Source organism: Saccopteryx leptura, chromosome 1 (genome assembly GCF_036850995.1).
Source record: "Saccopteryx leptura isolate mSacLep1 chromosome 1, mSacLep1_pri_phased_curated, whole genome shotgun sequence".
Classification (NCBI taxonomy): Eukaryota; Metazoa; Chordata; class Mammalia; order Chiroptera; family Emballonuridae; genus Saccopteryx; species Saccopteryx leptura.
Window position 1 is genome coordinate 248,496,908 of NC_089503.1, and position 54,779 is coordinate 248,551,686.

Sequence of the window (54,779 nt, forward strand, 5' to 3'; positions counted from 1 at the left end):
GGCACTGGCGTCGGGGCGCTGTGGCTCTTATCTCAGGAGAGACACTTGAGGAAGGGGTGTTTTGGGACCCGCGTTCCCACAGAAGCGGTGCCGGGTTCCTCGGGACCCGGGAAGATCGCCGTCTAGGAGGGCTCTGTGGCCCTGGCTCTCCTACCACCTGTGCTTCTCTGGCCCCATCGGGCGGGGGCGGGGCGACAGCGGCTCAAGTCCCGGGAAACCCGAGCCACCGCCCTTGGCCCCGCCCCCAGCCCCGCCTCCGGCCCCTCGCCGGCCGAGCGGTCCGTGGCGGAGGCGGCGGGAGAGCGCGCCTTGAAGCGGCTCCGAGCGCCCGGGCCCCTCGCTCTGCTGTCCAGGAGCCCCACGCCGCGCACCAAATCCGCCCGCGCCGTCCGTGTGCTCCCCGCGTCCTCCGAGCCGCAGGCCGTCCAGGGCACTCATCAGCCCCCGCGCGACCAGGATGGCCGCAACCCGCGGCTGAGCGAGACCGGAGGTGGGGGGCCCATGGGCCGGCCCGCGCCGCGCCCCCACCGCGGCCGCCCCCTTCGGCCCGGGCCCCCCCAGGCGCCACGGGCCCAGGCGGCCCGAATGGCGGTCGCGGCGGCGGCGGCAGGGGCAGGGGCTGGGGCCGGCGCGGGCAGCAGTCGCGGCCGCCACTGACGGGTAGTCGGGAGCCCCAGCAGGTAAGCAAGGGCAAGTTGGGGCCCACAGGGGACCCGAGTTGAGGGGAGAACCAGTCCAGTGTACGGGGGTCTGTAGGGCTCCTAGAGACTCGAGGTAAACCAGTAGCTTCCCTCCGGGAGCCGAGAACCCGCGTATATATGAGGATGGGGTCAAGGGACAACAGGTCCGCGTGTGGCAGAGGGGTGGGAAGGGAAGGGCGATCTTAAGTTCTTCTCCAAGTCAGGATCTGGTGCAGGCTGAGGTGGGGGTGACCCTGTCCGACGGAGCGGGCACACCTTTGCCTTCTCCGACCTCCGTGTGTGCGTCTGAAGGAAAGTGGGAGCGGAGGCAGCCGGAATCCCCACCCCAGCCTTTAGGACACCTTATGCCTTTTGGTCTACAAGGGGCTGTGGCGGGCTTTCGGATCTCGCGGACCCTGGGCTGGGGGCTGCCGTCGCGGCCCAGCTGCATGCAGAAGTAAACATCTGTCAGTGGCGCGTTCCAGCCGCGTTCCCTGCGCGCCGCCGCCGCCGGGGACACGGTGTCCTCCCTACGGGCCCGGCTCTCTTGGCTCCTGGAGCCGTTGTTCAGCCACAAGAGGGCGCGAAAACCCTTCTTTGGCCGGGGGTCCTTAAGGGCAAAAACCGGATTTGAAGAAGAGGGGGCTGTGCCTCGTTTTCTTGCTTTTAAAAAGAGGCATTATCTTGCTCAGGATAACCTCAGAATTCTTCCAAGAGAAACAGTTTGGTGGTTAGGATTCATCAGACCAGGGGGCTGCAGACGGTGGGCAGGTTTGGGATGGGACTGGAGGGAAAATGGCCACTCGCAGGGGTTGCTGTCACCCCTGTCCCCTTCCCAGGAAGCAACAGGATATATTGTGGTGCCACTGGCCTTGCTTAGTGGGTCTGTGGTTACCTGCAAGGCTGGGCTACCAATCCAGATCTGGGGAGCATGGCCAGGGGCCTGGAAGGGGCAAGGAAGCTGGACCCTTGATTTTCCTCACCCGGCTTGCCCACCCTGCCCTCTCCCTGACTAACATCCTTCTGTGTTCCATGACATTCTTTGTCTGTCTTCAAGTGCCCCAGGCTGAGGAAGCCCCAATAGGGTGTGACTTGGTCTAGGCGGATGTCAGTGGAGGGAAGACTCCCAGCTTTGCCAGCTTTTCCCCACCCTCAGCCCCATGCCTTGTGGCCCTTTGAACACCCCTCCCAACTCCCTTTATCCCTGGACTCCTGAGGATGGGGATTTCAAAGCCACTCCTGGCCCTTCCAACCTGTCCTCAGCAAGTGGCAAAAAGCTGGGTACAGGGAAGAAAACCAAACAGCCCCTCTCTGCAGGGGGTGCAGTGTCTGAAATTCCACCATCTATGCTTGTCCCTCAAGTTTCAGGCCTCAGTTTTCAGGGAGGGAGCAGAGGACATAGGACATAAAAAGTCTAGGGTGGGAGAAGGAATCAAACAGTTTGTATCCAGGCACAAAGACACAATCAAGAGATTGTTTCAACAAATGTTTGTTGGACAGCAATGGTATGGCTAACTGTTTGGTTTCAAGGATCCTGAGCCCAGTCCTTCAAGGGCAACAGACTTAGAACAAGGGCGGAGCCTGGAATGGGGAACAAAGGCTCTATCTTATGGAAGGGCAGTCAGGGAAGACTTCCTAAAGGAGGAATATTGGAGCTGGGACTGTGAAGGATGGATAGGATGTTGTTTTTTGTTTTTTAAGTGAGAGGAGGGGAGATAAAGAGACTCCCGCATGCACCCTGACTGGGATCCACCCAGTTCCTGCCATCTGGAGCTGATGCTCGAATCAACCAAGCTATTCTCAGTGCCTGAGGCCGACACTCAGACCAATTGAGCTATTCTCAGTGCCTGGGCTGATGCTCAAACCAATTGAGCTACTGGCTGCAAAAGGGGAAGAGAAAGAGAACGGGCAGAGGGAGGGGAAGAGAAATAGACAGTCACTTCTTACGTGTGCCCTGACCAGGGATTGAACCCAAGACATCTGCACACCAGGCCAACATTCTATCCACTGAGCCAACCGGCAAAGACCAAGTAGGAGTTTTCTAAGTGGGAAAACATCGGTCATTACAAGTGATGGGAACTACATAGGCAAAGATCTAGAGGCAGGAAAAAATAGACTGGCTGGTTGTGGCAAATCCTCAGTGCCAGGGTGAATGTGAGGAGAAACTGTTCTGAAAGGTTAGCAGAAGGAACACAGGGCTGGGGCATTAAAAGGCAGGTTACTGGAGGTGAGGACTAGAAATACAGAAGAGAGTAATGGGTCTTTAATGCATATGGTGTTGGTGGGCCTGGCCATCTTTGCTGAGGAGCTATGGGATTCCTCTGAAGATGTGTGTTTCTTGGTCTCCCAAGGTGAGGCAGAGAGGTCCGGGGCAGGAAGCAATTAGAGACGGGCTCCTGCTGACAACAGGTGGATCTCACTTGTCATTTGGGGAAAGTGAGGCCCAGAGAGAGGTCACCATTCATGCCTAAATAGCTCAGTGTTTTGGGGACCTGAGGCAACACTTGAACTTGGGGAAAAGTTATTTAGGTACTGTAGTTTCCAGGAAACTAGTGTTAGAGTTTGAGCTGTGCCTCGGTTCTGTGCCTCAGTTTCCCTTTCTGTCCATTGACGAGCATTCTGTGATGTTCTGAGTACTCTCAGAAGACCCACATCCTTCATGTCACCCACTGGGCCCCACGCCAGCTGCTCAGCTGTGTCCTGTGCCAGGCCTCATTAGGCTGATCCTGTTATCCTACCCCAGGGAGCCCCCTCCTGCCAACCCCAGACGCCTGTGGGACCAGCTCCAGACCGGCCTGGTGTGGTCAAGGTGGGAATTTTACAGGCCAGCTGCAGCAGGCTAGGCTAGATATGGTGGGTCCGTGGGTTCGAAAAGCTGTAACCCTGAGCCAAAGACACACTGTCATATACACATTCACACTCCCTAGCTCAGCCTTCCTGAGAAGGCAGAAGTGGATGCAGGAAGAGGTCTCCAGGCACTGGTGGAAAATGGAGGACTGATCCTGCAGGCAGGTCACAGGGCCCCTGTGACTTCTCCCACCTCAACTCCCTGCACTGTCCTTGGTTCTGTCCCTCCAGTCATACTGGACACCTTGAACAGGCACAGTCCTGCCTCCAAGCCTTTGCCCCTGCAGTTTCCTCCACCTGGAACACTCTCCCCATATCTTCGCTTGGTCCTAGCTCAATTGCTGCCTCTTCTTTTTTTTTTATTTAAATTTTTATTTATTCATTTTAGAGGAGAGAGAGAGAGAATGGGGGGAGGAGCAGGAAGCATCCACTCCCATATGTGCCTTGACCAGGCAAGCCCAGGGTTTCGAACTGGCGACCTCAGCATTTCCAGGTCGACGCTTTATCCACTGGGCCACCACAGGTCAGGCAGCTGACTTTTCTGAGAAGCACTTCTTGACCACTCAACCTTAAAGCAACCCCCAGTCATTGCCTCACCTCATTTAATTTTTTGTTGTTGCATAGTCAACATCTAAATTACCATATTTATTTCCTATTTATTATTCATTGCTCTGATTGACCGTGAGTTGTCAGGGTGAGGCCCTGGCTGGCCTTGGTCATCCTGAATTCCCTGCCTGGCCAGGCACACAGTAGGGGCTTAGTAAGTGTTTGCTAAGTTAATGTGTTAGGGGCAGAGCCCAGCCTGGAAGTCTGGGCTTTCTGCCATCTGGCCCTTTGTTTACTTGCTAGTTCTGCTCTGCTGTGTGTCTTTAAGGAAAACACTTACTTTCCTGAAGCTCAGGCCCACTTTTTCCTAAACAGCAGAGACTATCAAATCCTCCTCATGTCTCCTCTCTCCCCAGCATTACACCTGTTGCCTAAGAGTCCAAGGGTTGTAGAGGCATTGAGAGAACAAGTCTGGAGTCAGACCCAGGTTCAACTGCAGCTCATCTACTTATTTGAACAAGTCACTCTACCTCTCCAAGCCTCAGTTTCCCTGTGTGGAAAATGGGGCTAATAATAACATCTTTTCCAGAGACTGTGGAAAGAATTAAATATGGAAATCCCTTAGTACAGTGCTTGGCACTAAATAAATGGAATAGCCAACATTGCTGGTGTTAATGTCATTGTTGTTGGAGAGGCCATATGGTACAGTGGTTGAAAATGTGGAGTAGGGAGTGTTGGGGCTGGGGCTTTGAGGGATGAGTAGGAGTTTGCCCAATTACTTGAGTTCAGATTCCAGGTTGGCCACTTACATTCTGTTTGACCCTAAGCAAGTCACTTCACTTCTTTGAACCTCAGTTTTCCCATCTACAAAATGAGAATAAAATAGTCCATACCTCGCTATGTGTCATTACATGCAAAGTACCTATAGCAGTAACATTGTTTGCTAGGATTACTATGAGCTATTATTATTATCATCACAAAGCAACCAGTGCATCCTCCCCAGAAGTCACTCTCACTGTCTGTCCACCCCTCAGCTGCACTTTGACAAAGACAAACCCAGAGCCCCTTAAGACAAGCTCAGGGGCTGACACTTGATTCTCAGAGTGGCAGGAAGCCAGGGATGGTGCAAGCATGTGGGCAGCAGGCAACTCCTGGTTTGGAGGAAGAAGAGAGGCTACAGCCCCACCGTTGGCCAGGCCTGGAAGGGTTTGCTGGGGTTGTCTGTGACTGTGCCCTCCATGAGGCTGTCCCATAGGCTGGCCTTCAGCCTCTGCAGACGAAGCATCGGAACCAGCTGTGCTAGCCAGATGTTCCTGGTTTATCCCCAGATGTGTGTCGCCAGCTCAAGATTGCCCTGGGCTCCCCGTTCCAACCATGGGGTGGGGCTGGGCCCTGGGGCCCTCTGAGGGAAGGGACACATTTTTGTGGGCTGAAGAATTTGTTTCTTGTTTTATAGAACTATTGAGTCTTGCCTTAAGAGAAGCTCAAGTCCTACCCATCATGGGGCCTCAGTTGCCCCATCATTGGCTTCCCAGGGAACTCCCAGAGGCCATCTGGGGAAAAGGAGACAAGCAGGGCTATCCTAGGAATAGGCCCAGCTACCAGCTCTGGAGCTGTCAGCACTACTGATGGGGGAAACAGAGGCACAGGCATGCAAACAAGAGTGTCCAAGGGCCGGGCCAAGCTGTTGCTGTCAGCAGGGTCTACAGAACTTCACTGAGTTAAATATATGGCCCTCCAAATGAGGGAGGGTGTCTGGGGCAGTCCATTGTACAGCTAGGGAAACAGAGAAACAGGAGGAGCACATGTTACCCAGTCAGGAAGAGGCAGAGCAGGAATCTAAACTCAACTGTCTGGAGTCCACGTGCTGCATTGTTCGCAGACACTTGCCCTTCTTCGAGTGTGCAGGCCACCCCCATGTCTGCCCATAGAGCCTCAGTCTGGCTCGCCCAGCCTGTGGGTGGTAATGACAGTCCAACTAGCCACCCCATGAAGCTCTCCCAGGTCCTTCTTGGCATTCCCATGGTGCTGGGTGGCCCCCTTTGGACACTTTCTAAAGATGAGGAAACCAAGTCACAGGAAGGCGAGGGATGTGGCCGGGAGTGAGGTGGAAAGGAAAGAGAAGGATGCACGTGGAAGGAGGCACCAAAAGCATAGAGATGAGGGAGCTGCAGCTGGCTCCTGCCTCTATGAACAGAATTATTATTTCTTTTATTTTGAGAGTACATTTATTAAAGCTGGGACAGTGAAACAAAGAAGGGACTAGAATAGAAGAAGCAACAGGAGAATGACTACGTGGGCTGCTTTTCGCTCTCTAGAAGTGTTATGGAAAAGAAAGGAGCCTACACTGGGAAGTCAGAGAAAAGGGAACCTTGGAGAGAGGTTCAGGGGTTAGCCCAGGATGAGCTACCACTGCCCATTGATTGCTCCCTGGTTGCAAGTCTTGTGGGGACCCGTATAATTAGGAGATGCATGCCTGCCTGTGGGGAAAGAAGAGGGAATGGGGAAGGGAAAGACATGGGCATGCTCTGGGAGGGAGAGCATATCCAGAATTAGACTGCCCCTCCAGAAGCCCGTACTCCAGAAAAGACAGACACGGACATAGACACTATGCTTCAGGGCTGGGCAAGAGGGAAGGATCTGTGGCCAGGGTCCAAGATGGGGAGCGGGGAAGGCTTCCTGGAGGAGGGGCTTTAGCAGCTAGGGCTTTGAAGGATGAGTAGGAGTTTGCCTAATGGTGACAGGTCCCAATTCCAGGCCTCCCCCACACTAGAGGAATGAGTAGATTGAGGGAGGTGTCACTTTCCATCCTTCCTGTCCCTGGGAACAAGCATGAAGCAGGTACCTCCCTGAGGCCAGGAGCTCTGTAGGATAGAGGCTATTAAGCTATTAACCCTGGGAATAGGTATTCCTGGAAAATGTCCCTGGGAAGCTCTGTGGAGAGGTGGAGCCCAGGGTGTTGTCTGGACACCAGGATAATGAGCAGCATTTCTTGGCATCAACAAGGAAGCTGCCGGAAACACCCATACACTCTCACCTTGACTGCTCCTTGGATGATTGGAAGGAACTACCTAGTTGTGTGACTTTGGGCTACGCATCACCTCTCTCTGAGCCTGATTCCCCTCCCTGCCCACCCAGCCCCTGGGGACTCTGTGGCCTCCAGCTAGAGGTGGAGATCTAGCTTTAGTTCTTCTTGTTGCAGTTCAGACTGGCCTGACCCACAAGAAGAAAGGGTGCTCAACTCCACTGATGGTGAGGACTCTCTAGGGTCTGGACATTGTCTGAGGGCTGGAAAGGGAACAGGCTAGTCCCTGTCTGAGCAGTGTGGGCAGCACCTGAGATGCCAGCAGGTGTGGACCTGGCCCAGGTATACCAGTGGTCAGGGCGGTTCTCCCCTGGGTCATTCTGCTTCCTCCACTTTCATATGCCTATCTCACAGCCCACTGTGTTTGTGCTGGTCACTGTTCCCCTGGGACCTTTGCAGTCTGGGCCCAACATCACTGAGGCTGTGTTCATGTGTGTGCCCCTGTGTCTGTGAACATGTACCCGGAATGCAGAATCACACTACTGTGTGAGCATGGTAGTGTTCAAGTGTGATCATGTTCAAATGTAATGTAAAATGCCAAAGTGTGAAAGTGCATGAGTGTGAAACAGTAGCATGTGCACATGGTAGTGTGCAAGTGTCATAAAGCATGAGTCTAAAAATGACCAAGTAGGTGTGAAGCATTAGTCTGTGAGTGTTGTAATGCTCGAGTATGTGTGTGAGTAAACAGGAGTGTGTGATTGTGTTCAAATATATGTGAAATGTTTGAAGATTTAGGGCAAAAACATCCAAGTGTATGATAATGTTTGAGTAGGAGTGTGAAACCCTAGTGTATGTGTGTGATCATGTTTAAGTGTAAGTGTAAGAACTCCTAAATGTGTATGTCATAGTGTTCAAGTATTTGAATGTGAGGGTTTTATTGTATATAAAAATGTCCAAAGGGATGATTGTGTGAAAACACTGAGTGTGTAAATGGAATATGTTTGGAAGTGTATGAGTGGGATAGTTTGTGGAATTGTAAGAATGGGTGTGAATGAGTGTGAGCCTCAAAGTGCTGTGAGGCCCCCACCTGCCCAGGTCCACACCTCCATTACACAAGCAGACCTAGCCTCTCCCCTGTGCCCTCAGCCACACCCGCATCACCCCCTCCAAGTCAGGTCCGTGCCAGAGACAAACCAGTTGGGTGACCCCCTTACAGAAAGGCCCATTGTTAACCAATGCTTATCAGCTGACTTGCTGGGCCCCCTCTCTGACAGCCCACCTGCCTTCCTGTCCCCCATCAGAGCTCTGGGAGGGGGAATATAGCTTCAAGGCCACTGTTGGGGGACTCCTATGGCTAGGTCATCTCTTGGCTAGTGTCTCATCCACCTTTTCAGCCCCCTCTTAAGCCCCTAACAGAGACAGAGGACCACAGTCTGGTACTGTGCAGGGGACTTGTTCCAGCCTAACAGGGAATCTGAGGCACACTATTCCAAGACTTGGGTGTGAGAGGAAACAAGGTGTTAGGGTCAAGAGAAAGCATGCCCACCTGAGGTCTTGAGCTCTGGTGGGTTTCCCTGCTGTCTCCCCCTCCCAGGGGCGGAGGCCACCAGAGTTCTAATCTCAGTTCAGTGACCTTGGGTAAGTCATGTGACTACTCAAGGCCTAGTTTCTGCATCTGTTAAATGGGGATAAAGACTCTTGTGAGGTTGAAATGACTTAATATGTGCTGTTTGTAAAACAGAATCTGCTATAAAGTAGGTGCTCTTTAAGAATAAAGCGGGTGCCTGACCTGTGGTGGCACAGTGGATAGAGCATTGACCTGGAATGTTGAAGTTGCAGTTCAAAACCCTGGTCTTGCCTGGTCAAATCACATACAAGCAAGCAATGAACAACTAAAGTGAAGCAACTATGAGTTGATATTTCTTGCTCCACCCCACCCTCCCCTCTCTAAAATCAATAAATAAAATCTTTAAAAAAAAAGAATAAGGGGGGTGGACCTGACCCATAGTGGCACAGTGGACAGATTGTCCACCTGAAACCCTGAGGTCACTGGTTCAAAACCCTGAGGTCGCTGACTTGTGTGCAGGATCAAGTTGGTTCCAAGGTCTCCAGCCTGAGTCCAAAGGTTGCTGGCTTGAAAGCCTAGAGTCGCTGGCTTGAGCCCAAGGTCACTGACTTAAGTCCCCACGTCATGGCACGTATGAGAAGCAATCAATGCACAACTAAAGTGAAACAATCATAAGCTGATGCTACTCACTTTCTTTCCTCTCTCTTTAAAGAAAAAAATCAATTAAAAAATAAAGAATAGCCCTGGCTGGATAGTTTGGTTGGTTAGAGAATTGTCCTGAAGTGCAGAGGTTGCTGGTTTGATCCCCAGTCAGGTCACATAGAACAGATGTTCCTGTCTTTTCCCTGCTCTATCCCTTCTTCTAAGATCAATAAAATAAACATTAAAAAAAAATAGAGGGGGTGGGTTTTGGCACCAGACAAACAGGCTGACCTCTGCTTGCTGCATAACCTTGAGAAGGAAATATTCTCCCACAGCCCACAAGGTCCTACATAACCCGCCCTGTCACCTCCCCTCCCTCACTCTGCTCTAGCCAGGCTGGCGCCTCCCTGTTCTTTCAATAAGACAAGCCTCGTCCTGCCCCAGGGCCTTTGCAAGTGCTCTGCCCTCAGATATCCTGCTAGCTCAGGATTTGTTTATGTACCCCTATGTCTGGGAGCTCATTTTCTACCACCACCATGACCACCAACAGTAATAAAAATTGTGATTTCAAATAGTGGCAAATTGGCCTTGGGTGGGTTGCTCAATTGGTTAGAGCATCCTTCCAATTTGCCAAGGTTGTGGCTTCCATTCTTTAGGGCACATACAAGAATCAACCACTGAATGCATAAATAAGTGGAACAACAACAAAAAAACGTTTCTTTCACTCTCTCCCTTCTTATCTTTCTAAAATCAACAACAATAATAATAATGGCAAGTCCTCTGGGTAACTCCACAGCATTTGCTCTCAAGCACAGCCCAGCCCCTGTGACGTGAGTCTTGTTAAAGAACCTGCCTTCCAATCTCCGGTCCATTTCTAACCAATGTCCTTTGAATGAGCCCCTCCCAATCTGTTTTGTGCCTCAGTTTCCTCAGCTGTAAAATGGAGATAATAGTGCCTCTCTGGTGGGCTCAGCGCCGGGTCTGGTATAGACCAGTCTGATATACAGCAGGCACTTAACAAATGCCCCGTTACTGTCTGGTGGGTGTAGGTCGTGCGTACGACTGGAGGAGAGCACTGCGTAACCACGCCCGGCCGGAGCTACGCAAAGCACATGCAAATAAAATGCAAACAATACGCAAATAACTGTTTCGCCCCTGGGCGAGCAGCCTATTATCTGAGGTGCGCGCTTGGGGACGCCCGGCACCCCATGGCCAAACCCAGTCGCTGACCCGCGTCCAGCCTGGCTTTCAGCGCTCTGTGTAAATGTTTACACCGGGCCTGTCGCCAGGCCCCGCGCGGGCCGGCACCAGGCAGCCGGGTGGGGGAATGTAAACGCGGGCTAGGGGCTGCCAGGGAGTGGGGAGCAAGTCGGACACGGTTGGGGGTTGGGTGCACCAGGCTTATTAAACCTACTGTATGCACTAAGCACCAGGTAATGGGTATCCTAGTGGGGGACGCTTAGGACCTGGGGCGGGGGACAGTCAGGGAAGGCTTCTTGGTGGTGGTGGGGTTGGTCCAAGCTGAGACTGAGAGGGGAACGGGAGTCGAGAGGGAAAGGAGAGTGCTCTGGGTGGAAGGACCAGCTTGTGCGACATCTTGAAAATGGATCAAGAGCGGCTTTGGCTCATCACAGTCCCTTTCTGGGCATCAGTTTATCTGTCTGGAGAGTAAACCCAGGATCTGAAAGGGGCAGTAAATCACTCCCAAGGAAATCATATGTAGGGAACAAAATCTCAACCCCAGAATTCCTGCCTCGCAGACTGCCTTCTAAGCACCAGGGCTCCTGGCCACCCTTGTCCTACAGTGCCCCCTGCTGGGAAATGACTTTACTGTTCACTCTTTCCCTGAACTCACTGGGCTCCAGCCAACCCAGCCTCCTGGCTGGATTGGCCAAGCCTCGTTCAGCTTCAGTATATTTGCACTGGCTGTTCCCCTTGCCTGAGATGCCACTCTTTTCTGCTGAGCTGAATCCTATGTTCAAATCTCAACTTTTCTTAACTCTCAAGAAAGCACTCTGGGCCTGACCGGGCGGTGGCACAGTGGGTAGAGTGTCGGACTGGGATGTGGAGGACCTAGGTGTGAGACTCCGAGGTAGCCAGCTTGAGTGCGGGCTCATCTGGTTTGAGCAAAGCTCACCAGGTTGGACCCAAGGTCGCTGGCTTGAGCATGGGGTTACTCGGTCTGCTGTAGCCCCACAGTCAAGGCACATATGAGAAAGCAATCAATGAACAACTAAAGTGCCACAATGAAAAACTGATTGAGGCTTCTCATCTCTCTGCGTTCCTGTCTGTTTGTCCCTATCTATCCCTCTCTCTGACTCTATCTCTGTAAAAAAAGAAAGAAAGAAAGAAAGAAAGAAAGAAAGAAAGAAAGAAAGAAAGAAAGGAAGGAAAGGGAAGGAAGGAAGGAAAGGGAAGGAAGGAAGGAAAGGGAAGGAAGGAAGGAAGGAAGGAAGGAAGGAAAGGGAAGGAAGGAAGGAAAGGGAAGGAAGGAAGGAAGGAAGGAAGGGAGGGAGGGAGGGAGGGAGGGAGGGAGGGAGGGAGGGAGGGAGGGAGGGAGGGAGGGAGGAAGGAAGGAAGGAAGGAAGGAAGGAAGGAAGGAAGGAAGGAAGGAAGGAAGGAAGGAAGGAAGGAAGGAGAAAGAAAGAACTCTGAGATCCCCAGATGGGGCATACCCCTGGCACAGTACCCACCCCCTCCTTAGCAGCATTTTTCTCCTTTTATTTTTCCACAGTTAGAAGCGGAAGGCAGTCAGACAGACTCCCGTATGTGCGCGACCAGGATCCACCCGGCATACCCACCAGGGGGTGATGCTCTGCCCATCTGGGGCGTTGCTCTTTTGCTGCCTGAGCCATTCTAACACCTGAGGCAGAGGCCATGCAGCCATCCTCAGCGCCCGGGCCAACTTTGCTCCAGTGGAGCCTTGACTGTGGGAGGGGAAGAGAGAGACAGAGAAGAAGGAGAGGGGGAAGGGTGGAGCAGATGGGCGCTTCTCCTGTGTGCCCTGACCAGGAATCGAATCCGGGACTTCCAAACACCAGGCCGACGCTCTACTGCTGAGCCAACCGGCCAGGGTTGCATCTTCCTCTTTTTAAAAATGTATTTATTGATTTGAGAGAGAGAGAAAGAGACAGAAACATCAATCTGTTTCTGTATATGCCCTGACGGGATCGGACTGGCTACCTTTCTATATTGAAACAATGCTCGAACCAAACTATCCAGCCAGGGCCTTAGTAGCATTTTTCACAACCATATTTGGTGGTTCCTTCCTGAATCGTGCCTATTATTATTGATAATTAAGCAGCAGTGGTTCAAATTCAGGGGCTCCACTGTGTCCCCAGTACCTTGTGCCCATTTGTTGCCTGGCAGACTGAGGCCGTTTGGCTGACCGTCCCATGCCCGCAGGCCGAGGATGCAGCGCTGGAAGGCAGCGGCCTTGGCCTCGGTTCTCTGCAGCTCTGTGCTCTCCATCTGGATGTGTCGGAACGGCTTGCTCCTCAGCCACCACCTTGGACCCGCATTAGCCCCGCTCCGCCGACCACCTCGCACCCTGGACACCCGGATCACTCGCCTGGCCCAGTGTAAGCCCTTCCCCTGGTCTTGGGTCAGATACCCCGAACATAAGGGCGGCCATACTGGTGGAATTTCAGGCAGTGGAACCAGGCCACAGAGGCTTTTTAAAGATGGTGTGGAGGGAGGGTGCAAATCTCCCAGTGGCCTGGCAGGTTCCTGGGAACTGGGGTCTCTTGGTTCAGCTGTCACAAGGAATTAGGCTCTGTTCTTCAGGGACCAGGGGGCCAGATGGAGATTAGGCCGAGGAACTTAGCTGGGTGGCCCCCCACAGCACAGCAAGGGGAGGGGAAGGCTGGACCCATGGCCCCAGTGACCTACATGAGTTGATAAGGACCAGGAAGAGCGGAGACAGAGAAAGATTTGGAAACAGAAATCTAGACTCTGGCAGCATGGCCACCTGGTCCAACTCCCCCCATGCCCCTGGTGCCTGCCCTCTACAAGTTCTGCGTGGGTCCCAACTTTGTTTGTGTGCTCAAATGTCCACATGGTGTGCCGGTATGGGTGATTGGGGTGTAGGCATGAGTTGGGTGCATGCATGGCGACTGCAGGTGGGGGTTGTGTGCATGCCAGCCCTGCCAGACCACACAGTCCTTTCTTGTCTTCACAGTGGACAAGGGTGGCCTCCAGCACGGACTTCACTTCTGCCTGCATCACTTGCCTTTGTGGGCTGCAAAGTCCTTTCCAGGACACTGGGTCCCAGAGTCATGGTGGGGCCCCCAAAAGCTAGCATTCCAGGACCTGGGACCAAAGTACCAATGGTGGAATCCCCTAGGAAAGGTCTCCATCCATGGGTGGGTGCCTGCCAGTCCTGTATCTCGTCCCTGGGCCTAGCTGTACTGATCCCCCAAGGCCTAATGTTCTAGGCCCTGGGACTAATGCGCTGATGGTGGAATTTCAGACTTTGGGGAGGGAGGAGGGAGCATTCTCATCTCTTTGCATTCCAGACCCTGTGCACGTGGCCAGGCGTGCAGGAACAGATATACTAAAAGATTATTCACTGTTTATCTGAAATTCAAATTTAACTGGGCATCTGTATTTCATCTGGCAAATCCCCAAATAACTCTAGATGCACACCTTGGGGTGTGCACATTAAATGGTGAAATTTTAGGCCCCAGAAGTGAGCCAGGCTCAAACCTAACCTCAGAGCAAACCATGCTGGCTATCCCAGTCCTGCCCTGGGCTTCAAGAACTTGGAAAAGGCTGCTTAGTCTACCCCCACTTTCCACCCTCCCAGCCACAACCACAGCAGGGACTCTGCAAGCCAGACAGGGAAACTGGCACAGCAGGACCATCACCTGCCTGAAGTTGTACAAGGTGACTGGCAAGACTAGGTTAAGAACCTGGGCTAGTCCGCTTTCTGTGACCTCCAGTGGAAACAGACATCCCCAGGGTGACAGACACTCTCTCCCCCTCAGGCTTCCCAGTAAGCGACTTGTTTTGACCGCCAGGTGTGCTAGCCTTGGGGGAGGCTGAGAGCTAACCTCGGGATGACTGCAACCTGTCTGGCTGAGAGCCTCCTGCCAGCCATTCCAATGTCTGCTCTTCTCTCCCAGGGCTGCAGAGTACAACAGGTCCTCGAATAAAGTCATTTTCTTGAATATAGTTTTGTTATAATGATGAAATACCATAGGCATTTAACTCTTGCTTATATCATTTAGCCTTTGGTAAACTGGTTTCATTCTTTGTTGTTTTGCCGCAGAGATGTTAAATAAGGACTTACTATACCAGAGCAGGGCCAGTCTCTTGAGAAATAAATTTAGGCTATGGGACTCTGGGATTCTGTGACTCTGGGCACCTCCTAGCAGTTGTGGGAGAAGAGGACTGAACTTGGGCACTTGATGGAAGTAGGAAGAATGCTGTCTTGGTTTGTCTCTCTCACTGCCATCTGCTACTGGTGTGGCCTTGGCCAAGTCTCTGCCCCTTTGGGTGCCCAGTTTCCTTATGTATAGCATGAATGTGACCCTGACAATAGCTGCTGCCACCCCATGGGGTGGGATCCTCACATAGGTCTCACATGTAGGCCTCAGAGTGTTCTGAGAAGCTGAAACAACTTGGTTTGACTTCTAGATGGGGAAACTGAGTCCCACTGCATGGTAGAGCAGTAGGGACAGGGTGGGGTTGGTGAGCAGCCCAGGAACTCAGAGAAGATATGGGAACTTTGGATGGGGACCCGTGGGAGGCAGAAACTCACAGTGCTCAGCTAAAGGGTGAGGGGTTGGGGTGGGGGAAGCAGAGGTCCCCCCAATCTCAGTGTTGGTCTGACCAACACTGGTCAGAGAGGATGTGTCAGTGTCCTGGAGCAGCAGCATGGGGATCGGATCCAGTGTTCAGGGGGGTGCCCAGAGGGGCTGAGACCCAGATAAGCTCAGCTCAGGTGGGGCAGGCTGGAAAGTGGTCCAGGGCACTCAAAAAAGTTAGCCAGGCTCTGAGCATCTCAACATAGGGGCAGGGTCCAGAGTGAGGTATTGGTAACCTTGGAGGCTCAGAGTGGGGGTCTGGATATGCACCCCTCCAACACCACCCAGAGAAGGTGCATGGGCAAGAATTTGGGAGATACACTAGCGCACCAGTGTCCCAGCACAGTTCAGTTTTTGTACGCTGACAGCGAGGGTAGGGGGCTCCCTCCCGCCCACCAACTGACCCTCCACCCCCTTCTCTCTCTTTCCTCGCAGACCGTGCACTGCTGCAGGGCGTCCCGGACGCTGTGGAGCTGAGCGAGCTGACGCCCTGGGCCGAGCGGTTCCCGAGTTCGCGCCGTCGGGAGGGGTCCCGGCGGCGGCGGGCGCGCGCGCGGTCGGGAACGCGGCCGTGCGGGCTGCGCGAGCTCGAGGTGCGCGTGAGCGAGCTGGGCCTGGGCTACACGTCGGACGAGACGGTGTTGTTCCGCTACTGCGCAGGCGTATGTGAGGCGGCCGTGCGTGTCTATGACCTGGGCCTGCGGCGCCTGCGCCAGCGGCGGCGCGTGCGGCGGGAGAGGGTACGTGCGCAGCCGTGCTGCCGCCCGACGGCCTACGAGGACGAAGTGTCATTCCTGGACACGTACAGCCGCTATCACACGGTGCACGAGCTTTCGGCGCGCGAGTGCGCCTGCGTGTGACCCTACCTCACCCATCCGGGCCAGACTGCGGCCACTTCATCTGCCCCGAAGGTACCCAAGATCTTCTCCCGCAACAGACTGCCCGTGCGCAGAAGATGCTGTCGAGGCCTCGAGACTCTTGTGATAACTGTACAGAGATAAATAAAGTGTGGAAAATCGAGCCAGGGCTTGATTGTGCGCACCGGTGGTGTACACCTCTTGGAGGGGCAGGAGGATTGTGGGGAAGTGGTGACATCTCCATTGGGAAAAGGGGGATAGGTGCACGTATCACTGCAGGATGGTGGGGAGATCTTCTTTGTTTTGGAGGGTAAAGATTCAAAGAGAGTCCTGTTTCCGTGGTACAAGTGGGAGAATTAGGGCGATGTTGTCAGGGAAGGTCCTTTCCACCTCCCTGCAGGTCACTGTGCTCCTCCCTAGTGTGTCCCATCCCAGCAAGATGTTTCTGGGGAAGGAAGATGGAGTCACAATGTAGATAAGACTGAGGTCCCCATCCCCACCTCCACACAATGTGTGCTTTTGGGGAGGGAAGGGGGCGTCACTCTGTAGAAGCGGAGATGAGATCCTGGAGGGTCTGGGCCTCCCTCACCCGAAGGGCATCTTAACGCTGAAGCAGCCCTCAGAAGAGTGAACTCTAAGCCACTATCTCCTTTTCCTAGTTAAAAATACATGTGCGCTGCCTATCTCCCTGTGGGGATAGGTCTGGGGAGGGCGCCAGCTCCGTCCAGCCTAAAACCGGCGCCTGCCGGGGGCAGAGCAAGTCCCGAGGGATCTAGATTCTGGGCCATAAAAACCCTGGCCAGAGCTTGAGGGGGGATTTATGACGGGCCCCCGCGGAGGATGGAAAAAGCACTGTGCGGTGTTTAGATTTGCCCGCGGTGTCACCTTGATGCTTGGCAGGCCCAGGAAAGGCTCCGGGTGTTGAGTTTCCAGAGCACAGGGAGGGATCGGTGGGTCCCAGGGTCTGAAGAGGGGCGGGTGAAGGGGCGGGTGCTGCCAACTCGGGACTAGCACCCAAAAGACCAGAGCGTGGGGACCCTTTCCCTCCAACCCCTCAGACTGGGGGCTCCCAAGGGAACACCCCCCTTTCTCTTTTACTGCTTCCCTAGACTGGCTCCTCTCCTCTTTCCCACACATCTGAGTTCAGGACCACCCTCCAACCATCTCATCCTTTCCAGACCCAATCCTTGTTCAGACGCTGGGAGGCTTAAATCAGAAGCTGCCCCCAAGAAGGCTCACTTAGCTAAGGAGGAACATTCCTCAGCTCCCTGCTCACCAGGGCCCTGGTTACAGCTAGAGAAACTTGAGGCAGCTAACAGGCAGGACTTACATGGAGCTCCAAGAGCATGGCTTGGCAGCCAGGCCCCAGCTAGTGGGTGGTCTACTTGGAAAGCAGTTTCAGGATAGAGGCTGGCTGGGGTCCCTGCCCACTCCCACAGTTTTCTGACTCTGAGGTTTGTGGTGGTGGATTCCTCCACTGTTTAGGCTGACTCAGCCCGGTGTGGCAGAAAGGCTGAAGTTCCCAGACAGTAAAGAAGGTAAGTCTTAGTTTCTCCATCCTAGGTGGATTGAGCCTCAAAGAGGGATGTTTCTGAGCTCAGGACACAGCAGGGAAATTGGCCTCGAAGACTGGGTTTGTGGCCCCTGAAGCTTGGCTGCCATGTATGTGTGTGATGTGTGTGTGTGTGTGTGTGTGTGTGTACACCCCCACCCCCCCCACCCCCGTCTCCCGGGACCTCAGCCTCCCTGTCTCCCACCCAGACCCAGCATCCCAACCACAGAGCTCTGGCTTAGCTTGCCAAATAATTGAAATGTAAACAGACCCCTGGGGCGGGGGTTCTCAGCTCATGCCACACAAACACAGACACACACACACACACACACACACACACGGAACAGACACTGCCACCCATACAAGGCTTAGCAGACAGGATCACATGCAGACCCACAGCCAACATGCTTACATACTCAGTTGTCATTCATACTCAGAGCTGCGCACATGGAGAGGGGCACTGTCAAAGTCACCACTCTTTAGAATAAAAAGGTAGCCCTGGCCGGTTGGCTCAGTGGTAGAGCCTCGGCCTGGCATGCAGGAGTCCCGGGTTCAATTTCTGGCCAGGGCACACAGGAGAGGCGCCCATCTGCTTCTCCACCCCTCCCCCTCTCCTTCCTCTCTGTCTCTCTCTTCCCCTCCCACAGCCAAGGCTCCATTGGAGCAAAGTTGGCCCAGGCGCTGAGGATGGCTCTATGGCCTCTGCCCCAGGCGCTTGAGTGGCTCTGGTCGCAACAGAGCGACGCCCCAGAGGGGCAGAGCATCGCCCCCTGGTGGGCGTGCCGGGTGGATCCCGGTCGGGCGTATGCGGGAGTCTGTCTGACTGCCTCCCCGTTTCTGGCTTCAGAAAAATACAAAAATACAAAAAAAAAAAAGGTCACAGCATCACACATTCTGTCCCATGCTCACAGCCATGCACACCCATGTTGATGGTCATGCTCCAAGTCCTGCATGATCATAACGTCAGCATCACACTCTCTACCCTTTGCCCTTCGAGGGGTGGTCCCTGCCCTTGTGCTAACCCTGTCACACATTGACCTGACAGGCTGGCTCCCATTTCCTCTAGGCCTTATTCTCCCCACTCTGCCGGTCCCAGTAGGGTGAGGTCCTTGGCAGATGAGGTTTCTGAAAGCAGAAGTGGCTGGCTGGTAGGTGAGGTCCCAGCAGATGAGGCCCCAGACTGGCCAGCTCATGGGAACCAAGAGGCTAGGCTGGTCACTCTCTGGTAGCTGGACTTCTGGTGCAGCCACCAGCAGGCCTTGCAGGACATCAGGACCCTGCTGAAGGATGGAGGCTACAGCGTCTCCTGCCAGCAGAAGTAACTCAGGTAGCGGGTATGGTCTTTGTCCAGCACTAGCAGATACTTGGCCAGCTCCTTGAGGCTCTAGAAGTTGTCCACGTGGATGAAGGTGTCGGGCAGCAAGAATTGTTTGTAGTTCCTCCTCCTGGGGCCCAACACCATGGCATGGTCCAGGCCTGCAGGACATTCTTTCACAGCTTCTCCATGAAGTAGCTGGGGTGCAAGCCAGGTAAAACTTCTACTGGTGTCATGGTCCAGCCACGACAAGTCTGTTACAGGGTCCTCAAACGGGAAAAGGTATGGAATTAAATAAATGATAGACAGAGAATTAAAGATATATACATAAAGATGGGTTCGGGGGGACCGCACGGCAAACAGTTTCTACTGCTCCTAAGCCGATGCAATGGCGGCCCCCAGAAGCACATCCGTCTTTATTCAGGGAAAAAAACATGGTCCATTAGCAATTCAATTGTTTCCAAGACAACTCAAAGACAACCCTCACCATAGCATTTAGATCTAACTTTACACCAATAAGAAACTAACTTCCAGCCTCTTCTGGAGAACATGGGTGGGATAAGCAATAATCAGGTATAGCTCTTTGTTAACTGGGCAGGTGAGATGGGTGGTTAGGCCCAGCACCTGCCCCCTGAATATAAAAACACCCTGTTTATATTTTGGTCCCCAACATACTGGGACAGCCACTCAGTCATTACCGTCTGGGGCAGTGGCTTGTGGGAGCACCTGTACATGTCCACGTTGCGATGAACTTAAAGCATCCGGTCGAGCCTGACCAGGCGGTGGCGCAATGGATAGAGGGTCGAACTGGGATGCGGAGGACCCAGGTTCGAGACCCCAAGGTCGCCAGCTTGAGCGCGGGCTCATCTGGTTTGAGCAAAGCTCACCAGCTTGGACCCAAGGTCGCTGGCTCAAGCAAAAGGTTACTCGGTCCGCTGAAGGCCCACAGTCAAGGCACAGATGAGAAAGCAATCAATGAACAACTAAGGTGTCGCACGTGCAACAAAAAACTAATGATTGATGCTTCTCATCTCTCCGTTCCTGTTTGTCTGTCCCTGTCTATCCCTTTCTCTGACTCTCTGTTTAAAAATAAATAAATAAATAAATAAAGGAAATTGTTTAAAAAAAAAAAAGCATCCGGTCGAATCCTTCCTCCAGTTGGACACCACTAAGGCCACCAACTCGATCTTGGCTGAGACGTTGGCCAGCTGGCCAGGCCACAGCTCAAGCTAACCGTGCCACGTGAAGATGTCCAAGTCTTTGCAGTAGGACGTGGTGGAACAGTAGTACCCATACAGGGCCTTCAGCTGTGGGCAGTGACTGGACAGCTCCAGACTGAACCAGACCCAGCACTGGCCGGACGGCCTTGGGAAAGCAGAAGCTGTGCCTGTGGTCGGTATCTACCTCAGGAGGATGTATGAGGCTGCACCCACCTGAGGGTACACGCTGTGGTTAACAGCCCACTGGCAGTTGACTGTGCTGGACCACAGCTCTGAGCAGCGGGATGCAGCTGCAGGGTGTTGACTGCCTATGTCCATGGCAGAGAAGCAAGAATGAGAGGGCAGGGGGCCCCGAGATGGCCTGGCAGGGCTTTGACCACTCATTAGGAGCTATGGTGACAGAGTCCATTATCAACTAAGGGGACTACATGGGCTCATGGGACACATGCAGGTAAGAGATGAAGCACATGGCCAAAAGCAGCTGCAACAGCACCCCAAGGAGATGATGGTGCCAGAGATATTGTGTCTTGGCCCAGCAGAGTGGATCTGTGGGTCAGAGCAGCTGGGAGGAGGAAGAGTGGAGGCAGTATCATTGGTAACAAAAATAATAACCCACACATAGAGGGTGCACAGGGTTACCAAAGTTAATATTCATGAGTCCCAAGGTAGGTAGGCACTGTTATGATTCCTGTTTTACAGATAAGAAAACTGAGGCCAGATGACTCAGAGTGAGGAAATGGCAGAGTTGGAATTTCAACAAAGACAGTCTGACTCAAGTCAACTTTTTCCTACCCACTAGGCAACTTGACTTCTCTATCTGGGAATGGGTTCTTATGGAAGGTGGGAAAGGTTCCAACAGCTCTTAAGCCTCACTTTGACCCTGTCCTTTCTCAGCTTCCCCAGACTCTTCCTCAATATGGGGAGAAGACAGAGTTGATTACAAGAGGCTCCCAGTGCACTGGAGGCTTAAATCTCAAGATCTGTCTGGGAAGGGCAAATGGGATTGGGTTCTTCTTTTTTCTTTTTCTTTTTTTAATTTTTATGTATTGATTTTGGAGAGAAAGGAGGGAAACATTATTTGTTGTTCCACTTATTTATGCATTCATTGGTTGATTCTTTTATGTGCCCTGACTGGGGATCGAACCCTCAACCTTGGTGTATAAGGATGACGCTCCAACCAACTGAGCTACCAGGCCAGTGTGGGATTTGGTTTTGAAAGTTATATAAGAGCTCACCAGGTAAAGTAGGAGTCAAGGAGAAGAGTGTTCCTGGCAGAGGAAACAGCCAATGCAACAGTCTGGAGATGAAAGAGAGCCTGGCATGTTTGCAGGGAGAGCAGAGAAAGTGCTAGGTGATGCCAGTGTGGACTTGATTTTATATTTACTGTATTTGGTGTTTTACATTCAGTAAGTGCTCAGAAACAGCTCCTCTGGGTCTGTGCTGGCTGATTTCCCTCAATTCCCAGTCTTTCCTGCCCCCATGGACGATCACACAGTCCTCCCAGACCCCAGTTCCCAACCAGTGGACTGGAAATCTAAGACCTTGGGCTTGCTGCCCTGGAACTTCCCGTCTCACAGATGATAAAACTGAGACCCAGAGAGACACATCTGTCTCTTGCCTAAATACACACAACTAGAGCCATTATGATCCAGAACCTTAACTCTCTCCTCTTAATGTAATCCCAAACTTCTCTCCCACTTCGTATGTAGAGCTCAAATCTATAGCCCGAAACTGTCCCATAGAACTTTCTGCACCATCCAATTCACTGGCCACTAGCCCGGCATAGCTACTGAGCCCTTGAAATGTGGCTGTTGTGTCTGAGGAGTGGAGATCTTCATGCTCATCTACACTTAACCATGGCTATTCTCTTCTATAAATCAAAAACAACTTGAAAATAAAAAGTAAAAATAAACCAAAAGCAGTGTCTGGTTCTCAATTCAATAACTGGAAAACTTTTAAGTACATTTGGAACACGTTGGATATGCAAATCGCCTTCTTCCACCATGTTTCATGGAGTCCAAGGACAGATCAAGTCTCTACAATGAAAGCTGAGTGTCTGTATTAGGTATGTTGGGATGAACACACCAAGACTTGGGGTGAAAAAGAGAATGAGGTGGCTCAGTGGACCAAGCGTTGACCTGGAATGCTGAGGTCCCCGGTTCAAAACCCTGGGCTTGCCTGGTCAAGGCACATATGGGAGTTGATGCTTCCTGCTCCTTCCCACCTTCTCCCTCTCCTTCTCTCTCTCTTTCTCTCTCCTCTAAAAAGAATAAATTAAAAAAAAATAATAAAAAGAATGAAAATATCTCAAGCCTGACCAGGCGGTGGCGCAGTGGATAGAGCAACAGACTGGGACACAGAGGACTCGGGTTCCAAACCCTGAGGTCACTGGCTTGAGCGCAGGCTCATCTGGTTTGAGCAAGGCTCACCAGCTTGAGCCCAAGGTCACTGGCTAGAGCAAGGGGTAATTCAGTCTGCTATAGCCCCCCCAAGTCAAGGTACATATGAGAAAGCCATCAATGAGAAACTAAGGTGTTGCAATGAAGAGTTGATGCTTCTCATCTCTCTCCCTTTTGGTCTTTGTGTCTCTCTGTCTCTGTCACCAAAAAAAACCCCACCATAAAACAAAAAAAAAACCTTCAGTAATGTTTATATTGATCACACATTGGAATAATACTAGTTTGTATGTGTTGGGTTAAAGAAAGTATATTATTAAATTAATTTAATAAAATATACTCCAGGTTGCCAAAACTTCATATGAAAATATGGCTACTAGAAAAATACTAACTATACATATTGCTTGCATTATATCCCTATTGGACAGTGTTTGTTGCTCTAGAATTTCTAAGAAATGAAAACTACTGAAATGAATTGTAATTTAAAATGCATTGACCTGGCTCTAGCTGGATAGCTTGGTTGGTCAGAGCATTGTCTCCCAACACAAAGGTTGTGGGGTTCAATCCCTGGTCAGGGAACATATAGGAACAGATCAGTGTTACTGTTTCTCTCTCTTCTCTTTCTCCCTTTCTTTCTCTCTAAAAATCAATAAATACAGAAAAATGTTTTTAAGTGTACCTGTGATGACAACAGCTAAGAGCACAAGCGCTTTTTTTTTTTTTTTTTTACAGAGAGAGAGTCAGAGAGAGGGACAGACAGACAGGGAGGAAGAGAGGTGAGAAACATCAATTCTTTATTATGGACCTTAGTTGTTCAATTGTTTTCTCACATGTGCCTTGACCAGGGGGCTACAGCAGAGTGAGTGACGCCTTGCTCAAACCAGCGACCTTGGGCTCAATCCAGCAACCTTTGGGCTCAAGCCAGCAATCATGGAGTCATGTCTATGATCCCACACTTAAGCCATTGACCCCTCACTCAAGCTGGTGAACCTGTGCTCAAGCCGGATGAGCCCGTGCTCAAGCTAGAGACCTGAGCACTAGGTCCTCTGCATCCTAGTCCGATGCTCTATCCACTGCACCACCACCTGGTCAGGCTAGAGCACAAGCTTTGAAAAAATAATAATAAATTGCCTGACCTGTGGTGGTGCAGTGGATAAAGTGTTGACCTGGAACAAAGAGGTCTCAGGTTGAAAACCAAGGGCTTGCCCAGTCAAGTCACATATGGGAGTTGATGCTTTCTGTCCCTACCCCCCCACCCCACCTTCTCTCTAAAATGATTAAATTAAAAAAGAAATAAACAAAAAATAATAATAATCATCCCTGGCCAGTTGGCTCAGTTGTAGAGTCTTGCTCCAGCGTGTAGATGTTCTGGGTTCAATTCCTGGTCAGAGCACACAGGAGAAGCGTCCATCTGCTTCTCCACCCCTCCTCCTCTCTTTCTTTTCCTCCTTTGGTAGTGGCTCGATTGCTTTGGTTTGAGGGACTTGGCTCCAGGTGCTGATGGCTGGTGGGGCCTCCTGCTTAGGCCTAAAAATAGCTCGGTTGCCAAGCAATGCCCAGATGGATAGAGCATCGTCCTGTAGGGGGCTTGCCCTGTGGACCTTGTGCAGATGCATGCTGCAGTTTGTCTGTCTCCCTCTTCTCACTAAAAAAAAAATAAACAAAAATAAAAATAAAGAAAAAATAATAAAGAAAAAATAAAATGCACCAATCTTAAGATATCCTTGCCTGACCAGGCGGTGGCGCAGTGGATAGAGCATCGGACTGGGATGCGGAAGGACCCAGGTTCAAGACCCCGGGGTTGCCAGCTTGAGCTTGGGCTCATCTGGCTTGAGCAAAAAGCTCACTAGCATGGACCCAAGGTCACTAGCTCGAGTGGGGGGGGTGTTAGTCAGTCTGCTGAAGGTCCGCAGTCATGGCACATATGAGAAAGCAATCAATGAACAACTACGGTGTCGCAACGAAAAACTGATGATTGATGCTTCTCATCTCTCTCCGTTCCTGTCTGTCTGTCCCTATCTATCCCTCTCTGACTCTCTCTCTCTGTCCCTGTAATAAATAAATAAATAAATAAATAAATAAATAAATAAAAATATACTCTGGATTGCTGACTTCATATTAAACAAGGATGTAAAATATCTCATTAATAATTTTCTATATTGATTACATATTGAGATAATGCACTGGATGTACTGGATGAAATAATAAATGTCATTAACATTAATTTTACTAGTATCTTTCTAATCTTTTTAAAAAGTTATTTATTGATTTTTAAGAGAAAGGAAGGGAGAGAGAGAGAGACATCAATTTGTTGTTCCACTTGTTTATGCACTCATTGGTTGATGGGATGACATTCTAACCACCTAAGCTACCTGGCCAGGTCTTTCTATTCTTTTTTTTTTTTTTTTTTGTAGCAGAGACAGAGAGAGTCAGAGAGAGGGACAGATAGGGACAGACAGACAGGAACAGAGAGAGATGAGAAACATCAATTCTTCTTTGCTGTTCCTTAGTTGTTCATTGATTGCTTTCTCATATGTGCCTTGACTGGGGGGCTACAGCAGACCAAGTGACCCCTTGCTCGAGCCAGCGACCTTCAGCTCAAGCTGGTGAGCCTTGCTCAAACCAGATGAGCCCGCGCTCAAACTGGCGAACTCGGGGTCTCGAACCTGGGTCCTCCACATCCCAGTCCTACGCTCTATCCACTGTACCACTACCTGGTCAGGCTCTTTCGAATTATTTTTAATATGGCTGCTAGAAAATCGAAAATTACAGCCTGACCAGGCAGTGGCACAGTGGATAGAGTGTTGGACTGGGATGTGAAGGACCCAGGTTTGAGACCCCAAGGTTGCAGGCTTGAGCACGGGCTCATCTGGCTTGAGCGTGGGATCATAGACATGACTCCATGGTCGCTGGCTTGAAGCCTCAGGTCCCTGGCTTGAGCCCAAGGTCTCTGCCTTGAGCGCAGGGTTACTTGCTCTGCTGTAGCCCCCCCCCCCCATCAAGGCACATATGAGAAAGCAATCAATGAACAACTAAGAAGCCACAACGAAGAATTGATGCTTCTCATCTCTCTCCTTGCCTGCCTCTCTGTCCCTATCTGTCCCCTCTCTGTCTTTCACACAAAAAAGAAAACAGAAAATTACATAGTGAAAGAAAAAAGTTTGTGGTTCCTAAAAAAGCTAAACATAGAATTGTTGTAAGGCACCAGAAAGCTGAAAAATTAATATTGATATTCTAGGAGAAAAGGTCAGGCTTTCCTGTCCCATCCTTCCTTTAGGGAGGGGAGGGAGAAGAATGTAGAAGTTTCTGGCTTACAAGAACAATGGGTCATTTAGTTTTAAATCTAAAATAAAGGTTAACCGAGAAACTTCTTCTTTTTCAATAGGAGACAGAATTTACATACCACCTTACATTGATTGTAGTTCCTCCCCTTCCTGGAATCTTTTTTTTTTTTTTTAATTTTATTTATTCATTTTTAGAGAGGAGAGAGAGAGGGAGAGAGAGGAGAGAAAGACAGAGAGAGAGAAGGGGGAAGAGCTGGAAGCATCAACTCCCATATGTGCCTTGACCAGGCAAGTCCAGGGTTTCGAACCGGCGACCTCAGCATTTTCAGGTCGATGCTTTATCCACTGCGCCACCACAGGTCAGGCCAACCCTTCCTGGAATCTTGAGAGTAAAATACCTCTAGGCAAAGGAGGGAAGATGAACCTTAAAAGATTTGTAAACATCTTTGAGTGTGTTACCTTGAAAGTCTTAATGTTTCTGTATATCCCCTAAACAAATGTTGTGTTCTTGTGCCATGATGTCATGCTCTCCCCTGCCCATGTGTGATATAAACAGCCCCTGAAATATTTTAGGGGCTTGTACACGATTTGGGTCTGCTGCCTCGTGTCAGCCATATGCGGCTGGCATATTTAATAAATCTCCTTTAATAAAACTCTTCAAAATTCATCTGGACTTGGGTCTCTACATAAACCCGATGGAGTGAGGTACAGTACTTTTCAGAATCTGAGGTACAGTACTTTATAACATATGAGGGTTTATCTGGGATCCAGTGTTTTATGTCACTGGGTAGAGACACCCCAAATCGGCTGGACTCTCTGGGGAGCTGCCCGACCTGCTTGAATCTCGAGGAGAGGCGCCACCTGAGACGTTCCAGGGCTCCTGGGTTTCCTGTGGGTCCGGACAGTTCTCCAGTAGATGCCTCCTGGTTCCCAAATTCAACAATTTGGACAATTCGGCAGAGAAATCAAGGAGGTAGGTAAGGCAACTCTTTGGCTTTACTGAATTCTAGCTTTCCTCTGAATTCTCGCTTTCGCTTTCCTGTTTGGGACTAGAAGTAGGAAGAGTGGATTTGGGGGCTTTGCTGAGTTGTGACTACGGGGAGTGGAACTCCAGTGGTGTAGGTAGGGCCTTCAGAACTACTTTGCTGTTTGTAACTAGTCTATAGTCTATCTGGATTTGGGGTATCACGTGGGGATTAGACGTGGTCTCACTCACGTGATATGCTCTCCAAGACCGAGACGTCGGTGGGGAGTTTCTTGGTCCTGTCCAGGTTTTGGTGGGGGACATTTGATTATACTCTGGGAGGATGATTAGTGGGGATTGGGTCCTGCTTCAGGCTCTTGGGATATCTGCTCACACTTTAGAAGGACATTAGTGGGAACCGAGTGGACCAGGTCCACCAGTTCTGCTGCGGGACTTCAGAGACATCAGTTTCTCTAAGAGAGGCATTAGTAGGGACTTCATCCTGCCCAGAACTTCCAGAGGTGTCTAGCTGTGCTCTCAGTAAAATGGCATCAGTGGGGACAATTGTTTCTTCTCTGGAAAAGACATTAATGGAGATTTGGTCTGTCTAGAATTAGTCAGTCTCACATCGCACTGAATCAATGGAGGCTGAGCTAACCTGGATTGATTAATCTCACTCACCTCGGAATTCCAGAGTCTTCTCTTTGTATTTATTTATCCAGATCTCAGTCTTTGTTTTTAATGTGTCTGTCTAGAAACCCCTGGTTTAAAGGAATCTCTGGTGCCGTGGCCTGTGTGCACCTGAGAGGCCACGAGGGAGCGCCCTTCCCTTGTCTATGAAGCATTGTCTTTGTTTGTCAAAATATTTGGTATTGGCCCTGGCCGGTTGGCTCAGTGGTAGAGCATCGGCCTGGCATGCAGGAGTCCCAGGTTCGATTCCCGGCCAGGGCACACAGGAGAAGCGCCCATCTGCTTCTCCAACCCTCCCCCTCTCCTTCCTCTCTTGTCTTTCTTTTCCCCCTCCCACAGCAAAGGCTCCATTGGAGCAAAGTTGGCCTGGGTGCTGAGGATGGCTCCATGGCCTCTGCCTCAAGCGCTAGAATGGCCCTGGTTGCAACAGAGCAATGCCCCAAATGGGCAGAGCATCATCCCCAGGTGGGCGTGCTGGGTGGATCTCAGTCGGGCGCATGCAGGAGTCTGTCTGACTGCCTCCCCGTTTCCAACTTCAGAAAAATACAAAAAAAAAAAAAAATCCGGTATTATTCTAATTGAAATAAAGCGCACTCATGATTTGTTTGTATATGTGAAGTCCTTTGTTTAATGTCTAAATGTGTCTGTTTTAAGGCCTGGCTTGAGTTTTGTGTCAAAATTGGATGTTTCTGACTAAAAAGCAATCTTAAGTGGCGAATTGTTGTTCTCTTTGTTCTCAAATTCTAGCTTCAGGGCACTCTATCTGATTTCTCCCCTGAAGAAATTATTCTCTTCTGTAGGCTTCTTCCCTTGGTTTTGTGTAATAATTAATACCTCAATAGTCAAACACCCTTTTATTCCAGGTGCTAGTTAATTATCTATCTCATCTTTCTTGTTTTTACTAGTGCACTAATTCTTATATTCTCCTGTAACAAGTTTCAGTTTTGTAATAGGTGTCGCCAGCTGGACCTTTTAATCCCCAGATAGTAAGAAAAGTCTGGAATATCATAACTGAGGATCCAGGCTGTCCCGATCAGTTTCCATACTTTAATCAATAGCTAAATTTAACAATAAATCTGCCTCAGCGACTTAAAGTCTTGCTCAATACAGAACGGGTGTCACGTCTTCTTGGTCAAGCCAAAATTGAGTCAGAAACAGAAAAAAGAATGGCTAAAGCCATTCTTGGAGTAGCAGCCCTCCAAGAGACAAACTTTTTTAAGGATAAGAAACCCCCAAGGGAGTGAAATAAAGAAGGGGAAGAAGGAAGCGATTCGAAAGGGACTAGAGCTCCCTTAGGAAAAGATCAGTGTTCGTATTACAATAGGGAATACGCCCAGGAAAGTGTTTCTCCAGCCTCTAGGGAAAGGGCTGGCAAGCAAAAGATTTATTTATTTTTTTTTATTTCTTTGAATTTTTATAAGAGTTTATTTGAGCCATACTGATGACATATGCTGGGGAGAAAGATCTCAGATGCTCTGAAGAATAACAGTGTTGCAGCTTTTTATTTTATTTTATTATTATTAAATTTAATGCAGTGACATTGATAAATCAGGGTATATATGTTGAGAGAAAACTTCTCCAGATTATTTTGACATTTGATTATACTGCATACCCCTCACCCAAAGTCAAATTGCCTTCTGTCACCTTCTATCTGGTTTTCTTTGTGCCCTTCCCCTCCCCCACCCCCTCTCTCTCCTTCCTCGCCCGACCCCCCCCCACCCCCCCACCCCCGTTACCATCACATTCTTGTCCATGTCTCTGAGTCTCATTTTTTTGTCCCATCTATGTATGGATTTATATAGTTCTTAGTTTTTTCTGATTTACTTATTTCACTCCATATAATGTTATCAAGGTCCATCCATGTTATTGCAAATGATCCGATGTCATCATTTCTTATGGCTGAGTAGTATTCCATAGTATATATGTACCAAAGCTTTTTAATCCACTCGTCCTCTGACGGACACTTGGGTTGTTTCCAGATCTTCGCTATTGTGAACAATGCTGCCACAAACATGGGGGTGCATTTCTCCTTTTGGAGCAGTTCTATGGTGTTCTTGGGGTATATTCCTAAAAGTGGGATAGCTGGGTCAAAAGGCAGTTCGATTTTCAATTTTTTGAGGAATCTCCATACTGTTTTCCACAGTGGCTGCACCAGTCTGCATTCCCACCAGCAGTGCAGGAGGGTTCCCTTTTCTCCACAGCTTCGCCAGCACTTATTCTGTGTTGTTTTGCTGATGAGCGCCATTCTGACTGGTGTGAGGTGATATCTCATTGTGGTTTTAATTTGCATTTCTGTAATGATTAGTGATGTTGAGCATTTTTTCATATGCCTATTGGCCATCTGTATGTCCTCTTTGGAGAAGTGTCTATTCATTTCTTTTTCCCATTTTTTGATTGGATTGTTTGTCTTCCTGGTATTGAGTTTTATAAGTTCTTTATAAATTTTGGTTATTAACCCCTTATCAGAAGTATTGTCAAATATGTTCTCCCATTGTGTAGTTTGTCTTTTTATTCTGTTCTTATTGTCTTTAGCTGTGCAAAAGCTTTTTAGTTTGATAAAGTCCCATTTGTTTATCCTGTCTTTTATTTCACTTCCCGTGGAGAAAAATCGGCAAATATATCGCTGCGAGAGAGGTCGGAGAGCTTACTGCCTATGTTTTCTTCTAAGATGCTTATGGTTTCACAACTTACATTTAAGTCTTTTATCCATTTTGAGTTTATTTTTGTGAATGGTGTAAGTTGGTGGTCTAGTTTCATTTTTTTTGCAGGTAGCTATCCAATTTTCCCAACACCATTTATTAAAGAGGCTGTCTTTACTCCATTGTATGCTTTTACCTCCTTTGTCAAATATCAGTTGTCCATAGAGCTGTGGGTTTATTTCTGGGTTCTCTGTTCTGTTCCATTGATCTATATGCCTGTTCTTATGCCAGTACCTGGCTGTTTTGAGTACAATGGCCTTGTAGTATAACTTGATATCAGGAAGTGTGATACCTCCCACTTTATTCTTCTTTTTTAAGATTGCTGAGGCTATTCGTGTTCTTTTTGGTTCCATATAAATTTTTGGAATATGTGATCTATATCTTTGAAGTATGTCATTGTTGTTTTAATTGGTATTGCATTGAATTTATAGATTGCTTTAAGTAATATAGACATTTTAATGATGTTTATTCTTCCTAACCATGAGCACGGTATATGCTTCCACTTGTTTGTATCTTCCTTGATTTCTTTTATCAATGTTTTATAATTTTCCGAGTACAAGTCTTTAGTCTCCTTGGTTAAATTTACCCCTAGGTACTTTATTATTTTGGTTGTAATAGTGAAGGGGATTGTTTCCTTAATTTCTCTTTCTGACTGTTCATTGTTGGCATATAAAAATGCCTCTGATTTCTGAGTATTAATTTTATATCCTGATACTTTGTTGAATTCATTTATCAGGTCCAGTAGTTTTTTGACTGAGACTTTAGGGTTTTCTATATACAATATCATATCATCTGCAAATAATGATAGTTTTACTTCTTCTTTTCCAACTTGAATGCCTTTTATTTCTTCTTTTGTCTGATTGCTGTGGCTTGGACTTCCAGGACTTTGTTGAATAAGAGTGGTGAAAGGGGGCACCCTTGCCTTGTTCCTGATCCTAAGGGGACTGCTTTTAATTTTTGCCCATTGAGTATGATGTTGGCTGTGGGTTTGTCATAGATGGCTTTTATCATGTTAGGTATGTTCCCTGTATTCCCACTTTGCTGAGAGTTTTGATCATGAACGGGTGCTGGATTTTATCAAATGCTTTTTCTGCATCTATTGAAATTATCATGTGGTTTTTCTCCTTCTTTTTGTTTATGTGATGAATCACATTGATTGATTTGCCAATATTGTACCAGCCTTGCCTTCCCAGAATAAATCCCACTTGATCATGGTGTATGATTTTTTCCATATATTGTTGGATCCGGTTTGCTAATATTTTGTTGAGGATTTTAGCATCTATATTCAACAGGGATATTGGTCTATAATTTTCTTTCTTTGTGGTGCCTTTGCCTGGTTTTGGAATCAGAATTATGCTCCCTTCATAAAAGGAGCGTGGAAGTCTTCCTTCCTCTTGAATTTTTTGAAATAGCTTGAGGAGGATAGGAGTTCGTTCTTCTTTGAATATTTGGTAGAATTCAGTTGTGAAGCCATCAGGCCCTGGACTTTTCTTTGTTGGGAGTTTTTTGATAACTGTTTCTTTATTTTTATTTTTATTTTCTTTTGATAACTGTTTTGATCTCATTTGGTGTTATTTAGGTCTGTTTAGGTTTTCTGATTCTTCCAGATTGATTTTTGGAAGATTGTATGTTTCAAGGAATTTGTCCATTTCATCTAGGTTGTCTAGCTTTTTGGCATACAGTTCTTCATAGTATTTTCTTACAATATTTTGTATTTCTGTTGTGTCAGTTGTTATTTCTCCATTCTTATTTCTAATTTTATTTATTTGAGTCCTCTCTCTTTTTTCCTTGGTGAGTCTAGTTAAAGGTTCATCGATCTTGTTTACTTTTTCTTTTTTTTCTTTTTTCTTTTTTTTCTTTTTTATTTTTTATTTATTCATTTTAGAGAGGAGAGGGAGAGAGAAAGGAGAGACAGAGAGAGAGAAGGAGGGAGGAGCTGGAAGCATCAACTCCCATATGTGCCTTGACCAGGCAAGCCCAGGGTTTCGAACCGACGACCTCAGCATTTCCAGGTCGATGGTTTATCCACTGCGCCACCACAGGTCAGGCCTTGTTTACCTTTTCAAAGAACCAGCTCCTAGTTTCATTGATCCTCTGTATTGTTTGTTTAACCTCTATGTCATTTATTTCTGCTCTGATCTTTATTATTTCCTTCCTTCTACTACATTTGGGCTTTACTTGCTGTTCTTTTTCTAGTTCTTTTAGATGCAGGGTTAAGTTGTTTATTTGAGCCTTTTCTAGTTTCTTAAAGTGTGCCTGTAGTGCTATGAACTTCCCTCTCAGTACTGCTTTTGCTGTGTCCCATAGATTTTGAGTTGTTGTATGCTCATTGTCATTTGTTTCTAGGAATTTTTTTATTTCTTCTTTGATCTCATTCTTAATCCATTTGTTATTTAACAACCTGCTATTTAGTTTCCATGTGTTTGAGAGTTTTGGAGCTTTTCTGTTGTGGTTCATTTCTAGTTTCATGCCATTATGATCAGAGAAAGTCCTTGATATGATTTCAGTCTTCTTAAATTTGTTGAGACCACTTTTGTGCCCTAACATGTGGTCTATCCTAGAGAATGTACCATGAACACTTGAAAAGAATGTATATTCTGCTGCTTTAGGGTGAAAGGTTCTGAAGATATCTATTAAATCGAGTTGATCTAGTGTGTCCTTTAAGTCTGCTGTTGCTTTGTTAATTTTCTTTCTTGAGGATCTGTCTAGTGATGTTAGTGGGGTATTGAAATCCCCTACTATTATAGTATTGCTGTTGATCTCGCCCTTTAAATCCATCAAAGTCTGCTTTATATATTTAGGTGCTCCCATATTAGGTGCGTAGATATTTATAACAGTTATATCTTCCTGTTGGATTGCTCCCTTTATCATTATGTAGTGACCTTCTTTATCTCTTACTATAGTCTTTGTTTTAAAGTCCATTTTGTCTGATATAAGTATTGCTACCCCAGCTTTTTTTTCATTTCCATTTGCGTGAAATATTTTTTTCCATCCTTTTACCTTCAGTGTATATGCATCTTTTGTTTTAAGGTGTGTCTCTTGTAGACAGCATATGTATGGGTCCTGTTTTCTTATCCATGCAGCTACCCTATGTCTTTTGATCGGATCATTTAATCCATTTACATTTAAGGTTATTATTGATATGTAATTGTTTATTGCCATTTTATTCTTTAAAATTGTATTGCTGCTTGGCTGGGAGGTGGCGCACTGGATAGAGCATTGGACTGGGATGTAGAGGACCCAGGTTCGAGACCTTGAGGTCACCAGCTTAAGCGTGGGCTCATCTGGTTTGAGCAAAGCTCGCCAGCCTGGACCCAAGGTCACGGGCTCAAGCAAGGGGTTATTCCATCTGCTGAAGGTCCATGGTCAAGGCACATATGAGAGAGCAATCAATGAACAACTAAAGTGCCACAATGAAAAACTGATGATTGATGCTTCTCATCTCTCTCCATTCTTATCTGTCTGTCCCTCCCTATCCCTCTCTCTGAATCTGTCTCTGTCTCTGAAAAAAACCAAAACAAAACTGTATTCCTCTTTTGCTATATTCTTTTTCTCCTTTGATCTGTTTACAACAGGCCCCTTAGCATTTCTTGCAGCCTTGGTTCGGTTGTAGTGAATTCCTTGAGTTTTTTTTTTATTTTGTCTGGAAAGCTTTTTCTTTCTCCTTCAATTTTAAATGATAGCCTTGCTGGATAAAGTAGTCTTGGTTGTAGGCTCTTGTTCTGCATTACTTTGAATATTTCTTGCCATTCCCTTCTGGCCTCAAGTGTTTCTGTTGAGAAGTCGGAAGTCATCCTTATGGGGGCTCCTTTGTAGGTGATAGTCTTTTTTTCTCTAGCAGCTTTTAATATTTTCTCTTTATCACTTAGTTTTGGTATTTTAATTATGATGTGTCTTGGAGTAGATTTCTTTGGGTTTCTCTTTAATGGAGTTCTCTGTGCTTCTTTTTTTTTTTTTTTTTTTTTTACAGAGACAGAGAGAAAGTCAGAGAGAGGGATAGATAGGGACAGACAGAACAGAGAGAGATGAGAAGCATCAATCAGTTTCTCGTTGCGACACCCTAGCTGTTCACTGACCACTTTCTCACATGTGCCCTGACTGCGGGCCTCCAGCAGACCAAGCGACCCCTTGCTCGAGCCAGCGACCCTGGGTCCAAGCTGGTGAGCTTTAGCTCAAACCAATTGAGCCCATGCTCAAGCTGGCGACCTCGGGGTCCCGAATCTGGGTCCTTGGCATCCCAGTTCGACACTCTATCCACTGCGCCACCGCCTGGTCAGGCTCTCTGTGCTTCTTGAACTTGTGAGATGTTTTCCTGCCTTAATTGAGGGAAATTTTCAGCTATGATATGTTTGAACAAAATCTCTATCCCTTGTTCTTTCTCTTCTTCTTCAGGAACCCCTATGATGCAAATGTTATTTCTCTTCATGTTGTCACAGAGCTCTCTTAGAGTTTCCTCTGACTTTTTGAGTCTCTTTTCTTTTTTTCTGCTCTGCTTCCATGCCTTTATTTATCTTGTCCTCTAACTCGCTGATTCGATCCTCAGCTTCATCCATCCTGCTTTTAATTCCTTCCATTGTGTTCTTCATTTCTGATATTCTTTTTTTTAATAGCTTATTTATTGATTTTTTTTTTTAGAGAGAGAGGAGTGAGAGAGAGAGACAGAGAGAGAGAGAAGGGGGAGGAGCAGGAAGCATCAACTCCCATATGTGCCTTAACCAGGCAAGCCCAAGGTTTCGAACCGGCGACCTCAGTGTTCCAGGTCGACGCTTTATCCCACTGCGCCACCACAGGTCAGGCCCATTTCTGATATTGTATTTGTCATTTCTGACTGATTCCTTTTTATTATTTCAATGTTCTTTTTTATATTTACTATCTCTTTTTTTTTTTTTGCTATCTCTTTATTTAGGTGTTCATAATGATCATCTATTGTTGTTCTAATATCTTTGAGAATCCTAACAATAGTTATTTTAAACTCTGCATCTGGTAATTTGGTTATATCTGACTCATTCAGGTCCTTTTCTGGGGATTTCTCTCGATTCATTTGTGTTGCATTTCTCTGCTTTCTCATTTTGTCTGTGTAAACGAAAGTTTTGGCCACTGGAGTCCACTGGGTGGGGTCTCTGTGTTTCCTAGATGTGGTCTGTCTGCAGGCCCACCACCCCCTCTGCTCTTGCTGCCTAGGGCGTTCGGGTATGGGCATTGCTGGTGCCCGCCCACTGGGGTTGTTGCTGTGGTTTCCACCTCTCCTTCACAGGAGTGGCTGTGATCACGTGCTCGGGTGTGCAAGCCTTTTTGGCTTTGGCCTTCGCCCCGCCCCCGCGGGTGGCATTATGCTCGGCCTTGAGGGCAGGGGTGAGCACCTTTGCTCAGCTGTGGGTCTCCACCTGATTTTGGGCAGGAGGGGCCCGCTTGTGGGATGGCTGCAAGCCTTGGCTCCACAGGCTGGGCCCGACTGCTTGCCCACGCTCAGTAGCAAGACTCCACCTGTTCTGGGCTTTTGGCTCCATCCCCGCGGGAGGAGCTGGCTTCCAAGTCAGACCACAAGCCTTGGTTCCATGGGTGGGGCAGGGCTGTGCTCCTGAGCCCTTGCTCAAGGGAGGGTCTCTGCCCCTTCCGGGGCTCCTGCCCTTCCCCCACAGGCTGGATTGCAGGCGGCCCGCAGCTGGGCTTGACCACTTTTGCACGTCCCCTCCTCCCCAGCCGGGCAAGACTGAACTCACACCTGGGCCTCAGTGGTGGCCAACTGGCTTCTGCCCTTGCCGACAGAACCACGCTTCCGCATCCCGCTGCCGCCCACCCTCAGGCGAGCCCTTAGCCGTGTGGATGGGGGCGCTGCAGCTCAGACCCTAACACTCACTACTGTAGTCCCGAAAGCTCCCTCCTTCTAAGCGACTCTGCTCTGAGTGCCGCAGGAGAGCTTGTTTGCCTGGTGTCCTGCTTCCCTTTGCTGGTATTACTGTTTCCAGGGGAAATATTCACTTCAGATTTGGAGAGTGACTCATCCCAGGGGTTAGGGTGGCTGTCTCTCAAAATGTTTCTCCCCATGCCTCCTAGATTACACTCTCTTCCTGCTACTCCAGTCCTCTCCTCTCTCCCCATCCCCCGGAGTCCCGGGTAAGTGGTTGTGAGAGAGGTTTTCTGCGTGGTCCCTTTAAGAAGAATCCTGGGTCTGAGAAATCAGTCTCTTTCTCACAAACAGTATCCTGTCTTGTTTCCAGCTAAATACTGCCCATATGCCTCTTCTAGGCTCTGGGGCTGCAGGCTGGGGCTTTGTTCCTGGGACTCAGGACCCTCCCCTCTCTGCTAAACTCACTTCCTGCCATGCAACTCTCTCCCAGCTGCCGTTCGCTTCGGGGAGCTGGGCAGCCCTCTCTGCATTTCCGCTTTTCCTACCAGTCTCAGTGTGGCTTCTTCAGTGTTCCTTGATTTAAGAGTCCTCTTAGTTTAGTCCAAAGTTGGTTTTTTCAGATGATGGTTCTTAGAATTTGTTTGTAATCCACTTTGGTTCTGGGAGGTGGAAGTTGGTACATCCGCCTACTCCATCGCCATCTTGTCTCTCCCTTCAAGCAAGCGATTTAGATGAAAGAAAAGAGAAAAACCGAGCTGGGATGTGCGTTGGGGAGAGCAACAGGAAAGGTGCTAGAGAAAGGGTGAGGTAACTAAAGGAAATATAGAAAAGAAACTAGTTTCAAATATCCACCTACTGACCCAAAGAGGTTTTGCCCATTTGGAAAATACAGGGTAGGAATAGTATTAAAAATTAAAACTTTGCTTTAAAAAAAAAGTGGAAACCTCATATAGGCTAAAGCAACTCACTATTGGGAAAGCAATTTTGTGAAAATTGTATTTAACTGCTCAAAGCAAGGCAGTTAGTTACAGGTAGTAAAATGGATTACACAAGACAAACAGCAGGAAAAAATATATAAAAGCAGCAGACTCCACTACCAGTCCTTGGAATCTGTTTCCCCCTTAGGTATCCCGCCGCTCATGTTGACTTAATAGTGTAAATTACTTTGGGTCAAAAGAGAGCCAATATCTCTTTGCCAGCTGGGTAGTTTGTACCAAGAATCCCTCATTGTGTAAAAAGTATTTTCCGGCCCTGGCCGGTTGGCTCAGCGGTAGAGCGTCGGCCTGGCTTGCAGGGGACCCGGGTTTGATTCCCGGCCAGGGCACATAGGAGGGGAGCCCATTTGCTTCTCCACTCCCCCTCCCTCCTTCCTCTCTGTCTCTCTCTTCCCCTCCCGCAGCCGAGGCTCCATTGGAGCAAAAGATGGCCCGGGCGCTGGGGATGGCTCCTTGGCCTCTGCCCCAGGTGCTAGAGTGGCTCTGGTCGCGGCAGGGCAATGCCCCGGAGGGGCAGAGCATCGCCCCCTGGTGGGCAGAGCGTCGCCCATGGTGGGCGTGCCGGGTGGATCCCGGTCGGGCGCATGTGGGAGTCTGTCTGACTGTCTCTCCCCGTTTCCAGCTTCAGAAAAATACAAAAAAAAAAAAAAAAGTATTTTCCATGTTAAAATGTATATGTTACTTCAAAGGCCTTTTTCTAATTTTTATTTACTGTTTTATAGCCCTGTAATGTTGAAATCTTAGTTTAAACATTAGGAATTGTTAATAATGTTTTTTTTATGTAATGTTTAGTTTACTATCATTTTGAAACAATATTGTTCAAAGCTAAGTAATATAAGAAAAGGAGTCATATCCCAGAACTCCTGAAAATCTATTTTTATCATGCTCTTTGTTTAAAATTTCTTTTGAATGTGAATGTACTGATTTAATCAGCAGTGGAGAGACTCTGGAATCCTAAAGGAGACACCAAACCTGTTTTTCTTGCAAGCTTTTACCCTCTTTTATTTGACCCAGCTAATAACGCTGCTTTTGTCTTTTTCCAAAAGTTTATATAGACAGGAAAGGACCCTCAAGCCCCTCGGCGAGATCTTCTGAGCATTACTTTTAAGGTCTATAATGACCAAAGTAGGAACAGGAAAGGCAAATAGAGCCCAAAAGAGATCAGGAAAATACTAGCTTTTGGCATATGCACTTAAAGGCTCCAGCACCCCAAAGGGGCTTCATAGGATTCCATCAGGGCCCTGCTTCAAAAGTGGAAAGAAAGGTCATAGAGTTGAGTCCTGCCAGGCTTCTCAGTCCCACCAGGGGACATGCCTTTGCTGTGGGAAAAAGGGACATGAGAAGGTAAGCTGCTCCCTTGCTCTGTGGAGGGAGGGTTCAGTCTCTTCCAGCCCTAATCCAGCTACCTGGGACCTGACATTGCCCAGCCTGCTGGGACTTGGCACTGAAAGTTAAAGGTGCCCAAGGACGTTGACCCCCCCCCCCCATCTCATGTCACCGTGAACGAGCCTAGAGTATTTCTTCCAAGTAGCAGGTAAACTGATCTCATTTCTTGTAAACAAGAGGGCCACTTACTATGCCTTGCTTAATATTTGAGTTTTATTTATCCCTCGAAGACCTCTACTGTAGGTATTGACAGTTTGATTTCTGTTGCATTGTTTAATGTATAGTATCTCCTTTATTTCTCTTGTCTTAATGCCCCCCCCCCGTGCCTATTCTAGGCTGGGACCTGCTCCTAACTCAATTTAAAAGCAGTGATCATTAGGACTTAGACTCTAGATACAGAATGTAGAATGTGACCACAACTCCAGTGCCTTGTGGACTTTTCCTGAATATATGTGATTCCTGCTCTTTGGGACATTTCTCAGAGTAAAGTAAAATTAGGTTACATTTGCAAATAATATGAAGCAGTCATTATAAAGTACCGTACCCCAGATTCTGAAAGGCACTGTACCTCATTTCATCGAGTTCACATAGAGACACCCAGTCCAGATGAATTTTTGAAGAGTTTTATTAGAGGAGGAAATTTTAATATGCCGGCCACATATGGCTGACACGAGGCATCTGCAAACCCAAATCATGCAGTGCCAAAAATAGTTCAGGGGCTGTTTATATACCCTTGATCACACACGGGTGAGGGAGAGCATGCCATCATGGTACAAGCTGGCAACATTTGCTTAGGGGATACACAGAAAAATTAAGACCTTTAAAGTAACACAATCTAAGATGTTTACAAATCTTTCAGGGTTCATCTTCCCTCACTAGCCTAGAGGTATTTTACCCTCAAGATTCCAGGAAGGGGGAGGGACTACAATCAATGCAAGGTGGTATGTAAATTCTGCCTCCTATTGAAAGAGAAGAAGTTTCCAGGTTAACCTTTATTTTATTTTATTTATTTTTGTTTTGTTTTTTTAAAGACTATTCAATTTTCAGAGAGGAGAGAGAGGGAATGAAGGAAACAGAGAGAGAAGGGTGAGGAGCAGGAAGCATCAACTCCCATATGTGCCTTGACCAGGTAAGCCTGGGGTTTCGAACCGGTGACTTCAGTGTTCCAAATCTATGCTTTATCCCATTGTGCCACCACAGGTCAGGCGGTTAACCTTTGTTTTAGATTTAAAATGGAATGGCCCATTGTTCTTGTAAGCCAGAAACTTCTACATTCTTCTCCCTCCCCTCCCTAAATGAGGGATGAGACAGGAAAACCTGATAGGAAAGTCTGACCTTTCCTCCCAGAATATCAATATCAATTTTCAGCTTTTTGGTACCTTACAACACGGTAATGGTGTCAACATAGACTTAGTAAAATTACGTTAACATGTTAAAAACATTCGTGACTGTAAGAATTTTATTTTGAATCCTGTTATATTGGTTAGAACTTTGTTTTTGTTTAATAATTTAGTAGGCTTTAGTCATTTTCTTGTATTAGAATACTTGTTATAGTGTTTATTAACATTAGCTGTTTTAATTTTATTGTTTATTATATATTATTTTTCCAGTCTGCCTCAAAATAGGAACATAGTAATTCAAATGAGTAGATGCCACCCAAAACCAGTGGGATTTTGGGACCCTTATTACCAAAGGTTTATTCGAAACCAATTAGAAAAAGATTTTGCCAATAGAAAAAGAATAATTAAAGAAGCCAGACTTAGAATCTATTACAGAAGGCATAATATCTGAATGTTTAATTTATGTGCAAATAAATACTAAACAAAATAAGGAAATTATAAAAAAATCAGAAATAAAGGAATTTTCCCAAATAAACATTAGAAATAGACTTTAATAAATAATTAATAAACAAATAAAAGCTTTTCCTTCTAAAATAGGGCACAGTAACAGTTATTGGGAAATTACTATGTAGAATTCTTTCCAAATTTAGCTCACCCATTCTAGTGTTAGGTCTGCATTTGAGTCCAGTCTCAAAGCTGGTAGGAAAGGAACCCAATATTAATTAGAAGCTAATTTGAAGTTACATTGTACCCACAGGCACCAAAAGGTTCAGGGCAAATAAAATGCATAAATCAAATCATAAAGGAAACGTAACCACTCCTTCCTTATGTGCTTGCAGGGTTGGCAGGTTACTCAGCAATCTATTCAAAAGACTGCAGAAAGGCACTTCCAGCATTACCAAGAGATCCAGTACATCACCCAAGGGCTGACTCTCACGTGGATGTGTCCACACATTGTGCACACACCGTGATCCTGACAACTCCCACTGCTGCCAAGGTAGAAGGATAGCGTGCCCTACTCCAACCACAAACCAGAAGCTGGTTGGTCTATGTACAGTTAATGCATGAAGAAACTCACTAAAATTCCCTTTTAATCGGACAATGAAAACCAATTTAATTGTCACCAAAAGTTAAAAGTTTTAAAATTAGCCCTGGCCGGTTGGCTCAGCGGTAGAGCGTCGGCCTAGCGTGCGGAGGACCCGGGTTCGATTCCCGGCCAGGGCACACAGGAGAAGCGCCCATTTGCTTCTCCACCCCTCCGCCGTGCTTTCCTCTCTGTCTCTCTCTTCCCCTCCCGCAGCCAAGGCTCCATTGGAGCAAAGATGGCCCGGGCGCTGGGGATGGCTCTGTGGCCTCTGCCTCAGGCGCTAGAGTGGCTCTGGTCGCAATATGGCGACGCCCAGGATGGGCAGAGCATCGCCCCCTGGTGGGCAGAGCATCGCCCCCTGGTGGGCGTGCCGGGTGGATCCCGGTCGGGCGCATGCGGGAGTCTGTCTGACTGTCTCTCCCCGTTTCCAGCTTCAGAAAAATGAAAAAAAAAAAAAAAAAGTCTAAAAAAAAAAAAAAAAGTTTTAAAATGAAGAGTTCTGACTAAAGGTAAGTTGTTATAAAAGCCAGTTAGTTTTATGTAAATTGAAAAAAGGTTTGTGTAATTTATAGGAAATTAATCAGTAATATTTGTTTCTTTAGTGAACTGTATTGCTATTAATGCTGTCTGTTAAATATCTGTTACATGTTATAAGTTCAAAACAGCCTCATGCTCTTCAGTAAATTAAATCAGGAATTTGACTTAGGAAATAAAACCAGTGGGGATGTTGTAAGGTACCATAAAGCTGAAAAATTAATATTGATATTCTAGGAGAAAAGGTCAGGCTTTCCTGTCCCATCCTTCCTTTGGGGAGGCGAGGGAGAAAAATGTAGAAGTTTCTGGCTTGCAAGAACAATGGGTCATTTAGTTTTAAATCTAAAATAAAGGTTAGCCAAGAAACTTCTCTTTCAATAGGAGACAGAATTTACATACCATCTTACATTGATTGTAGTTCCTCCCCCTTCTTGGAATCTTGAGAGTAAAATACCTCTAGGCTAGTGAGGGAAGATGAACCCTAAAAGATTTGTAAACATCTTTGATTGTGTTACCTTGAAAGTCTTAATGTTTCTGTGTGTCCCCTAAACAAATGTTGTCAGCTTGTGCCATGATGTCATGCTCTCCCCTGCCCCTGTGTGATCAAGGGTATATAAACAGCCCCTAAAATATTTTAGGGTCTAACACACGATTTGGGTCTGCTGCCTCATCTCAGCCATATGCAGCCGACATAGTTAATAAATCTCCTTTAATAAAACTCTTCAAAATTCATCTGGACTTGGGTCTCTGCATAAACCCAATGGAGTGAGTTACAGTACTTTTCAGAATCTGGGGAACAGTACATTATAACAGAATTACCAAATCACCCAGCAATTTCATTCCTAGGTATCTATCCACAGGAACAGAAAAGAGGGACTGGAACAGGTATTTATTCATACACACATGTTCACAGCAGCATTATTCACAACAGCCAAAGGTTGCAAACATCACAAATGCTGATTGACAGATGATGGATAAACACAATGTGGTCCATTCACACAGTAGAATGTTATTCAGCCTTCAAAAGGAAGGAAATTCTGACATGTGCTACAATATGGGTGAACCCAAAAAATATTATGCTCAATGAAATAAACTAGCCTGACCAGGTGGTGGCGCAGTGGATAGAGTGTTGGACTGGGATGTGGAGGACCCAGGTTCGAGACCCCGAGGTTGCCAGCTTGAGCGCAGGCTCATCTGGTTTGAGCAAGGCTCACTGGTTTGAGCCCAAGGTCACTGGCTCAAGCAAGGGGTTAGTCTGCTGTAGCCTCCGGGTCAAGGCACATATGAGAAATCAATCAATAAACAACTAAGGAACAGCAACGAAGAGTTGATGTTTCTCATTTCTCTCCCTTCCTGTCTGTCCCTATCTGTACCTCTCTCTGACTCTCTCTGCCTCTGCCACAAAAAAACCCAAAAAAACCCAAACAAACAAAAAATGAAATAAACTAGAAGGGTAAATATGTATGATCCCATTGCTATGAAATATCTAGAATAGAATAATTCATAGATACAGGAAGTAGATTAGAGGTTACCAGGGCTTAGGAGGCTTGAAAGGGGAATGGGAGTTTTTGCTTACAGAGTTCAGAGATTGTTGTTTGGAGTGATAAAAATGTTTTGGAAATATATAGCAGCAATGGTTGCACAAAATGTGAATGGAACTAATGCATATTTAAAATGGGTAAATTGGCGCCTTGCCTGTGGTAGTGCAGTGGATAAAGCATAAAGCGTGGACTTGGAACACTGAGGTCACCAGTTCAAAACCCTGAGCTTGCCCGGTCAAGGCACATATGAGAGTTGATGCTTCCTGCTCCTCCCCCCTTTTCTCTCTCTCTCTCTTTTCCCTCTCTAAAATGAATAAAGCCTTTAAAAATAAATAAATAAATAATGGTTAAAATGGCAAGTTTTATTTATTTATTTATTTGTTTTTGACAGAGACAGAGAGAGAGAGTCAGAGGGACAAATAGGTTCAGACAGACAGGAAGAGAAAGAGATGAGAAGCATCAATTCTTCGATGTAGCTCTTTAGTCGTTCAGTAATTGCTTTCTCATATGTGCTTTGACAGGGGCCCGGGGGCGGTTACAGCAGAGTGAGTGACCCCTTGCTCAAGTCAGCAGCCTTTGGGCTCAAGCCCAGAGGGTCATTGCTCAAGCAACCATGGGGTCATTTCTATGATCCCACACTCAAGCCAGTGACCTTGTGCTCAATCTGGTGAGCCCATGCTCAAGCCTGCTACCTTGGGGTTTTGAACCTGGGTCCTCCGCATCCCAGTCTCATGCTCTATCCACTGTGCCACCACCTTGTCAGGCAAAAATGGCAAATTTTATATTATATATATTTGGCCACAATTTAAAAAATAATGTGATATGACAAAAACCTTTGGATTGTATGCTTTAAATGGGTGAACTGTATAGGAACTAAATTATTTTTCAATGAAGCTGTTTTAAAACCTGATGTTAGAAGCTGGCAGGCTCCTTCTATTGGGGAGAGCTGGTGTGAACCTCCAAGTGTAGAATGGAGGACATTGCGGGTGGCCTTGAGTGATAAAAAGGTAGCAGAATGTGGAATTACGTGTTCACACCAACAGTTCTGGAAAGAGATCCAAAAGACAGACCTTGAGGGAGACAGCCCAAGGCAAGCAGGGGAAGAAGGCTAAACTGTGACTTTCTTCTATTTTGTACAGTAGGGCTTCCGGGCTATGCACAGAAGGTTAAGACATAGAAATGTAATTAAAATGAACATAGTTTATCCTGTTCAGGTTGGGTCCTGCGTTTATGGCAGCCCCTCCAAGCAGACATGGAGGCCCTTGGCAGTGACCTTGAGGAGCATGAATTGGTTGGGGGTGGGGGGAGACCAGCCTGAGATCCCACCCAAGTTGAGCCCAAAATATCTAGAAAATGACTGAAGAATGCTGGGTGCTGGGGCACCACAAATATCAGACCACCCCCCCTGCCCTAAACAAACAGACAAACAAAAGACCCACTGCATTCCAAGTCCTTTCCCCCCCCCAGATAGAAGCGTAGAGAAAACAAACTTGGGAAGTGTAAGATCAGTGACCGGGGCCGTGCAAGTTCCCACTGGATTTGGGCAGAAGGTAAAGGAACAGGGGAGCCAGAAAGTGGAGGGCTGTTCTGTTTATTAAAGTCCAGTAAAGGCAGAGGAGCAAACAGGCAGGGAAGGCTACTTCCCTCTCACTCATGGCTCCCCCAGCCCCCAATTCCCTCATGTGAAGCCAGTATCCAAGGCCACCATCACAGCAGCCTGGCTCATGCAGGTTCGCATTGGATTCGGACAGTGGGTAAAAAAAAAACGGAGCCAAAAACTGATGGGCCATCATCTTTAATCCTAGCTTGCACCAGGCGGGCAAGTAAAAACACACACTGGGCTCCAAAATCCACTCATTCAGTGCTCACAAAGCTACTGACTTATCTGAGTTTCCTAGAATCAAAGGTTTCTAGCTCACCAGACTTATTCACCTCTGTTCCCCATCTCCTTCCTTCTCCCTGCACAAACTGCACAAACTGGCTTCTCACTCAGCACTCCACCATCTTGGCTGCTTCTCCTGGTCTCCTCCACGTGGTCTCTCTCTGCTCTCCTCTCTGCTCTCTCCTCTAATGCTAATCTCAGGAACCAAGAGCGCAAGCTCCCGTTCTGCCCCCATTTTATAGTGTAGAAATCAAAACCTGCCTGACCAGGTGGTGGCACAGTGAATAGAATGTCGGACTGGGATGTGGAGGACCCAGGTTCGAGACCCCAAGGTCTCCAGCTTGAGCGCGGGCTCATCTGGTTTGAGCAAAGCTCACCAGCTTGGATCCAAGGTCACTGGCTTGAGCAAGGGGTTACTCAGTCTGCTGAAGGCCCATGGTCAAGGCACATATGAGAAAGCAACCAATGAGCAACTAAGAAATCAAAACCTTTCATCTAATATACAAAATAGGGAAGGCTCTAATACAAAGTCACTTATCTGAGGCATGATAGGATTGCACCACCCCACATCAAAAAGGGTGGGAAAGGCTTAGTCCTAAAACCAAGCCCCAGGCTACAAGGATCCTGCCTGCCCACAGCTCGACCCCAACATACATCAATATCACCTGGGCAACAGGCTTCCATGTGGGCAGCACCATCTTTAACAAAGTGAACATAATATATTTTATCTGCCCAACAATCCACCCCTATGCTCACTTTACTACCCACAATCTACACCACCGTCATCCCTGTGCAAGGAAATTAGGCACATTATACAAATTACAACAGCACAAATCATACAGTTTCAATAATCACAAAGGTACACTTCACTAGTCTCTGAGCACTTTGCCCAAAGCACAAAATGTCCTCCATCTTCTTTCTAGCCATGGGAAAAGCTTCCTGGGGCAGGGGAAGAGCCTCTAGCAAAGCCACCCCCCACCCCCATCAGGGTATTACACATTGTCCAAAATCCATAAGTCCATCCAACAAAGGAGCCAGTGCTCACTCCAGTCGTAGTCCAGGAAATCAGTCCACGCACACGGGGCGTCAGCCACCCCCCTCATCCCTGCCTTCCTGGCAGGTCTTACACTGTCTCAAAGAGGAGCACATGGGCCCTGGCCAGTTGGCTCAGCGGTAGAGCGTCGGCCTGGCGTGCTGGGGACCCGGGTTTGATTTCCGGCCAGGGCACACAGGAGAAACGCCCATCTGCTTCTCCACCCCTCCCCCTCTCCTTCCTCTCTGTCTCTCTCTTCCCCTCCCGCAGCCGAGGCTCTATTGGAGTAAGGATGGCCCGGGCGCTGGGGATGGCTCCTTGGCCTCTGCCCCAGGCGCTGGAGTGGCTCTGGTCGCAACAGAGAGATGCCCTGGAGGGGCAGAGCATCGCCCCTTGGTGGGCAGAGCATCGCCCCTGGTGGGTGTGCCGGGTGGATCCCGGTCGGGTGCATGCAGGAGTCTGTCTGACTGTCTCTTCCCGTTTCCACCTTCAGAAAAAAAATACAAAAAAAAAAAAAAAAAAAAAGAAGCATATGGCAATGGCAGTCAGTATTTCCATCTCTGCTCCAGAGAGCATGATAGCGTCCAACCCTATGTCCCAAAATCGCAGACCTACCAGAAACATAGTAAGTATTCCTTGCTGCTGGGCTCTCACCTTCTGGAGACTACGGATTGCCACTCCAGTCCGATGCTCCTCATCCTCCAAAGAGGAACTGGAAATATCAGCTCCTGCTGCCGGCCTTGTAGTCCCGGGCCCGGCCTCAGCCCCGACCTCAGCCTCGGCCCCGGCCTCCCGCCGCTGCTGGCTCTCCACAACGTCCAGGGCAATCTGCAACTCACGAACTTGTGATTCCTTCTCCAGCATCTGCTCCATTTCCAAACGAATCTCGCGAACCTGGTAGGCTTTCTCCAGTGCTTGCTTTAGCTCCAGGGTCGCATCTCTTTCTCCCACATTTGCTCCAGCTCCTTCCACTGCTCGGTTTGCAGGTCTCGGGCAGCTTCTTCCACAGAGCTCTCGTTTTCCTCTCGCATGGCTGTAAGAGTCAGCCAGCCTACGGCCCCTAAAAGGACAGCCATGGGGAACCATAACTGCAGCCAGTCCTCTATTCCACCACACAAAGGTGGTGGTGGCTCCATATCCATCTGTATCGAATCCTGCCACAGACTACGCCAAATGTATGGCCAGTTGCCACGGCCACCACTAAGCAGCTTGGCCCATGCAGGTTCGCATTGGATTCAGACAGTCGGTAAAGAAACAACAGAGGAGCCAAAAACTGATGGGCCATTATCTTTAATCCTAGCTCGCACCAGGCGGGCAAGTAAAAACACACACTGGGCTCCAAAACCCACTCATTCAGTGCTCACAAAGCTACTGACTTATCTGAGTTTCCTAGAATCAAAGGTTTCTAGTTCACCAGACTTATTCACCTCTGTTCCCCATCTCCTTCCTTCTCCCTGCACAACCTCTGCCCAAAATGGCTTTTTCTTCAGCACTCTGCCATCTTGGCTGCTTCTCCTGCCCTCCTCCATGTGGCCTTTCTCTTCTTTCCTTTCTCTGCTCTCTTCTCTAATGCTAATCTCAGGAACCGAGAGAACAAGCTCCCGGTCTGCCCCACTTTATAGTGCAGAAATCAAAACCTTTAATCCAATATACAAATAAGGAAGTCTCTGATACAAAGTCACTTATCAGAGACATGATGGGATTGCACCACCCCACATCAAAAAGGGTGGGAAAGACTTAGTCCTAAAACCAAACCCTAGGCTACAAGGGTCCTGCCTGCCCACAGCCCGCCCCCAACACACATTAATATCACCTGGGCGACAGCTTCCATGTGGGCAGCGCCATCTTTAACAAAGTGAGCATAATATATTTTATCTGTCCAACACCTCGGAACTCACAACTGGGGAATTCACAGGCCTCTACCAGCCTCAGCATTCTCCAGCCAAACAAGCTGGGTGGCAATATACCTTCTCCAGCAAACAATAGCAAATAATTGCCTGTCCCCAAGGCAGCAGGCAGTCTGCAATTTGCAATCTGCAGCCCTGAGGGCAAGCAGCCACAGGCTTCCATAGACATGCACACATGGCCCTGTCCCATTACAAGCAAGCAAACCTAAAAACACTTGTTATAAACGTATTTGCACAACAGGAAGGATGAGGGTTCTAGGCTGCTATGGGGGACAGGAAGAAGTAGAGTTCCTAATCTGGAACTTTCCAGACAAATGCTCAGTTCCTCCTGATTTGGCCACTTCCCACACCTCCCTTCACCTCTGCTCCACCCAGTACCCACAAGATCCCTGGGACTGCAGCCAGGAGGCTTTTCCCAGGGGACACCGATGCATTTGCCCCAAGAGCATTACCTGGGGGCAGTGTGCAGTTGTACCGAGCAGCTGACCAGCAAGTTTAGGATTGAGCACGCTGGTCTCCCAGGGTGTAGATAAGGTGTCACCAGGAAGGCAAAGGAAATATACCTTTAGTAAGGTGACCAACTTTTTTACAATGAAAAGGACACAAATAAATTGAAGAAAACAATATCATAAATAAAAGAAACATTTTATTCATTGCAACAATAATACACTATAATATGATAAATACATAATAAAAACATTTGTAATATTTTATATTGTAATTATGCTTACATGCCTATTAATTTTTAATAATTGTAAGAAAAATACTCATTTAGTAAAACTAAATATCAAACAAAACCACTAATTTGGAGTAATATTCGGGTGTATTTATCATTTTCTAATTTAAAAAGTCTATTTTATGCAATTATTTAATCAAAATACATTATTAATAGATATGGTTTGAGATTAGATTTCCATTTTAAAACTCGAATTTTGGGAAAATACTTGTAAATAAAATTATACGTATTTGGAAATTATTAAATAGATAATGAATTAATAAAACGTGAATTGTGCTGCCTGACCAGGCGGTGGCGCAGTGGATAGAGAGTCGGACTGGGATGCAGAGGACCCAGGTTTGAGACCCCGAGGTCGCCAGCTTGAGCGCGGGCTCATCTGGTTTGAGCAAAAAGCCCACCAGCTTAAAACCCAAGGTCGCTGGCTCCAGCAAGGAGTTACTCGGTCTGCTGAAGGCCCGCGGTCAAGGCACATATGAGAAAGCAATCAATGAATAACTAAGGTGTTGCAGCGCGCAATGAAAAACTAATGATTGATGCTTCTCATCTCTCTCTGTTCCTATCTGTCTGTCCCTGTCTATCCCTCTCTCTGACTCACTCTCAGTCTCTGTAAAAACAAAACAAAACAAAAACGTGAATTGTGCTTACCTATGATTGAATATTCACTGAGAAAGAAATAATCTTGAGTCTACAATGTCGTACGTGTCGTGTCATGTTTCAGTAAGAAGTACACAGAGCCATTTGTGTGCTCGGTATATCGCGAGCTCTCTCAAGGTGTCCTGAGCAGAGCGCATGCATTTCTTGTTTCATAATCGTGTCTCTCCGCACTGTACTGATCCCTGACAAATCATAATGTCAAATACAAATACGTCACATCACACGCAATGGATCAACTCTGCATCGATGCAATATGGACATTTACAGATGAGTCTTCCAATATCAAAAAGAGGCCTGACTAGGCGGCAGTGCAGTGGATAGAGTGTAGGACTGGGATGCGGAGGACCCAGGTTCGAGACCCCGAGGTTGCCAGCTTGAGCGCGGGCTCATCTGGTTTCAGCAAAAAGCTCACCAGCTTGGACCCAAGGTCGCTGGCTTGAGCAAGGGGTTACTCAGTCTGCTGAAGGCCCGCGGTCAAGGCACATATGAGAAAGCAATCAATGAACGACTAAGGTGCCACAACGAAAAACTGATGATTGATGCTTCTCATCTCTCTCTCCGTTCCTGTCTGTCTGTCCCTATCTATCCTTCTCTCTGACTCTCTCTCTGTCCCTGTAAAAAAAAAAAAAAAAAAAAATATATATATATATATGTATATATATATATATATATATGATTTTTATGTTTGCTCGCTTACCCTTTGCATTGGGGGCTAGGAAGCACCAGGTATATATATATATGTATGTAATCTGTGAAATTGCAAACTACCTTCCTGCTTGGGAAGGGTCATTGTTTTGCTAATGTGTGCTGGAGGAGAGGTTTACCAGCCAGAAAGTTTTGAAAGGAAAGAGCTGGAGGGGAAGAGAGATTCTGCCCCCTCCACAGAGAGGTGTGGTAGGATTTCTTTTCCCTCCCTGACCCCTTGACTTCTCTTGTGGTTTGCCTGTCTTGGTGAGACACCAATAAACAGAATGGCCACCATCCTCTGGCTCTGCTATTTCTTTACCGTCTGCCCGAATTCTATGACAACCTGCGTGTGAATAGCCATGATGGCAGCGACCCTTGGCCTTACATATTTTTGGGCAGATAAAATATATTATGCTCACTTTGTTAAAGATGGCACTTCCCACGTGGAAGCCTTCGCCTAGGTGATATTAATGTGTGTTGGGGGCGAGCTGTGGGCAGGCAGGATCCTTGTAGTCTGGGGCTTGGTTTTAGGACTAAGCTTTTCCCACCCTTTTTGATGTGGGTGGTACAATCCCATCATGCCTCAGATAGGTGACTTTGTATTAGAGACTTCCCTATTTTGTATATTGGATTAAAGGTTTTGATTTCTGCACTATAAAGTGGGGCAGACCGGGAGCTTGTTCTCTCGGTTCCTGAGATTAGCATTAGAGGGGAGAGCAGAGAAAGGCCACATGGAGGAGACCAGGAGAAGCAGCCAAGATGGTGGAGTGCTGAGTGAGAAGCCAGTTTGGGCAGAGGTTGTGCAGGGAGAAGGAAGGAGATGGGGAACAGAGGTGAATAAGTCTGGTGAGCTAGAAACCTTTGATTTTAGGAAACTCGGATAAGTCAGTAGCTTTGTGAGCACTGAATGAGTGGGTTTTTCAGCCTAGTGTGTGTTTTTACTTGCCCACCGGGTGCAAGCTAGGATTAAAGATAATGGCCCACCAGTTCCTGGCTCCGTTGTTTCTTTATCGACTGTTCAAATCCAATGTGAACCTGCATGGGCCAGGTGGCTGTGATGGTGGCCGTGGCTACTGGCTTTACACATGTGTAAAGTGAGGAGGGTGTAGCCTGGTCTGGACTTCCTGGACATGTCATATGTAAGCTAAAGCCCCGCCAAGTTCTCAATGTAAAATGGAGGGAATAGCATTCTAGGCAGAGGGAACAACCCATACAAAGGCCCTGAGGCAGCAAGGAATAGAGGAATTGGAGGAAATTCAGTAAGGCTAGGTGTTCATGAGCAGGAGATGAGGTCAGAACTGATCAAGCCACATCTGGAGAAGTTAGCACTAGGGCGATAGCAGTTACACAAGGCTTCCACCAGTGCAGTTTGTGGGGAGCAGAGCAGAGACAGGAGGGCAAGAGAAGGAGGCTGCTGCAGGAGAGTCAAGGCCAAGGTCCAGCTCCTAAGTATCCCTACTTCTCTGTTCCCAGACAAATAATCACATTTGTGACAAGGCTTCATGCTGCCTGGAGTCCCCTTATCTGAATGTTCAGCTAGTCCCAGGCCAGCAGAGGCCCCAAGAGGCTGGGGCTAGGGGGTCTTCCAGGGCAAGGCATTCGCAGAAGAGAGTGACTCAAATGTCCTCATGGCTCACTCTTTGGCCGGTGGAATTATCCGGTAACTTATTAAAATATAACTCATGGAGGCCTGACCTGTGGTGGCGCAGTGGATGAGGCATCGATCTGGAATGCTGAGGTCGCCGTTCAAAACCCTGCACTTGTCTGGTCAAAGCACATATAGGACTTGATGTTTCCTGCTCCTCTCCCTTTTCTCTCTCTCTCTCTCTCTCTCTCTCTCTCCTTTCTAAAATTAATAAATAAAATAAAAAAAAAATAAAATAAAATATAACTCGTGGAGCTGTCAGTTTTCATGTCACTTTGTCCTGGGTCTATGGCCAAAACTAGAGTCTTCTTTCCCTCAGCCACCTTGCTGATATAGAAATCAAAGTCCAGAGAGGTCTTTCTTTTCTCTTCTTTCCTCTTTTCTTTTCTTTTCTTTTCTTTTCTTTTCTTTTCTTTCTTTCTCTTTTTCTTTTCTTCTTTCTCTCTTTTCCTCCCTCCCTTCCTTCCCTCCTTCCCCTTCCTTCCTTCCTTCCTTCCTTCCTTCCTTCCTTCCTTCCTTCCTTCCTTCCTTCCTCCTTTCCTTCCTTTCTCTCATTCTCTCTTTCCTTCTCTTTCTTTCTTTCCTAATTTAAAGATTTTATTTATTCATTTTAGAGAGGGGGGAGAAAGAGAGAGAGAAAAGAGAAAGAGAAGAGGGGAAGTAGCAGGAAGCATCAACTCCCATATATATGTACCTTAACCAGACAAGCCCAGGGTTTCTAACTGGCAACCTCAGTGTTCCAGGTTGACTCTTTATCCACTGCACCACCAAAGGTCAGGCCATTGGTTGATTCTTGTATGTGCCCTGATTGCGGTTCAAATCCCCAAACTTGGGATATTGGGATGTATTGTAGTAATATAAGGTTATAGTAATTAAATATATAGAAATATAAAAATATGGATGATATATAAAAGTAATTAAAAGGATATTAAAAATAATTATTAAAATTAAGTAAAGTTATGCCAATTGGATAGGAATTAATATAGTGGCTTAGTGCCATAACTCTGTAATGTGATAAACAGACTCTGACTTACAAGCAAGGCCCAGTTAGTGTGTGTGTGAAGTTATACATAGATAAGAAGTGGCTTGGTGTTATTTACATTAACTTTGTAAATTAATGAAAATAAGAACATTTTAAAAAGTGGTTTAATGTAAACATTTCAGTAGATTGACATAAAGGGGATTCCCTGTGAGGAACTCCCAAAAAGGTGGTTTGAGGTGATAATCCTATAGATTGACACCTGTTAGAAGGCGTTGGCTAGAAAAGGTACTAAAGCTGAGGGGCCCCCTGCTGCAGTAGTCGCCCAGACTCCAACGTTGATGTGGACTGTCTCCACGCCGCTCTGAGCTCTGACCAAAGCCAGCCAAGAGGAGCACGCTGACGGGGCCCCCTTAAGCTGTACCCAGGCACGCCAAAAAGATTTGTGAGTAATAAATTGCCTGTGTGATTATTGCAACTAATTTGTGTGTTGGTCGTGTCTTTCCTCCATTGGCATTTAACAGTAGCATCCTCATAGCCGCCTCAAGAGTAGTCTCGAAGAGGCTGCCAGTCCTGCTAATAAGCAGGAGTGTCCCACTGCACGGGAAGTCGAATCAGGGATGCCTTATCGACATAGAGCTTGGGCTCTACTGGGACAGAATGACTTTCTAACCAACTGAGCTAGCTGGCCAGGGCCTCGATTTCTTCCCCTTACATTGGGCTTGTACTAGTGTCATTGGGAGCACTCACTGTTACTGTCTTCAGAGGGGCTGAGCCCCCTGTCAAGGGGAGGACACAGGCAGGATGGCACTACTGTGCAAGGAGTCTCTGCTCAACACCATTTTGAGATGCCCCAATGGAGCCAGGAGGGGCTTTATGTGCCTGGGGTTGAGCCAGGAAGGTTCCAGGAGGCGTCTGCCTGAGAGCTGCTGAAGGGCCGGGACTGCAGCTGGAGGGAGGCCCCCCGTCTGCCCTTCTCCTGCCTGCTTCTGGGCACTCTGGTTCAGACCCCCGTGTCAGCACATGGTCTGAAGGGTAGTGCTGTCCACAGGTAGTCTCCACACACAACTGTACCACAAGACCCCAAGAAGCTGGCCCCTGGAAGCTCTAGCCAACTGTCCCAAGGTCACAGGTGGGGTGTGGGTTGAGGCAGGAGCAGCCAAGCCGGGGGCACTAATGGAGACTTTCCATATAGCAGCACTCAACCTTGCCTGATTGGACCTCCCGCAGGCCTGCTGCAGCCTGAACTCAGGGCAACAGGGGACTGGTCAACCCACCAGCCTTGTGGGTAGTGTTCCTGGGGTCCAAAGTACAGCCAGGCTGAGCCCCGACCCCAGCTGAGCATTGATCCTGGGCTGAGGTCCCCATAGCCAAGAAGGGAGAGTTCCTAGGAGGCCTTTGGGGCTCCTGATCGCAATAATTCTACCCGCCCAGACCCTCCCGAGCAAGCCCTGTCCTTCCACAGGGACTGGAGATAAAACCATGAGTGTAACAAGGGTTAGGGAAGTCAGCTCACCTCCTATCCACCCAAACCACCCCACTGGCTCCGCAGCCAGGCGCGCTCCTGCACCGGCCCAGTGTCATGCCCGCAGCCACTGCACACAGGGACCCCGCCCTCGCCCAACCCTCCCCCGTGCCCTTCACACTGTCACTCGTTCCCTCCACCCAGAACACCTTATCCTGCCCTAGCCTCTACCTTCTGAGAGTCACCTTCTTCAAGAGGCCTTCTGCCACTCTCCTTCCCATTATTCAATTTTAGGGCCTCAAATCACCTACAATTTTACTTCAGAGCATTTGACATTTTTGTTGTGTGGTCACAGAGCTGGGAAATGGGGGGAAGGTGGGAGGGGGGTTGGGTTTGAACAGAGGCCTCCTGGCATCAGGCTGAGGAGGAGCTGGGACCATGGTATGGGATGAGGTGGGACCCTTTGTGTCCCCCAAGCTGGGATCTCGGCCTACATCGAACCCACCAGCCCAGAGCCCTGTTTGGCTTGGGCTGGGTGGGTGATGGAGCAGCCAGACTGCTGGAAATTTCATTCCCCCTGGGGCCCCAGGAGGAGGGCAGGGGGCCTCCCGCCTGGGACAAGTGAGGAATTAATCACACGTGTGATCTGGGGCATGGGGGAAGGTGATGGGCTCTGAGGGTGGTGCTTGGGTATGGAGGGGGGCACTCTGACACCTTTTCAGGCTAACCAGGTGTCCAGGCTTCAAGGAGGGTTCCCATTCCCCTCTGAGCTTCAGAGAAACTTCCAGAAAGAAGCAGATCAAAAGAGGGAGAAAGGGTGACAGGTCCAGCTATCAGACATCAGTTCAGTTGGAGGGGCGGCTATAGAGACAAAGGGACTCCAGGCACCACCCTGTGCTCCCCTCTCTCCAGGGAGGAAGTCCTGGCCTGGCCTCCCGAGACCCCTGGCTTGCAGCCAGCTGGTGG

At 47.9% G+C, this 54,779-nt stretch overlaps 1 protein-coding gene and 1 pseudogene across 4 annotated transcripts; one reads left to right on the forward strand and one right to left on the reverse strand.

The window, feature by feature from the left end:
* The first annotated feature begins 253 nt into the window (after nucleotides 1-253).
* Nucleotides 254-16,137, forward strand: NRTN (neurturin). 4 transcript variants are annotated; one of them, XM_066360999.1, is made up of 4 exons: nucleotides 254-680; nucleotides 7,276-7,325; nucleotides 12,713-12,888; nucleotides 15,553-16,137. In XM_066360999.1, the coding sequence occupies exons 3-4, from the start codon at nucleotides 12,720-12,722 to the stop codon at nucleotides 15,975-15,977; spliced, it is 594 nt and encodes a 197-aa protein (XP_066217096.1). In that variant the 5' UTR covers nucleotides 254-680; nucleotides 7,276-7,325; nucleotides 12,713-12,719; the 3' UTR covers nucleotides 15,978-16,137. The 4 variants fall into 4 exon arrangements, with proteins under 4 accessions (XP_066217096.1, XP_066217095.1, XP_066217094.1 ...); XM_066360998.1 differs by lacking the exon at nucleotides 7,276-7,325 and having other exon boundaries at nucleotides 12,677-12,888; XM_066360997.1 differs by lacking the exon at nucleotides 7,276-7,325.
* Nucleotides 16,138-18,715: 2,578 nt separating this feature from the next.
* Nucleotides 18,716-47,585, reverse strand: LOC136388262 (3-galactosyl-N-acetylglucosaminide 4-alpha-L-fucosyltransferase FUT3-like; annotated as a pseudogene).
* Between the last annotated feature and the right edge of the window lie 7,194 nt (nucleotides 47,586-54,779).

What these genes read in the sequence shown, in the direction of transcription:
- NRTN (XM_066360999.1), top strand. Translation starts at nt 12,720, where the DNA reads ATGCAGCGCTGGAAGGCAGCGGCCTTGGCCTCGGTTCTCTGCAGCTCT. An exon ending in GATCACTCGCCTGGCCCAGT is followed by an intron (nt 12,889 to 15,552) that starts GTAAGCCCTTCC and finishes CTTTCCTCGCAG; the next exon opens with ACCGTGCACTGCTGCAGGGC.